The 72089-nt window shown below is 41.4% G+C and overlaps 2 protein-coding genes across 8 annotated transcripts; one reads left to right on the top strand and one right to left on the bottom strand.

The window, feature by feature from the left end:
- Positions 1–6780: 6780 nt before the first annotated feature.
- LOC100494438 (putative nuclease HARBI1) lies at positions 6781–46066 on the bottom strand. 7 transcript variants are annotated; one of them, XM_004911853.4, is made up of 7 exons: positions 45926–46066; positions 31593–31715; positions 10770–10892; positions 9576–9689; positions 8346–9184; positions 7893–8264; positions 6781–7062 (listed from the first exon to the last, which is right to left on the bottom strand). In XM_004911853.4, exons 3-7 carry the CDS (start codon positions 10868–10870, stop codon positions 7028–7030), a joined length of 1461 nt encoding a protein of 486 aa, XP_004911910.2. In that variant the 5' UTR covers positions 10871–10892; positions 31593–31715; positions 45926–46066; the 3' UTR covers positions 6781–7027. The 7 variants fall into 7 exon arrangements, with proteins under 7 accessions (XP_004911910.2, XP_004911911.2, XP_012813236.2 ...); XM_004911854.4 differs by having other exon boundaries at positions 31593–31720; XM_012957782.3 differs by lacking the exon at positions 10770–10892 and having other exon boundaries at positions 31593–31720; positions 45926–46063.
- A 186-nt stretch (positions 46067–46252) lies between these two features.
- Positions 46253–52502, top strand: tuba1c (tubulin alpha 1c). The gene is made up of 4 exons (NM_203747.2): positions 46253–46328; positions 49947–50169; positions 50390–50538; positions 50682–52502. Exons 1-4 carry the CDS (start codon positions 46326–46328, stop codon positions 51654–51656), a joined length of 1350 nt encoding a protein of 449 aa, NP_989078.1. The 5' UTR covers positions 46253–46325; the 3' UTR covers positions 51657–52502.
- Positions 52503–72089: the final 19587 nt, after the last annotated feature.

Below are 72089 nucleotides of genomic sequence, written 5' to 3' on the forward strand. Positions count from 1 at the left end.
ATGAAAGTGTATCGAATGCTAAGCAAGTTTGCAATATGAATACAGTAAAGCAGTGCTTCACCATCAGGCTAACTTTTAGTATGTTACTGAATGGCCTATTCGTAGCAACTTTTTAATTTGTTTTTATTTTGTATAGTTTATGAATTATTTGTGTTCCTCCTCTGACTTTTTTCAGTTTTCAAATTGGGGTCCCCTATTTGACCCCAGCAGCCAAAAAACGTTTGCTCCATGATGCTACAATTTTATTGTTACTTTATATTACTTATTTTTCCATTTTAGGCCCTCTCCTTTTCATATTCTTGTCTCTCTTGCAAAGCACGTCCTGGTTGCTAGGTTAAATTGGACTTTAACCAGATAGCTGCCATAATTCCAAACTAAACAAAAAGCTAAATAATTAAAAAACTGCAATTAATAAAAAATGAAGACCAATTGCAAATTGTCTCAGAATAGAAATCACTACATCATGCTATAAGTTAATTAAAAAGTGAACAACCCCTTTAATATGTTTATTATATTCATATTGAATGCAGTCTTTCTGTCCATTTCTGCACCTCTGGTTCTGACTTTTATATCAGACGTCTGGTCGCCACAGGTCTGTTAATCAGCTGCCTCAGCTACATTGTGTCCAAAGTCAGAAGCACCAGAACAGAGATAAGAAAGTGTCAAATAGTGCTTTCAGTGGCAATTACTTTTAAACATAACCTTAAAACCACTGAGGATGTTTAATGAATGCATAGTAGAGAGTTGCTTAGAAATACACAATCATATTTTATTTTTGAGTTTACATCCCCTTTAAACTTAGATTTGACTTACATAACTGTGGATATAACAGTGAATAATCGTGCCACATAGCAAAGTCAAAGTGAATTGTTTTTTTCACCCAGCCACACACATTTAGGGGCTGATTTACTTACCCACGAACGGGTCGAATGGAGTCCGATTGCGTTTTTTTCGTAATGATCGGTATTTTGCGATTTTTTCGTATGTTTTGCGATTTTTTCGGATTCTTTACGAATTTTTCGTTACCAATACGATTTTTGCGTAAAAACGCGAGTTTTCCTATCCATTACGAAAGTTGCGTAAAAAGTTGCGCATTTTTCGTAGCGTTAAAACTTACGCGAAAAATGCGCAACTTTTCGCGTAAGTTTTAACGCTACGAAAAATGCGCAACTTTTTACGCAACTTTCGTAATGGATACGAAAAACTCGCGTTTTTACGCAAAAATCGTATTGGTAACGAAAAATTCGTACAGAATCCGAAAAAATCGCAAAACATACGAAAAAGTCGCAAAATGTTCGTTTTCAAGTCGGAACTTTTTCAATTCGGGTCGGATTCGTGGGTTAGTAAATCAGCCCCTTAGTGTTCCCAAATGTATTGTAGTCCCTGTGATGGAATATAAAAGACTAGTATTAAACATAAGCAATCCTATCATATATACAGTTACAGTTGTGTTGTAATGGCGTTTTGAATTATCCCAAGTTGTGCAGTTCTGACAGTGGCACATCGGTACGTGCCAAGATGGCTGTTAATGCAACTGAGAAAGGAGCCATTGTGCTGGGAAGTATCATCTGTGCATGAATAAAACATTCTCACTCCTTCTCAGGGCAGTAAGATGATTAGTACAGGGAGATGAGATCTTTAACATGGTTGCTAGGCAACAGCCTGACCAATAGTATAAAGATTACCTTATTGTAATCTGAAGGGAAGAGCAAAACATGTATTTGAGCAGGATACTAATGGTTCCCCAGGACAGAATTTAATCATATATAAATATACGGCAGTGGGCTACATTCCAGGGAGGATTCTTTATCTCCACATATGTGGGCACCCTTGTACCTGTTGCCGTATCATTCCTTAGAACCAACATCTTTCATTTCCAGGTGTTTTTTTGTTTTGTATAACAAAACAGTAAGTTTAGGTATGGGAAATATACTGTAGCATGACAGGGTGCAAAATGGGCTTAAACCACTGGGCTTTTTGTACTCTTACCTGCCCTGCATTTTTATAAATTGTCACAGGTCTTTTGACAGTGCTGAATTTATAAGGATTGGGGAAAGGCACATAATTAACTCCCACTATTACTTGTGCCTTACAGAGCTCTGTACTTTCTGTTTACCCCATGGTTGGCCATAAGGACAGGGCTTAGTTACAGACTTGGACTCGCTGGTGCTGCATTCAGTATGGCAATGCCAGATTACAATATAGGTGCAGAGTGCAGCCAGGCCAGTGTTATGATCACTCATGTTTTATATGGCTATTTGCATTTAATTTGCTGTACTCTTTTTATCCTCAGCTTCTGACCCCTCTTCATCCTCAGGAAAGACTTATGCACTTTGGGGACACTTTGTTCCAACAGATGGTGTTTCATAATTGATCTATAAAGTGACATTACTTATTCATTCAACCTGCTGTGTAAATTGCAGTTTTTGTTCAAAGCAGCCTTCAGATAAATACCTTTATTGGTGTTGGCTGCAGTTCGGAATTAACAAGGCCCTTGTATTTGATTCTGTTGTAAGCAAACTAGTATTTACACCATAAACTATTCCAATGTACAGTATATGACTTAATGTAGCGTTTTACATTTGACAACATGATGTTTTAACTCCTAAATATTCTCCTTCCTGTAATGTTCTTAACCTAATTTGGTTAAATAGAAATGTTTCCTGTATGTTAGCCCTGCATTTAGTCATCTCATGCCTTGCTATGCCCGACAGCAAAATTACTTAATAAGAAAGGAAGATTTAAAAAAAAAAAAAAAAACACCAGCAGAAATCACTCTTTCAGTTCTGTGTGCCCCTTCCTCTGGCTATTGATGTGGAAGTGTAGCAGACGCTAACTGATTAACAGAGTGTGAAGACCCACAGTCTTAGCTGCAGGAGACAGGACTATTGCAACATTGGCCCAGACCATCATTGTTAAAAGGAATTTAGAGGAGCCTCTTTGAAAGCAATTCATTAATAAGCAACTTTATCTGACATGTATTAGGGAATGTAATGTTGTTGTTGTAAAATTGTTAAAATTACAATTTCTTTCATTATGTGCACACACACAAATATAATTGTATTATTTGGGTTGACACCCTCTCGCCATAAACTCTGACTTACTGCTTTTGTACGTATCCAGCCTCAGCACAGTTGGGCCACTCCAATGCTGATGGGAGCTATTGCCTGGCACTGCAGTGCAACAACCAAGGTGGCCAAGGGGAGTATGACAGACCCACAGTTTCAATAAATGTATGCAAAAGTCTTTCCAGACATTTTTAAACGGGTGCGTTGGCCTAAGATGATTTTGCTTTGGGAGTCCAAATACGCAGGCTAATAAAAGCTGCCAACTCTGCCCCTCCAGACCACATCAGCAGCTTATTGGCCCATGGATTGGGGCCTACTGACAGGCTTTCCCCTACAGATAAGCCATGTGTGCCATTGCCCTTAGAGATGCTGTAGAATGCCAAGCATTCTGTTTTGACTTTGACAGAATGCCGCTGCTTTAATAGGAAGCATTTACTTTGCTGCAGTTTATGTATTTCATCATCAATGCAATATCCACAAACAATCAGAAGAGAGGGACTGTTCCTTTATCCCTTCTGAATAATATAACCCTGTGAGCAATGAAACAATGGTGGGTTTTGGCTTTCACAGAAGCAACAACACATACAAACTTTTTGTATATTTCCGGCTGTAGGCTTAGTTACCCCCAGAGAACATTCCACATTTCTGAGGGAAGGACAAGGTGTTTTTCAGGACATTTGTATACATTTAGATCCAATTAAAGTTTCTACTCATTAAACTTGACTACCTTCCCTTCCTGCATTCCATTTATTGTTGTTAGCAACAAATAACCAATAGCTAAATAATTCTGTTGGGAGTCAATGCCAGTAAATCCCCCACAAAGGGAGCGAGCCTCAAACTATTCTGTTTACAAGCAGTTTATATGGAGGGGAGACTTTTCCTTTGATTGTAATAAATAAGAGCAAATACTGGCCAGCCATATATCCTGTGTGTAAGTCAAATGCAATAAGTACTGAGGAAACTCTCAAATAGGACTATAATGTCCAAGCTCCAGCTGTTAGGGCTTCCCCAATCAAAATCAGCCAGGTGTCGATCAGCCAGGTTTGATTTTCCCATTGGATTGGGGACTGTATCAGCTCATTGATGTGGTCCTCAGTCCGATGGTGCCCTTGCCTGTCTGCTTCATTAATGAGGGCCCCAAACAACCTAGTACTGAAATAATTGACATCTATCTTTTAAAGAACTTTCATACAATTCAGCATCCTTATTAATTTTAGAAATGACATTATACAGTTTAATTTTCAGCTGGGACTGGTTTATTGATCTGCTAATCTGGTTCTGGTTTTTGGATTAGCCCATTAGTCAGGCTTCTTAGAGCAGTTGGTAAAAAATCATACTATATAAATCTAAACTCCTCTTTCCCCGCAGAAGTCACATTTTATCCGCCCAATACCACTTTCAGCTTGACTTACTCTTTTTGATATTGATTCTAGTTTGCATTATTCTGCTGTTGCTTCTCTCAGCCTTCTTCTTGGAGATTCCATGGAATGTTTATCAACATTCTACAACCTTAGCTCCTTCTTTGCTATCCCTGGCCCACCCGCTACTAAAATAGACAATGCTGATCATTTATTGATAATTGTCTCTACATGTGTTTTAGCAGTGGCAATTCTCAGTACTGTCTGCTAAAAAGTCACTTCTAGAATTAGTAGCATGCATATTTGTGTAAGGTAACCCAATGATCTGTACTGAAATAAGAGGTAAGTGCACACTAATGTATGATGTCAAAGAAGATTGCACTGGAGTCTGTAACATAAGTTATTTGTGCTCCTTATCCAGGAGGAGGACTCAACTTACTAATTAATGTGTCGTGGAATCAAGATGTTGCAATAAATACAATAATTAGTTTGCAAAATGAAGATCAGGGATATAGATTTACATAGTCATTCACTGATTTAAAGTTTATTAGCACCTAAAAAGTAGAAAGGGAAACACATTTTGCACAATTAGCTTAAAAAGAAATTTACACCATTATTATCTTACATGGTTGTCTAAAAAAAATAAATTCATAAATTAAGTGTTTTTCAACAACCCGTGTTAACAAATATTAATAAAGCACCAAGATATTCTGCAGTGCTGCACAATAGCAGTTAAAAAGGCCCTACAGCTGACAATCCATAAGAGACCTATGGCTAAATGCAAAAACTATGAATTTGTTGCATTCCTATTCCCTAATATTTGTATGTCGTTTAGATTCCAATACCCTACCCCTCACAGGATTTGTACAAAGTTTACACTATGAAATCTGAACCCCCATATTCGGCAGCTCATGTTTTTAAAGGTGTCAGTGGCAGCTAGTTAGGCCATCTTTTCAGTGCCAGTGATACTGTGCTTTGTGCTGCTGTTGAGAATCTAAGCTTAGTGGGTTTATATCCACCTAATATGAAGCTGACTTTATTGCAGCATTTGGCACACATGGTAACACCTTTTTCCACACAGAATTGTATGACCATGAGGTGTTAAATGGCTTCAATGTGAAGTAAAGTTTAACAAAGAAGCTTCTTTACTAATCTGAGGCTCCCCCAGCCCATTAGAACTGTGAAGATGGCCCCAGTAGCTCCCCATCTTCTTCGATGCTGATTCCCAATACATACACTGGGCTACCATCAGTTACCTGAGTTTAGGGACCCATTCACAATATACACTTTACAACTTATAAATAACATTACAGCCACGGTACAAAGCAAATTCTTTGAGAGAAGAAAACATTATTTTGCCTCTTTACAGATCCCTGATAAGGCCTTACTACAGTGCAGTTTTGGGCTCTAGCTCTGGGCTCTAGGGGTGGTTTGCCTTCAGGTTAACTTTCAGTATGTTATAGAATGGCCATTTGCTTAGCAAGCTTTCAATAGGTCTTCAGTTTTTATTTTTCATAGTTTTTAAATTAAATTAAGAAGTTAAGAAATTTTAAGAAGGATATTAATGAGCTGGGGAGAGGGCAGAGACGTGCAACTAAACTGGTAAAGGGGATGGAACAAATTATGCAGAAAGACTATCTAGGTTGGGTTTTGCCTTCTCTGGAGAAAAGGCACTTGTGAGGGGACATGATTACTCTGTACAAGTACATTACAATACATTATAGCTATATCTTTATTCCCATAAAAAAGGTCAAAGAAACAGACCACTTCTTTAGAACTGAAGTAGGTTTTTCTTCATGGTCAGGCCAGTAAGATTGTGGGATGCCCTGTCGGGTTGACCCCTGGGGCGGCATGGGGGGGGGGGGGTTGAAGCCTCTGTGTGCTTAAAATGCCAGGGTCAATTCTGAATCTCAGTCTGGATGGCCTAACAATATAAACACAGGTTGAGAATCAGTCCCTATGCTAGTATCAGCCTTCTCCTGTGTCTGCATCCTGACCATAGCATTGCCCTGGGTGCAAGCAAACAGAGCTGATTTCTGCAGAGAAATGTATACTAATGTGTTTCAGTGACAGAATCTGCTTCATGTGTCTGTCACCGGGGCCCAAATAGTGGCCCTGGGTGCACACATAGGTGAAGGCTGATGCTAGTGTAGGGGCTGATTCTTGGAATGCATTTATGCTCAGTCTGAGAATTAGCCCTGTGTGGCAGTAGCCTTAATGTTCGTACAGTAAGTTCAGTATATAAAATACAATATCCCTAACCATATATTAAGCCTTAGTATGAAATGAATACCATTTATACACAGCACTGCATACAGCAAATGCAAGCCGTTTCGCAATATTAGAACACTCTGTTGGTACTTCAGTCATTTATTTTATATGTCAAAATGGGAAAATCTATAGTTATATAGTATAGCAATATGTAGTTATCTAAGGACAAATACTGCAACAGTAAACAACAACAGACGCAGCATTTATATTTTTTATTGAAGTGATGTATTTTTCAGCCCAATGTCTATATGACTGAGCCCCATGGTACAGCCCTGTTTCTTCCAGTGCTTTTCCAACGAAAATTCCTCTGCGCGAATATACATATATTGTTCACCCTGTATCAGGCTGAGACCACGAGGACTGACCTAAAAAAATTAAATAAAACTGTTACCCAATTTTTTGGGGGGAGGGTACAGTTGTGCCAGGCCCCATGAAATCTTCTTCCATAAGGGGGCCCAGTCGCGCCACGAAAGTATATAAGAAAAAATATGTATATAATAAATATAAATTATTTATATATAATATATATATATAAAATATATATAAGAAAAACTGCTTACGTAAATTACGTAACTTGCCTAGAAATGTAAATAACTTGCGTATTAAGCAAAAGACAATGCAGAGAAGCTTCTCCACTAACCACCAATGAATTAAAAAAAAAAAAAAATCTCACTGCCCCCAATGAACTGACTGACGTATTAGCACATTAATTATTTTTACTATTTTTATGAACTACTTCTGACTAATTATTGGGCCCCACAGAAAGGTCATTGGCCCCTAAACTTATGCAGTTTACATAACTTATGCAAAACTACTTTCAAGCAATGACAGAGCAGAGCAGAGGCAGGTAGGTGGGAAGGGGTTAAACTTAGGATAAACTCCATTGACACTGAACCCAATGAACTGGTAATTAGCACATTAATCAATGGAACTCTTTATATTAACTGCTTATTATAGAGTAACGTCAGCTGTATTGCACACACAAGGGGCGTGGGCAAAATTTCAGTACTGCGCACCTGTGTTCATTGGGGCCCCATATAAATAACTTGTGTGGGCCCCAAAGTTTCTGATGGTAGCCCTGGTTGTGCACAGGGTAGGAAGCTAGCAATTAGAATCACTGGGGCGTGTCTACCTAATCGCCATTTGTAGAGGTAAAATGTTATCTGTAAATTGAAAATACTAACATTATACTTACCAGAGAAGTAATCTTTGATTATCCTGCTATGAACTGCCAGTGAATTGTCTCCAAGTTCAGGTTCGCCAGAGAGCAAAGCTTCCAGTTCATCATCATCAGCCTCACAAGCAAAGTTCTCAAGAACATTATGCTTTATTCCGATGTTGTGCAGGATGCAACAAACAACAATGATATCTGCCACCCTGGTCGGGTTGTACTGTAGCACACCCCCTGGCTTATCTAAACATTTGAACTGGCTTTTTAACGAGCTAAATGTTCGCTCAATAACAGAATGTGTACGTGCATGTGCTTCATTAAAGGAATCCTCGGCTGTGGTTGTAGGGTTTGCCACTGCTGTCAGTAGCCAGGGTTGGCACGTGTATCCTGGCCCACCTGTGAGCATTAAAAGACATGTAAGCAGCAATAAGATGCAACAAAGACTTTATAGCACTTTGTGGAGGTACTCATACTTACCTATCAGCCATCCACCAGTGAGTTTTCCATTCTCAAACGCCTCATACACAGAAGTCTGCTTCAGAATAACAGAGTCCTGTGAGCTCCCTGGAAAAGCTGAATAGATACTTAAAATTTTGCCTTTACAGTCACATATGACTTGCACGTTGACAGAGTGGAAACCCTTACTATTTCTGTAAAGCTCCTCCCTTTCATGAGGAGGTGAAAGCGCAATGTGCATACAGTCCAAAACCCCCATTACGTGTGGCATCCCAGCAATCCTGTAGAATCCCCGCTTTACCCTCTGCCACCCCGCTTTGTCTTTTGGGAAATATATATAGGCTTTCAAATGTTTTTTTATTGAATCTATTACTGGCCCCATAAATCTGGAAAATGCTGACTGGGACACCCCTCCGATGGAGGATGTCCTTGTCTGGAATGAGCCGGAAGCAAAGAAATGTAGGCAATTTAACAATTTCACCATGCCAGGTATAGCATGGCTCCTCTGGGTCAGTGGGTCAATGTCCCCTTTTATAAGTTCGTACAGCTCATTAATTGCACTCCTGTTGAGTCGGTATCTTTGGATAATTTCCTCTTCTGTAAACACCTCCAGGCCTGTCCTTTCCCTAAATACACGGGGCTTTGGAGTCCGTCTCATGCCATGTACTGGCTGCTTGTGTGCAGATACAGGCAAGGCTTTATCCTTGGGTCTTTGTACAGGTGCCCGCCCAATATGTCTCTGCTGCTTCCTCTCTCTTTCTTCCTCCTCTTCTGCTAATAGCAAATGCAACATCACTGGCCCAAAAGCTTCCATTATGGAACAAATGTCAGTGCAACTGCTTCTGTTTATAAAAAGGATCCTGCAAGAACATAAAGCCACCATTAGGCAGGTGCATTGTATTTGAAGCGGTTCCTCTCTAACGCCTGATTAACTCCATTGCTCGGAGCTTGGTGCATAACATCAGAGATCTCTCTGCTGCGCATAATAGTATGTTATTTACAGGCAGATTAGTCACCTCGCTGGTGGGAATAAGAAACAGCTGCACCACAGATACAAGGAAGAAACTCGGAGAAAAGAAGGGCAGTTACTTAATATTATGTAAACATAATTCACTGTAAGGCTTTTGTTATACTTATGTACAATGCACAGTGCTTTCACTGCTAGTGGCAATGTAACTAGTATGATATGTTAACCCAGGTCCTAAAACCTGTGCTCTAAGAATAAAATGTGTGGCTTGCCTGTGCCCCTACCTCCCAGTAAGCTTATGGTTCAGCATGGTGTGTATGTGTTCAGGGAAGCAGCTTTGGTTAGCATGGGAATACAAAGCCTGGAGTGTAGAAAGACCAAATACATTCAGGTACAGCCTATTAAATAAATACAAAGAGAAGTTAGTAATCCAGCAACATACAAGTCTCCATATTTCTATAAAGCAATAAGACGTAGATGTTTTAATCATAGTTTTAGGCCTGATAACAGCAGTTGTCCAACATGTCAGGCATTATAAACCTAATAAAATTGGACAAAGTCTGCTATACTGGTTATAAAGGTACCCTAACAATGGCAGACTGCATTTATCAACTATGTATTCTGGCAACAACACGCATGGCTTGTCTTGCTGAGTAAGGACTGAAATACACTACAAAATCTGATTGTTTGGTGGGGTCGCCAAAATCTGATTTTGCCCCAACACGCTGACCCAAATCAAGATCGTCCAATGTTTTAGCCTAGAGTTAGATCATAATGAGACCTAGGGAGACCTGTCAGGGAAGGCCTCATCAATGAGCTGATGTGGTCCTGATCCAATTGGGTTTTCTAACTAGTCAGATATCAGGCAGGCTATTGGGAGGGTGCCATAGTGACAAAATGTCCTGTGTGTCATTGCTTCTGTAACTGCTTGCCCAGCAAGTATTCAACCATACATAATATAATTAGGCCACATGTGTTCTCTTTTTATCTTGCATCTATGAAAGAAATTTCATATGGCAGTTCCATTCACCATTTGTAAATACAAATCTGTACAATGCAGAGCAGGTACTGCTCATCTGCAGTTGGTAATGTAAAGTATGTATCTGTATGTGGCTGAAACATATGTTAGAAATGTAATGGGGCACATGAGCTCAGAAAGCTGGAAGTTTTATAGAGTAATGTAACTGTAGTCAGGTACTCAGTAAATGATTAAGGTTTCAGATGTTGTATTGATGTGGGCAATACAGAACTAATCTTCTATTAAGTGTATACATATTTAATGTAATAAATACATTTTGATTGATGGAGATATTGTTAATATGCTGGCATATGTGCCCATAATGGTGCCTATACCTTAAGCAGAAACAGCTATATGGCATTCCCTGTTACTTGGGCCTAAATTAGCCAGCAGGAAGGAGAAATGCTCTACTAGCCCTTTATTAGCCAGGGGCTCAGAGGCTGTGACTCCTGACTCGTACCTCTGGGGAATGGCAGCTGTCTCTGGGTGAGGCCTGGGCCTGCATTCTGCCATTCTTTCAGTCATATACCCAGATTCAGCTGCTGTAACCCTATACTGCATGATGCACCTCTTAGCATCTGAACTGTGAGAAAAGAATAAAAAAAGATGATTCATTTATATTTTAAAAACACACACTTTCCAATGAGTAACACAAAGGTCAATAGGGATTAATGTAAGATCCACATACTCTGAATTGTAATAATATGTGATGAGCAACAGTAACTGCACTCTGCGAGTGTTGCCATACAGCTTGCAGTTACTGCTGCTCAGCGTATATTATTATCGCTATATTTCATGGCAAGATTGCATGAAAGGCTCAGTGTGCTCATCTGACATGATATATTTCAGCATGTATGGTGGTTATGTCATGCCCAGTGCATTTGGATTTATAAGAGAGAAAACAGACTGTATTTGGTGCAGCTCCTGGTTTTTTATACTGTGCCATTTGTGCACATTTAAGCCCCACTGCAATAGCTCAGTTCATTCCTGGAGAGATGTTGTGGTGCAGTGTTTTGTAACCATAGCAACCGCAGGTTAAGCAACACTATCCTGGCTAGCCTATTATCACTTATTCATGAGAGCTCCAGGCCCCAGTGTAGCATTACCATAGCAACTAAGAGCTGCTCTACTAATTGTTTCTGAAAGCAGAACTGGGGGAAGGGAAGTGGAACTGCACATAAGGGCACGATAGCAATGCAAGAACAGGGAGAGATTCCCACTATCTTGTGAATCAGATTTGGTTTTTTTTTTTGTCCAGAAAATATCAATTTAATTTCATTTTTCTATGCACATATAAATAACATCTGCAGCATTTCAATTCAAAAGACAAAGCATGGTTTCATTGCAGAACAAATGCATATAATACTGCTCAAGATGCACCAGGCCAGGGCAGCCTAACCAGCAAGTCAATTACATTTCATGTATTCTAGTTTAGCATATGCTCATGTCTAGCAGTGTGATTCTGTATTGAACTGTATCAGGACTATTTAATAAGGGATGTAAATTTGGCTGTGGCCCCCATGCCAAGGGACCCACCCAGCCCTTTCCCTGCTGCCCGATGCACACAACATAAATTCATTCACATTCAATTCATACTAAGTACAATAATTACATACTGCAAATCCATAGGAAAAAGTATGATGGCATCCCCAAATATACTGAATACTGGTACATGGTACAGATAATAATCCTCTCTGATATCTGTAGGGCCTCTATATTAGGGGTAACAGCCTCGTTGAGGTTGTAGTTCTGCAACAATGAAAGAATCTCAGGTTATAAGAAAGGGATCATTAAATTTTGTTTTGCCCTGGGTGCATATGCACTAAACACAGCTGTGAATTTTGCATTTTTGTGAGGAAGACTATATAGAGTAATGGCAGGGCCATTAAGCCATAATTATGCACAGGGGTCTGGGACAGCTGCTCCTATCCCCCCTTACCAGTTCTCTGTATGAATGAGATAGAGGGTTACTATGAGTGCATTACAGAGAGCAATGGCGATATTGTCCCCCTGTCTAAAAAAGAAGAGTGAATACAGGATATTAGTACAAGCAGTCTGTTTACTGGAGTATGACTGTTATGATGTGTTACTATGCTGAATAACTACAGATGCTTTTTCTGCATTTCTCAGCATGAAGTGTTTGGATAAACCTTTTCATCTCAGGGATTTATTGCCTTTAATGCGAGTTTACAAACAACCCCCTTGCACAAAGGTTGAAGCTATTTACCCCACAGCATCCTTTGGTTTTCCCACATTATTTTTCTATATGTTGGAGACACTGCACCTCAGGCCTGATATGGGATATAAAATAGGCCCAGGCATTTCAGTTACACCCAATGTAGGCCCAAACAGCCCCCCACCAGCCCACTAAATAGTAGCTGTCAATGACATCTTAGAGCAGTCCCTCTGGCACTTGCCAGAATCTACAGATTGCCAGTCTGGGCTTGCCACTTAATCCTAAGAACCCCCTTTGTTTTTCTCGCCAGTGCAACCAATGGAGCTGCCACTCTGTGTGCTCTCCAGTCACTGATCTGTTGGGCTGAAAACCAGGTGCTCTCCACATTATACCTGCCCATGCACACCAGGCAGCTTCTTTGTCATTTATGGCACTGGCACATGGGATATTGTGTCGCCCAAGGTTAATCTGTACTACCACGGGTGACAAATGTCCCTAGTTTACATCTCGTAATGTGAATCGCGTTGGGAAAAAAGTATGCAGTGCTTCTACTTTTGGAAGTAGCCTAAAGTACCCTTATGAGCAAACTCACAGAGATGTTTTAGGCCCTAATTTTTCCCCAACCATAGCCCATTCTCAGGCTACTTATTGGCACACAATTCACCAGCTTAATTCTTTGCACCCATAATTGCATCTCATAATCTCTCTTATGGAGAGAACCTCCCATTTTACTGCTTGGCCTCACAGACTCAAATATCAATCGCTGCCATACACAGCTGGCAAAAATCCACCTTTTTGGAACATGTATTGTGGCCCATCCCCATCAATCTTCATGAATATCTATGTACTATGTATATGGTTGCTTTGTGGATCGAGCACATTTTATTTGCCACTGTACCATGTTGGAAGGAGTGAAGAGGAGCCGCTACCCATGGTTAGTTGCAAGGGCCACATCTCCGTGTGTATAAATGCAGATCTTGCTGCCTTGCACACTGGGCTAACCCACATTCATTTTTCAGACTTGCAAGACACTTTCTTACCAGATTTTTTGAATTCCAGATCATTCTGTGCTGCATAGCTCTAGTGCTTATCAGTCCCTACTGACTATTGCAATTTGAGTCTGCTAATAGTCCCAATCTACACATTTTTGAAATGATCAGATGATTTGGGTTTCATGTTCATTGTTAGGCTGATGGCATGCACAGTTATATTCCCTTTCCTGACCTTATGGTGACTCATGTTTCGCTTTTCTACTATCTTCCTGGATGTTGTCCCATTTCCCAGTTCTTGGCCTCACGCAGTGCCTAATATAATCCTTCCTTCTGTTCTGCTGTTTCACAGCATAATCACCCTGAATAACTTTTTTTACCACTTTAACCATATCCATAGTCATTTTGGTACATGTAATTATATTTACCATTCTTGTTTTTATCGCACCAACTTTACCTTTCATTCACTACAGCTTGGAGGTATTACCTAATTATTACCCCAAGTTCTTCCTTGCAAAACACTACAGGAAAGCTCATATATGTACTTATTATTTCCTACCTTAAAGCAGTTCCAGACCAGAATTCAAAATAGGCCCTGGCATTTCAAGTACATAGAGGCCCAAACAGCCCCCACAGGCCCAATAAATAGTGATTGTTTATAGCATCTTACAGCAGCCCCTCTGGCATTTGCCAGAATCCACAGATTGCCAGTTCAGGCCTGCCTTAAAGGACCAATAAGCACTCCAAAAAGGGAGATTTTAGTAAACATTAATATATAACATATGTTATTCTGGACTGGAAGAAAGTACTACTACAGTTAATACAGCAAAACCCAGACTTTAAGTTTCCCAGGTGTAACCATCAAAATGGCATAAATTCTGGGAAAATGTAATATCCGGGGGGAAAAAAGGATACCGCTTGCCTGTATGGGACCACAAGAAACCAGCGACAATACCCAGAAACTGGTTAAATCAGGGTACATAAAACTGGGGCAGTCATAGAACTATAGAATGGAAATTAGAACATTTGTTACCTGAAATAGTTTATTTGCAGGTGCTGAATAATCAGATTCAAACTTCAATGTAAAAAGCTTATGTAAATGTTTAATGATGTTTCTTCAAAGGAGACATATCCTAAAAAAATTAAGAATATTTCGGACTGATTTATTGAGAAATTCGCCCAAAACCCCACTAGCCCCACCCATCCATTTCACTTCCTGCTGGCTGAATTCTCTGGATGAGCTGGGGAGCCGGCGGCCCTCAGTACACTGCACTGTAGGATAGGAACCAATCAGCAGCTAGGCTGACCTGATAGGGAACTGAAGCCTGTCTGTGCTTGTGTGACTGCAGGGCTGTGATTGGCTCTCCCCCTCCTACTGTGCTTCTGGCAGGGAACGTTAGGACACGCCCACCCCTCATTTCAAACTCTGACAGAGCACCGTATATTATTCATAATTGCCTACAAAATTAGTGTTTTTACCATTTATCCAATATGTCTCCTTTAAAGTTAGAACCACCGGTTTGTAATAAACATTATCAAGCCCCACGTGCTCCCTCCTCATTATAACCTGCTTTGCTGTAATCGTGCAGTTGGAACACTAACCTTTCAAATGAATTGTACCTGCAATGCTATCCCTAGCGCTGCACCTACACCCTGGCACACATTTACCCATCCCAGTGCTGCCAACAGCGGGTTCCTAGTGATGCACCTATTTATAGATATAGTACTTCTATCAGTCTATTACGCTACCCCCTCCTGTACCCCTCTAGCCTTCCCCTACCCTGTCACGGAAATCTCTTCTACATTCTAATCATTTTATTTCCCCCTGCTATCTTGTCTTGCCATTGCCATAAATCAGGGATAATCTGCTCATTTACAGGACCAGGTTACCCAAAGCATTCTAGCTTCTTGTGCTCCATTAATTTGGCAGATCTTCATCACATAGCTGTCACAACTCTGCACTGCATGGGCTAAATACTAACAAACTGCAGCCTCCATTGACCACTGATGAAAATATGCAGTTGAAACAAAGATCCAGTCTTTATTTATCATTTCACTTTTGAAATAAAAAAGCAGTCTTTAAAAGAAACAAAATAAAATGGAACTACATTAGGAATTAAATGTGTATAAGCATGCACTTCTCTGCCTGATCCTGCAGCAAGCCTGTCCCTTTAAATTCATCCTGCATTCTCAAGCAGAAGCTGCCCAGACACCATTGGCTGCGCAGAGAGCACACAATGCTGCATGATTCCTGCGGTGTCTCTGCAGTCCCACAAAGGGCGGTGTCCGACACACACACACAGGCAGTGATCTCACACACAAGGATGTGGAACAAAGAGGGGGAGGGGAGGGACAGACAAACTGCAATGCGACAAAAATCCTGCAGAAAAAAATAAGATGGAGGAAACAGATATAAGCCAATAAAAAAAGCTCTAATAATGACATTTTTGTAACCTATTCCACATGGAGACCAAGAAAATGTTGGCACACACACTTAGTAAGTGTTAGTAAATTTGGTAATAATTATTATAAGTAATAAGTTATAAAGCATTCATATTTTCTGCATCATAGTAAATCTGTCAAAGAAGCCATGTAAAAGGTCTGAAGAGCCCTGCTGTGATGAGGTCTGAGGTGCCAGTAAGGCATTTAGTGGCCATTGAGTCATCAGAGGAAAAGTAAGAAGAATGTTTAAGATTGAGGTTCAATTTAGTTGAACTTGAAAATGATCTAGTGTGCCCCTAGAAAAAGGCTAATGACCCATAGGGTGTGTTTCAGCGGGTGAAACAATGTTCTGTCAAGCTTTTCCCAATCAAGTCTAGTGCGAGATGTAAGGGCAGATTTGGGCACAGAGAGAAAGCCTTATATGCCGTAGCCCCAAGACCAAGGGTAAATTTCTCTATAGCGATGAATGGGATCCCTTATCAGGAAACCGGTTATCAAAAAAGCTCCAAATTATGTGAAGGTTATCTCACATAGCATCCATTTTAAGGAAAATAATTTATATTTTTAAAAAAAACAGGGCCCTGTTCTTGATGGCAACTAAGCTGCATGAATCCATATTGGTAGCAAAACAATCTGGTAGGGTTTGTTTAATTTGTTTTATGGTTTAAGTGATTTTTAGCAGATTTAAGATATTAGTATGCAAATTATGGAAAATCTCAGGTCCCATGAATTCCCTTTTAACTGTACCACACTGTGGTTCTCACTGTGTAGACATTGGGGCTTATTAATGGACTTGCAATAGTTAAGGTGTAACATGATGAACTGAATGTCATTGTGTCAGCAATTGGTATAAAGTCTGCGAATAATTTTTGGGTTGCATGTAGCTCTGTGCCAATGGTTATTATGGCAATAATTACAGCGGCAGAAGTTCTGACAGTATTGCCCTCAATAGAGAGATTCCAGAAGTGCAGTATTCCGATTGCCCAACAAATAGCAGTAATTAAAATGACTAATGTGCCACAATACCTACCTACCTATGTGTATGCTGAGTTCGGCTAGAAAGACACGGGTGAGGCACAGGGAAGAGAGGGTAAGCTGTGATATTGAAGCAAATGCCTCAGCAGATAGGGAGGGTCTGAATAATTGGCTGTAGTGAGATATGGGCGAATCGGCAGAAATTCAGATTACTTCACTTACTGGAAACAATTAGGTACCAGAGCAATGCTAAAACTGCCCAGAATCATCATCTCCCTATTATACTAAATGGAAGTAAAGCAAGTGTAATGTGGTGAGGCTTTGTGCCATGCCGTGCCCGTGCCCAGGTTAAAGCCCTGTGTGAGGATTCCAATCTGCATTTTTAGAGGCCCTGAGGCACCAGGAGCTGGCACAATAATACAATCATCATCCCCGCATAGCCTTCCCTGGGCAGAGTTGCCACTAGTAGTATATAGCTACAAAGATGACACTTGATGCCATTCTTATTAATAGGGAGGAATGATGGTGACAATAAGATTTGTCCCAGAAAATATGGCAAGCCTATTCCCGAGGCTGATTTCTCTCAGCGCAGTAACATCACTCAGGCACAAAAGCCAAGGACTGCTGATCAGCCAAGGATATTATATTTCAGCAGGCAGGGTAAAGGAATATATCTAATCTTTAAAATATGATCCCTACAGGCTGTGACAAAAGGGGTTTTCAGGGTTTTTTTTCTTCTTTTTTTGCATTAATAAAATACAGTGGCATGACTAGGAACTACTGGGACTCACTGTCCCACCTTCTGGGAACCCAGCTCTGTCTGCTTTATAGTACAGTAAATGCCCCAACATAAGAGTCACTTTGGTCTCATCCTGTCATTTCAAAGCAGCAATAAATGCAAAGGCTATTGATTATATAGACATATTCTCTACCAGCCAGCTCCTCGACCCACACAACAACAGTCATATATACATGTTAGCGTTAATACCCTAGGCATTTGATAAAAAAATGCAAGGCCACATCAATAAATAAAAGTGACAATAGCTATAGCTCCCACCATCAACTTGCTGCTTAAATCTGAATAAAACACTTACAGGTGCTGCAAAAACTGGGTAACTGCAGAGCTGGATGAAGCAGAATGTTACAAACAGCAAAAAAGTAACATAATATTGATTTTTAGGATAATAAACTGTTAAGGGAAGCCATCTTGGACATCACTGAGCCAGTACAAAGAGAGGAAGGCAGAGCCATTCCATGAGAATAAGGATGTCATTGTGCATTACAGCGAGCGTCTGGCTATGTGGGGTGGGGTCGGGAGCAGCTGATAAATGTATAGTGACAGTTACTGTTAGCAGAATATGGACTTTTCTGTGAAATATATTAAAGAGGAAGTAAGAAGGAATAACAGTATATAAAAGGAATAATTACATGAAATTACCAGAATATCCCTATATGCTTTAAAAGATCTACCCTATATTAATTTGTTGTGCAGGCAGCATGAGAGATACTTCCAATACCATTCATCATATGCTTATAATACTGTGCAAGCACAAGCAGCAAAGCAGCAGGGGGGTGAGTCTGAGGCAGGACAGTTATATAAAAGCATGTTAGCTGAATAGCAAGCAAGTAATGATCCCTGAGACCAGAGACTCGCATGATGTTAGGGAACAAAGGGCAGCAAAGAGAGAAGAAAAGCTCTTTGTGTAAAGCATGTAAACATCCTGCTTTAGGCACATTCTATTTACTGGGCACGAGCTTGGCAAAGGGAGAACTCTCACTCCTCACTTGCCAGGGATATTTATCTTTAGAACAATATGTATGTACCAATTTAAATCTGGTAGCTATAAAAATCCCCAGCTAGTTGCGTTTGGTCACAGAATCTGTGGTCTGGATGTTACCATAATAGATATTTGGCCTCCATTTTCCCATGTCTGAGTGTATTATCATGCACACTTGGTACCAGCTCTGGCATGTCTGGAAGAACCATTGTTTAGCCTTTAGTGTACTAAGAATGTCAGAGCATACTGTGAATCTCATCTGTACACGTATAATGGACATAGAGTTAGGGTTGCTACTGCTAGGAGTTGCTATTATGGATATAACTACCATCTCCTGTTAACTTTACTGGGGCCGGCTATTTGCTGCAGCCAAAGACAAGATTGAATCCATTTTAAAACACCCCTGGTGGGGCTTACTGGCCAGTTCTATGGTGCAGTTTGGACAGTATAAGTAAGAAGAGGGTGATTGTTTACAGCAGCAGTTCACTAACAGAAACCATTGCCCATATTCCTTCCATTTGTGGCAACAGTGAGTGCTCACTATTCACATGGCCACATGACTGCAACTATCATGGAACAAAGCCATTTCCTGAGCGATAACTCTGAGCTCACCATTATCTCCATGCAGGATGCAATTATTCACTTCCAGTGTCCTCCATTACAATATGTGCAAGCTAAGGAGAGTCTGTTCTACTCTACGTGTGTCTGTTAGCAGCTGAGCACTGCTGCCATATGTACTCTTATTGGCTGTGTTCCCTGGGGAGAGCAGATGGCAATTACAATGGGACATATAATCAATAAAAAAATGGGGCTCCCTTATCCTTTAGTATAACACCATCTGGGAATTATCTACTAAGGCTGCTGTGCTTGTGGGACTTACAATAAATTAAATTATAAATATGACCAAGATTTATCAAGATGAATATTAGCAATAATACCAGCAGGGCACTAAGCACTATATATACCCGCGCTGGGTAACTGTCTGGTCTCCTGTGCAATCTGTAGTGCAAAAGACTTGAACAAGCTTTATTTATCAACCAATATGCCGGTACAGTCATATGCCGACAACTGCCTTTAGCTGTGCAGTACAGCTGGGGCTAGAGAAGGGCGTAGGCTGTCTGCATTCCATTGGCAGCTGAATAGCGCCAACTCGTGGAATAACTTGGCAAGGATACTGATATTTTTCCCCCCGCAGTAAATTGCTATTGTAAGTATAGAATGCTCCCTCTTGTGGTCCCTAGGGCTAAAACCATAAAATTGATGTATTTATAAATATTTTAAGGAATACTGAGCTACTTTTATATGCAGCAATGTACATTAAAACAATACATTAATACAAAGGAAGGGGAACAATACTCCAATATAACAAAATATAAATATATATAAATTACATTCAAGATTAAGTATTAATAATCAGGTGAAAGCAGGGTAGGCCCAGACTGGCAATCTGTAGGTTTTGGCGAATGACAGCTGTAAGATGCCATAGACCAGGGATCCCCAACCTTTTTACTCGCAAGTCACGCAGGTAAATTTGTTATACTGCCACCTGCACTAGCAGGTGAATTGCCTTCTAAATTGGTCACATACCAGCTGTGTGGCAACCCTAGCTTTTGCTTGAGGCACAGATGGCATAATTTCATAGGAAAAAGGGTTGAATATAGTGATGATGTGATTAGAGAAGCAGATGTTAGTATAACCCCCCCCCCCAGGCTGCATGCTGAGCCAGCGGGGATATGGAGCATGGGATTATGAGTTCTACCAGTTTAGCCTGTCACGTAGAAATCTGGGAGAAATCTGGGACAGTCTTAAGCTTACAATCTGGGAAACAGATGAAGAGAGGTGTTAATGAATATGGAATGCACCCACCCCATACATTTTTGCATGAATTTTTTTAATAACAAATTAGCCACAAAAGTTTGGCCAAATATCAGACCAATGGCCAAACCAACAAAATCAGAGCTCAAAATTCTGAACCTCCAATAAGGATTATTTTTAATTTGAACAAGGTACTGATTTTTTATTATTACATAGAAAAAGTAAACAATTTTTAAAAATTATTTAATTAAAATGGAGTATATGGCCTTTCTGTAATTCAGAGCTTTCATTAGGTTTTTTTTTCTTAATGATTGATCGAGCCTAGCCTGACTCCTTCCAATACAGAAGGAAGGATAAGCTCGATCAATCGATCGTCGCATAGTGGATGCTGCTCCTTCCTTCGCCATATCTCCTTTTTTCAAATGACCAGAAGCCAAGTTTTAGCAGGTATTTTCAAATAAAACATTCAAATAATAAATGGTGTGCAGGATAGGGCAATTATTGGTGCAGGGTAGAATAGATTTTTTACTTACAAAATTTTAGTGATACTTTTCCTTTAAAGTTAGTAAACATATTTGAACTGAAAGCATTAGCTATCTGTCCCTCTGACTTTTGAAACAATGTAGCAGGACCCAGCTGATTAACAGACCTGTGAAGAAGCAGGCAAGGCTGACTTCTGCTATATTCTTTTAGGGCTGTGGCACACGGGGAGATTAGTCGCCCACGACAAATCTCCCCGTGTGCCACAGCCCTTAAGAGAACAAGCATTGCAGAAAGGGACAGAGAGATACTACTCTCAATCACTGTAGTATGCTTATTTATCCCATTTTCAAATATAAACCCATTAACTCATCTTTTATGTTGTGCCTCAGATAAAACACTACTTATTATTAAGGCCAGAGAACCCCCCTCCCCAAACGACTTCAGTCACTACATGATTGCACAAGTATACATTTGCCTGAATAGGATGGCGGGAGAGTGACCATATAGGGAACAATATCAGCTGCCGATATCTGTCCTTTAGACTGATTCGGCAGCTTATCCGACATCTGGCCTGAAATTTTACAGGTTTCATTTTTCCATCGGACCAGGGACCACAGCTGCTCATTGATGTGCCCCCTGATGGTGCCTATGCCTGCCATTTTAATTCTTAGGTGGGCATTTTTGGCGACCTGTGTATGGCCACCTTTAGATGCAGTGTTTTGCAACATGGCAGATGATAATAGGGATAATATTCTAGCCCCCACAGGATACATGGAAGAGGCCTAAGGGACACAGAGCCCTCCTTGCCCACCCCTGTTGGAAAGAGTCCTGTCTAACAAAGGGGAAGCCAAAACAGAGAACAGAGATCTGCAGCAATTCAGGCAAGAAGAACTTGACTACAATCACACTAATGCTGTTTCAGATGTGAAAACCCCAAAGATTTCAAGGACATGCATCATTATGCATTTAAATACTTACCAGAATACAAGAAGGTACACAGAGGAGTTTATTATGTTTGCTTGCTGTGTTTTTTCCACACTAAAAAAACTGGAGTCAGAAGGACCCCAATCCACCTCCACATAGCTGTCTATGGGATTAATGTGAGGATGGCAGCACCAGGTGATTAAATAAAAATCATTACAATATTCCCAAGAGCAGAAATGAGGGTGACAGATAAAAAAGGTAGAACTGCCCAGTTCTGGCACCACAGGAAAATGATTACCAATGGCTGCTGCTGAGGAAGCATTCTTTCTCTGCCATGGTTCCCCATAGAGACGTGGGTAGGGTGCTCCCACAGGCCAGTTGTACCAAAGACAGAAAAAAGAGCCCCAAAAAAGGAGGCAAAATGTAAATCATTGCCATGGATGTCTTACCAGATCATTCTGGTAGTAGTATAAAGTTAGATTAACTCAAAATTAAGAGACATTATTCTATTTACTTATAGATTCCTATAACAAGTCTTATGTTTTTTTTTTAACAACAATAGAATAGGGTAGAAAAGAAAAGGAGAGGGAGTAAAGGAAAGTAAGAAATTGGGAGAGTAAACAGTCACAAGTCTTCTGTTTGACTTATGTTTAGTCCAAAAGGTACTGCATGGTACAGCATTGTACCACTGTGCCATTTTCATTAGGCTTTGTCCATAGCAAGGTCTTTCAGTGCAGCACTTGCAGAAAACTGGTGGAAGACAGCAGCTACAGATGGACAAGATGGAAACAGTAAGCCTTAGACTGAAAGCTCAGTCAGTTGTCACTTCCACAGATTCCACAGAATTTCATACATCAGAAGATACAACAATCGCATTATCCACTAGAGGGAAGCAGAGAACAGCAGGCACCTGTTTTATCTGTTTTCTGTATTCAAAGTTCTCCTAAGGTTCTGCAACTCCAGTCAAAGTTCTCCTAAGGTTCTGCAACTCCAGTCGCCACCACAAGGCGGGAATTCAGAGTAGCTTAACAGTTTCTGCCATGATGAATCTGTAGCATCAGTTGTAGGTGTGTGTGTGTTGGGGTTAATCATTGCTTTACCCACCCACTTAGATTGTAAACTATGGGACAAAGACCTTATTCCCTGTGTCTTCAACCACTTAGAACTTAATCTGAATGTAACTGTATTTGGTATTTATAAGTATTAATTGTTCTGTTGAACAACACTGTGAACATAAGTAGCGCTATAGAAATGATATACATACATACATATATATATACATAAGGATAGATAAGGCGAGGTCCTCAGCACTCACCCATTATCAATATAAATAGAACATTAAGACGTGCATTAAAAGCTACAAGGAAATGCCCTCAAAACAGGGATTGTTTGTCCATATATTGCAATATATTCAAAGCCATACCCGGTCTGGCCACTCCTACACTCAATTTCATCTGATTCATTAAGAAATTCTACTGCTTCATTATGTGGTTTACACAGGGACAGAGTTTTACCTGCAACTTACTTGCTTTCAAGGTGAAACCTCCCCAAAGGTTACCCTTATTACTGGCTCCACTGGGATCACCTGACTGAAGCTGGGAATGGTGGGGGCTACAAAGGCCACTGCTCCTGTATAGACTATAGCAGTTTCCTTATTGTGCTTTATTGTTTGTGTTGTGCTATAGAAATCTGGTATATGGAAGGTCACTGGGAATGACCTAAAAACAGTGCTGTCCAACTTCTGTGGTACAGAGGGCCGGAATTTTTCTTGCCTACATGGTGGAGGGCCGATAATGGAAGCCAGTTTTGACCACTCCCCTTATTTAAACCACACCCACTTCAAACTACACCCATGCTATCACAAGAGCTTTTAAGACCATCCCCACATTAATGGTGGCAACACAGCAAAAACCCAATGGTTGGTGCTCACTGAAGGGATATCACCCTTCATTTATATATGAAAGAATTATATTATGTCATACACTTAAATCGATATGCCTCCTCCTCTTCTGTGGATAGCACAGCAACCCCCCAGCATATAATTACACCCCTTGGGGACCATATAATGACTATTTCCAAATGCCAAACTCCAGGAACAAACCCCTGCCAGGTTCACCTTCCACAGGCAGCATAGGGCAGGGAGAGTATGGCACACACAGGCAGCATAGGAAAGGCAGAGTATGGCACACACAGGCAGCATAGGGCAGGGAGAGTATGGCACACACAGGCAGCATAGGAAAGGCAGAGTATGGCACACACAGGCAGCATAGGGGAGGCATAGAGCAGGCAGAGTACTGCTTGCCCTACCCCTCCTGTGTGTGCCATACTCTTCCTGCCCTCCCCTGCCTATGTGTGCCATACTATTCCTGCCCTTCCCTGCCTATGTGTGCCATACTATGCTTGCCCTCCCCTGCCTATGTGTGCCATACTATGCCTGCCCCCCCCGCCTATGTGTGCCATACTATTCCTGCCCACCCCTGCCTATGTGTGCCATACTATGCCTGCCCTCCCCTGCCTATGTGTGCCATACTATGCTTGCCCTCCCCTGCCTATGTGTGCCATACTATGCCTGCCCCCCCCTGCCTATGTGTGCCATACTATTCCTGCCCACCCCTGCCTATGTGTGCCATACTATGCCTGCCCTCCCCTGCCTATGTGTGCCATACTATGCCTGCCCTATTGCACACACAGGCAGCATACAGTGACACAATGCTGGATGTGTCAGAGGGAATGTCTGAGGTGTGAACAGGGGAACAATGTGAGTGATTACAGCCAGAGCCTGAGGTGTGAACACTGCAGGGGGAAACAATGAAGGCATTAAAAGGTGTGAACAGTACAGGGGGTTACATGATTAAACAATACTGGGGGAATACAGCCTGAATCTGAGGTGTGAGCAATGCAGGGGGGCAGTTAATCTCAGTACTGATACCATTTAAAGGTAATACACAAAGGTAAGCCATCAAAGCAGCCAGACAGGTGGGGGGCCACACAGAGGGGGGTCGCGGGCCGCCAGTTGGACAGCCCTGACCTAAAAGAAAAGGAAAGTCATTTTTTTCATTTTACCGCCAAAATACTCGCTACATTAGTGCCACCTAGAAGCTTTCTCTGTTTGTATAAGATAGCAGCTGCCATTTTAAATAGCTTCTTGCTGCAACTCTAGCCCTTATAGCTCAGATTACACATTCCTAAGGGTGGGGGGGGGTGAGATTTATTAATTCTTATGGGGGGGGGGGAAGAGATGGGAGAGATAACTGCTTTGGCCCCAGAATGAAGGATTTTTCGTATGCCAAGCACACTTACTCATAGGCCTATGAGTAAGTGTGCTTGGCATATGAAACGCGTTAGGCGTTCCTTCTTTTAATGCAACAATAAAGATTTGATTTTATGAGAGACCCCGGAGTCCGCAGCGCTTGGTGTCCACTACGTTTGAAATCGGCTTTTTTTTCCCCTTCAGCTACGGGTTCGGGGCCCTGAGCACCCGGACCAGCCAGGGATACCGGTGAGCTATTTGGCTTGTACTGACTATGCTTGACCATTGTGTTCCTTGAACAGCATTTGCGATACATCCGGGTGTTACACCCGGACCTCACTGTTTAGATTGGTACGGATTGTATTTTGTGAATTGGAGCATTTATTATCATATGCAGAGAAATTTACTTTTGTTTTTCGTTTTTGTTTTACTTTATATGATATATTATCTTACCTCTTTTTCTTTGATCGGAGTATATATATATATATATATATATATATATTTATGTGAAAAATACATACTTATACAGTAGAATTCTTAATGAATTCAATTAAAGTGAGTGTAGGACAGGCCAGACTGGGGATAATTTGAATGACTGAATATACTGCAATATATGGGCAAACAATCCCTGTTTTGTTCAAAGGGGAAGACATTATTTAGTAGCTTGTTTTGGATATTATAAAAAAAATCATCCAAGACACTCTTAAAGGCATTAAATATAGTTATATTATAGAATAAAAGTGATGGGTCCTGGATGAACCCATATAATTAAGCCCACAATGTCTGGGGGTTTTCGCTTTTAAAAGGAAAATAAAATCTGGGAAGATTTAAAGTAGTCAGAAAGTATTGCCATAAGCCATTTTATTACAGGGCCTGGCTGATCTATATTTTAGCTCCCAATTCGGGTCCTTTAGACCAATTCGGCAACTTATCTGCGTGTGTATGAGCACTTCCAACAGACTTATCGGACCGAGATCTGGCCTTTAATTGGCCAGACCTGTATGGGGCAGGTTTGATTTTGTGTTGGATCGAGGACTGCATCGGATCGTTGATGCGGTCCTCAGTCCTGGGGGACCTATGCCCGCTCGTTTCATTCAATCGTTTGGCCTTAGGGCCAAACAACCAAAGTAGCCCAACATTGTCCACCTTAGGGGGCATATCAGGAGAAGATCTGCTTGTTTGGTAACCTCGCATAAAATGGATGTATAATCTCTGTGAATTGCTGCAGAATATGTCAGCTACGATTGGCACCTTTGCTGGACAAAGCTCTACCACATGCTCCTTTTATTGCTCTCTAAGCTGATTGCTTTGCCATAGCCCACCAGTCATTGCTTGCTGTGGTTAAAGTGAGTACTCTGTTGCTAAAGGGTTACGTTAAAGGACAATAAGGTGCTTGTCCGAGTTTTGGGGGTTATGGCCAGGATTGTGCTATGGTTTTTTCTGTTTGCACAAACTGAATAAATAAGGGCTTGCAACAACACAGCTTCTGCAAAACAGTATGAAGCCTGCAGCATAAGTATGTGATCTGATCTGCATATCCGTCAGATGGGATGATTGCCCAATGCTTGTACAGTAACAAGGCTAAACTTATAGCTCTGAGGAAATAATGATATATTTTTATGTAACATAGCCCATAGCATCTGCACGTGTATATGACACGTTAGGCAGGTTCATGGTTGCACAGAATATTTCCTTATCTACTTATAACACAATGCAATGAATGCTTGGGTAATTAATATATTCTTTCTCATGTGCATTTTCCTGGTTAAGACGATTTTCTGTTTGCTCTAGAAATTATATAGCCCTGAAAAGTGTAGAACACTTTTTTTACACTGTACTATTTTTTTTTTTCATATGGAAACAACACTTAAATAATTTATATAGTGTGTAGAAAAGAATTTGAAATTATTTTGTAGGGTGACAGGTCCCCTTTAAAAAACATGCAATTAACAAACTCCACCCATTCCAAAGAAAGCCCCACACCAATTGTGGTCTACACAAAGTACACAAAGGCAGGTTCTGAAATGATCACTTTGCAGTAGAGCTGGGCGGTATGACCAAAAATTTATATCACGGTATTTTTCAAAATTATATCGGTGTCACGGTATTTGACGGTATTTTTTTTTCCATGCATGATTAGGTGTTAACCCCATTTCCTAATAAATTAGAGAATAATTACTGCAGTATTGAAAATCAGAGTCAGGCAAGCGAAGGATCGGCAACAGAAAGTCGTAAGGTAAATCAGGCAGGCTTAGCACAGGAGGAGGCATTTGATAGCTTTAAATACCCCCCACGCATGCGCATAACCGGCGCCGTCAGCGGGTCACGGACGTGCACGCTTTGACATGTATGTGCGCTTTGACGCACACGCACCGTCCCGTGGACCGTGAGTACCCTGACACCCCGGTATTGCGGTATCTGAAAAATGAATATAGTTTAAAAAAAAAAAATACCGGTATTCGGTATTAAACGGTATATCGCCCAGCCCTACTTTGCAGCTTTAGAGTGGTGGATCAACCATCACTACTATGTGGGTGTTTCCCACAATTTTGTATGGGAAGTGGAGAAATGATGGGGGAATTTGGTGCTTTATGGGCCTTGAAGGGGTTGTTCATATTCAAATTAACTTTTATTAAGATGTTGACACTGATATTCTAAAACAACTTACAATTGGTTTTCATTTTTTATGGTTGTACAGTTATTTTGCTTTTTATTCATCAGCTCTCCTTTTTGGAATTTTAGTAGCTATCTGGTTGCTAGAGTCTTGTTTACCTTAGAAACCAGGCAGTAGTTTATATAAGAGACTGGATTATGAATAGGAGAGGGACTGAATAGAATGATAAGTAATAATACAATTGTAAGATCACAGAGCAATAGTTCTTGGCTGAAGGATAGTGACCCCCCAATTTGTAAGCTGAAAACATGCAGAAGTGAAAAGCAAATAATTTAAAAACTATAAAAAAAAATAAATAATAGAGACAAATAGCAAAGTTTCTAAAACATACTAAAATTGAACATAAAGGTGAACCACCTATTTAAGGTGGGTATATCAAGGTCACCAAACAGTTCTTACCACCTTAAGGTGTGTTATATCTGGTTTAATAACCAAATCATAACTGCCACTATCTAGAGAATCTGATCGAAGACCACATCAACCAGCAGATACAGTCCCCAATTAGATGGGACAATGAAACCTGTCCGATCGACATCTGGATATTGGTCGGGTAGGCACATCAGAGGCCCCATATCTATGTATGACCACTTTTGCAGTTACCATGAATATCTATTACCCAATTCCATTACATATAAAACATACATATAAAGGATGTGTCCAGACATTAGAGCTAGCAGCAAAATAATAAAAAGACAAATGGAACAGAAATGAATTAACTGGCATTTATATAAATTACAGGGGGGGCATCCATAATCTGTGCATTGGTCATTGTCCTTTTGTACCAGTCATTCAGAATGTGTATGTGCAGGCACTTGGCACATTAAAGCTGAACTAAGGCAGGTCTCCAGCGTGAGTATGACCCAAAGCTCTCCCTAATGCCAGATCACAACTTAAGAGAGAGTATTTCTTAATTTCAAAGGCAGAGTGTGAGGTCATGTAAAACTAACATTTCCAAATAAAGGCAGGAGGGCTGGTTTGAGTAAGTGTTATCCTAAAAGGACTGTTTACTCCATTAGCAGCCAGTTGACCTGAACAGAAGCTGTCAGGCCTGGATTTGTGGGCAGGCCACAAAGGCCTGGGCCTAGTGTGGTATGCTGCCTGCTGGTCGCATCTGTACTGGGGATTAGACAGGAGATTTTGGACAGCTGTTTAAGTCTCCCACCTGTCCAGTCCCCAGGTGGTGCAGTGGGTGTATGAGGGAGGTATGAGCAGGTGGGAGTAAGCATGGGGAAGCGGGGGAGTGACTGGCGTAGAGGTGAATCAGCTTTAAATCCATCCGGTTTGATAAGTGCCAGACCACACAAAAATGCAGAAGGGTAGGTACACATGGAGCAAGGAAGTATGGTGTTCTTGAAGAGGAAAAACACCGTCACTGGAACTAGTGAGAATACCACAATAAATATTGATCCAATGAGCATACAATAATTCCACAGAACGTGCAACGAGACAGACAGGGAACATAAGGCAGTGTAGCGGCATTATGTTCACATTAGGCCACATTACTGGTTCTATAAAAAAAAAAAGCAAAAGGTTTCATAACATTTAAAATCTACACCATGAACATATCTGGCACACATCAATTCTTACAGTATATGTGCAGGGACCCAATATAGCTTCCAAACCTGCTGGTCTAAGTAATGGAGAAATAGCACAACAGCAGGGCAGAGTGAATACAGTAGGGACACTAAACTCTGGTGAAACAATAGCTGTAGGGATCATTTTCTGATCATTTATCAACATTTTCAGTGCCACACACGGACAGATTTAAGCTGCTAATTCAAGTCTTTAGGGCTGTGGCACACGGGGGAGATTAGTCGCCCGCAACATAGGATCTCCCTTGTCATGGGCGACTAATCTCCCCGAAATGCCATCCCACCAGTGAAAATGTAAATCGCCGGTGGGATGGTATACGCGGCGCTACGATTTCCAGAAATCGCTTAAGTTGCCTTGAGAGGAAACTTCCCGCTGCGTATGCCATCCCATTGACAATTTACATTTTCGCCGGTGGGATGGCATTTCGGGAGATTAGTCGCCCACGACAAGGGAGATTTGTCGCGGGTGTGTCACAGCTCTTAGACTGATTCTGCAGTTTATCTGTCAGTGTATGGGGACCCCCAACAGCCCTACCGAACATTAGGCAGGTGTCAATCAGCAGTTTTGATTTCTTATTTAGATCAGGGATCGTATCAGCCTCGTTGATGTGGCCCTCACTCTGACTGCTCCTATCGCTGTCATTGTAATAAGATAATTTGGCCCTAGGACCAAATTATCAGATTAGCCCGATATCGCCCATGTATCGCATGTAACTACTTTCAAATGAATCCTTCACTTGACAAAAGTTCACAGAACAGCCAGGAAAACAAGGAAGCATGTCCAGTCAAACCGCTTACCTCAACAAATGATCACACAAGGGATACTACAGATACGGGAACAGTTATCCAGAATGCTTTGGACCTGGGTTTTAATAAATAATTTAATTATATCTTAGTTGGGACTGTTTTATTATTACAGAGAAAAAGAAAACTTTTAAAAACTTATATTATCTGATTATGGAAATGGAGTCTATTGGAGACGGCCTTCCCATAATACAAAGCTTTCTGGATAACTGGTTTCCAAATAATGGATCGTATACCTGTACTAAAAATACCTGCAGATTTTAGTACCATCTTGTTGAAGCTTTGGCCATGTTTGATTCAAGTGGAAGTATAAAAGGAGTCTGCTTTTATAGGGAGATGCTATCATTTATTATAGTTTCTTAACAGCCAGCTGCGTTTCTGGGGTTGCTGCCTCCTGAGGTAATAGCACACTCCGACACCTCCCACACCTGTTTACCCTTACTTCTTCAGTGTTGGAGCGCATTCAAAGGGGGGCTGCACCACTAGTGCAGAGAACGCTATTGCAGCCCCTGGTACCTGGCAGCTCACTGCTGCCAGAGGCAAGTTTCTCACCTTGTCTCAAGACAGGAGCAGGCCTGTTGACAGCATTTATAGATCTGTCACTTTGTACCAGTCATATTTTTCCCAACATCAAGAAAGGGCACAGACGTAGGCTGAGGAAACAGCTGCTAGTAATGGAATAACTGTTAAACGTGGCATCCCTCATATATGGCAGACCTCTCCCTCGGGAATGGCAGACCTCTCCTTCTGATTAGTGAGAGTTCATAATTGTATAAATATAGCAAGTCATCATCAGCAGAACAGGGGGCAGAACTAACGTCTCCCACAGAAGTGTAACAACTCCCTCTCTGAGGCTGGCAAACGCAAACAAAGAATCCAGTGGTTCCTCAGAGTTAATTATCCATTGATTTCATTCAGCTACGTGTGCATTGGGTGCATGACAACATCATGGGGTCTCTTGTAAGGAACAGGCAGTCACAGAGGCAGAATACTACCCCCCCCCCCCCTTAGGAAGCACAAGCAGTAGGAAAAGTAACATTTTTTTGAACAAGTAACCTTTCAGCATTCCAGCTGCTCAGCCAGTTCCAACTGCCTCTGTTTATGTATCCAGCTCTGAAAGCTGCAATTCACATGGGGGCCCCATTCCAAGGGACTAAGCAACTGTATTAAGCAAAACTGGCAGTGACAACTTACTTTGTACAGACAAATGGTAACACTCTATAGAACCTTATGTAAAGCAATAACTGTTTAACTTCTTCACTGCCTGGAGCTTTTCTTAGCACTGCTGCACAATATATGCCATATGGATATGCCAGTTATGGTCAAATTAATTCTAGATGTTATTTTATGTTTTATACACTTTATCAGCCCTTTTTTGTACCTTTCATTTCAGATGTGCACTTCTAAACTTGTCCTCCTATTTTGTGCTGACACGCTTGGCCTGGCCGATTCTTCACAGACCCAATATGAGCATAGGTATGCACAAAGGCTGAATTGCCTCCATCTGTACTGAAAAGAGAAGAGACCATTTTAGCTTAAGCCTCTTAAACAGCTACATGCTCAGGTTTTATTCATCATACTCATCCATTGCTGCCCCAGTGGAGCTTACAATCTGAGGTCCTTGTTACAGTCACACATTGGCTTCCTGGCCAATATTTTACAAGCCTGGCTGGTAAAAACTAAGCTTTATGCCACTGTTAATAATAGGAAATAAAAGGAAAATATAGGAAGGATGGTATTTAATGTCGGAAAATGTGGCAACCCTAACCCCCCCAAGGTTTAATCATATACAGGCATGGGACTTGTTATCCAGAATGCTCGGGACCTGGGGTTTTCCAGATAAGGGATTTTTCCGTAATTTGGATCTCCATACCTTAAGTCTGCTAAAAATCATTTAAATATTGAATAAACCCAATAGGCTTGTTTTGCCTTCAATAAGGATTAAATATATCTTAGTTGGGATCAAGTACAAGGTACTGTTTTATTATTACAAAGAAATAGGAAATACTTTTTAAAAATTAGAATTATTTGTTTATAATAGTCTATGGAAAAAAGCCTTTTCGTAATTCGGAACTTTCTGGATAAGGGGGTTTGGGGGTTTCTGGATAAGGGATCCCATACCTGTACCAATTAACCTGCATGTATGTCTTTTGGGGGGGGGGTTATAGAGACTGGAGACATTGCTTGTTGATGTTAGACAGGATTTACATATATTTTATGTCTTTAAATAAAAAATATATTGCCATATATTGCAGCCATGGTTATGGCTGCAGTGAATTACCAACCTCTGCCACATGTTTTCTTGCAAAAAAAAATACTATGGAGTGGTTTCTTTATAGCACCCACAAATATATATTCAAATACACACACAAATATAAATCATAACAATAAAAAAGAAAACATTCAATAGGTATGGAGTGGGAGGAGTTGAAGGGGGGGATTGTTGTACAGAAAATAATGTAAAATTGTTACAATCCAAACAGGCACACACATATACACACGTTATTTTGAATTTCAATAAATGTATATGAATGATTGTTTTTCTGTTATTCATATTAATGCCTTAGGATACAGGAAAAACATTTGAATATTTCCCAGTTGCAATTGTTTTTACATAATGAAGTCAACAACAAAAAAAAACCTGCAAAAGGTTTTATTTTGAAAATTCATATCTGGTCTGAATGAGCGTAGCAAGCACTGTGGCACTATGGTGGGGGTGTGCACTGGAGCAGCTATGCATCCCTAATCTGTGCAAGTAACTTGTATGGACTGCACACTGATCAATGAGTAATGGAAAGGAAAGTACCTTCCCCAGCACCAGCTCAAACTCCAGAATGGTAGGTGAACTGAAATTTCCCATGCACCCTTAAAGGAGAAGGAAAGGTTAAGTCACTTGGGGGTGCCAAAATGTTAGACACCCCCAAGTGACTTAGAACGCCTACCTTGTACCCCGGGCTGGTGCCCCCGTACGGAGAGAACAGCACCAGCCCGGGGCAGCTGCCGGCGCTACCTGCTTCCTCCTCGCTTGCGCGCGCATGCGCAGTAGAGTGAAAAGCCGAACTTAAACATTAAAGTCGGCTTTTCACTCTACTGCGCATGCGCCGGCCCACGGATTTCGGCAGCAGCGCGCAAAGGAAGGAGGAAGCGGTGTCTACAGGTGCCCCGCGCTGGTGCTGTTTTCTCCTAACGGGGGCACCAGCCCGGGGTACAAGGTAGGTCATGTAAGTCACTTGGGGGTGCCTAACATTTTGGCACCCCCAAGTGACTTAGCCTTTCCTTCTCCTTTAAAGGAACAGTTGTAAAAATGGGTAAACTGGATAAAATGGATAGACTGCACAAACTAAATAATGTTCTCAATATAGTTAGTTAGGCAAAATGAAATCTATAAAGGCTGGAGTGAACAGATGTCTAACATAATGGCCAGAACTCTACAGCTCTCTAACCTCTTAGTTAGTCAGTAATATTATGGGGGCCCACATGGGACATAACTGTTCAGTTAGTTTGTGAGCACGCAGGTCAGATTCAAATGCAAACTAACTGAACAGTTATGTCCCATGTGGCCCCCTCTCAAGTCACTGATTGGCTACTGACTGCTAACAGCTTAGAGTGCTGAAAGCAGGAAGTAGAGTTAAGCCCATTATGTTGGACATCTGCTCACTCCAGCCTTTATAGATTACATTTTTCCCAAACTAATTATATTGAAAACATTTTTTATTTTGCCAATATTTTAATTTTTACACTGAACTGCTCCTTTAAACAGTTATACCTACCACTGAATTTTAGGTGGCCATCATAGATACATACTGGTATCACCTCACAGCATGTATGTATGGGATCTATTATCCAGAATGCTTGGGACCTGGGGTTTTCCGGATAAGGGATCTTTCTGTAAATTTGATCACCATACTTTAAAGAATAAGTAAACTTTTTTTTCTATTAATAAAATTACTCTAAACAGCTTCCCATAATTGCCTATCTTTGTCCCTCTGTTCTTTGTCAAACCCATTTATTTATGTATTATTTAATACATAAATGATTTTTAGCTGACTTTGTTCTTTCTGACCTGGTTCCTCAGTTACAAGCTGATCGATTCCTCTCCTTCCTTGTTCAGAGTGAAGCTCCGCCCCACTTCCTGTTCAGGTGTCTCATCAAGAAAAAAAACCCTGCTAATGCACAGACTGGCTCCTGCTGCCTCCAGGCATGCGCAGAAGGCTCTCCACTTCAACTACAGGTAGTCGATGTAATGAGAGACCTGAGCAGGAAGCTTCGCTTTGAACAAGGAAGGAGAGGAATCGATCAGCTTGTAACTGAGGAACCAGGTCAGAAAGAACAGTCGGCTAAAAATCATTTATGTATTAAATAATACATACAGTGGAGGAAATAATTATTTGACCCCTCACTGATTATGTAAGTTTGTCCAATGACAAAGAAATGAAAAGTCTCAGAACAGTATCATTTCAATGGTAGGTTTATTTTAACAGTGGCAGATAGCACATCAAAAGAAAAATCGAAAAAATAACTTTAAATAAAAGATAGCAACTGATTTGCATTTCATTGAGTGAAATAAGTTTTTGAACCCTCTAACAAAAAAAGACTTAATACTTAGTGGAAAAACCCTTGTTTGCAAGCACAGAGGTCAAACGTTTCTTGTAATTGATGACCAAGTTTGCGCACATTTTAGGAGGAATGTTGGTCCACTCCTCTTTGCAGATCATCTCTAAATCCCTAAGGTTTCTCTGAGCTTGAGCTCCCTCCATAGGTTTTCTATTGGATTAAGGTCCGGAGACTGACTAGGCCACTCCATGACCTTAATGTGCTTCTTCTTGAGCCACTCCTTTGTTGCCTTTGCTGTATGTTTTGGGTCATTGTCGTGCTGGAACACCCATCCACGACCCATTTTCAGTTTCCTGGCAGAGGGAAGGAGGTTGTCGTTCAGGATTTCACGATACATGGCTCCGTCCATTTTCCCGTTAATGCGAATAAGTTGTCCTGTGCCCTTAGCAGAAAAACACCCCCAAAGCAAAATGTTTCCACCCCCATGCTTGACGGTGGGGACGGTGTTTTGGGGGTCATAGGCAGCATTTTTCTTCCTCCAAACACAGCGAGTTGAGTTAATGCCAAAGAGCTCTATATAGACCACAGCACCTTCTCCCAGTCACTCACAGAATCATTCAGGTGTTCATTGGCAAACTTCAGACGGGCCTGCACATGTGCCTTCTTGAGCAGGGGGACCTTGCGAGCCCTGCAGGATTTTAATCCATTGCGGTGTAATGTGTTTCCAATGGTGACTGTGGTCCCTGCTAATTTGAGGTCATTAACTAACTCCTCCCGTGTAGTTCTAGGATGCTTTTTCACCTTTCTCAGAATCATTGACACCCCACGAGGTGAGATCTTGCGTGGAGCCCCAGAGCGAGGTCGATTGATGGTCATTTTGTGCTCCTTCCATTTTCGAACAATCGCACCAACAGTTGTCACCTTCTCTCCCAGCTTCTTGCTAATGGTTTTGTAGCCCATTCCAGCCTTGTGCAGGTCTACAATTTTGTCTCTGACATCCTTGGACAGCTCTTTGGTCTTTCCCATGTTGGAGAGTTTGGAGTCTGCTTGATTGATTGATTCTGTGGACAGGTGTCTTTTATACAGGTGACTAGTTAAGACAGGTGTCCTTAATGAGGTTGATTGAGTAGAAGTGTCTAACCACTCTGTGGGAGCCAGAACTCTTAGGCTGATGCCACACCAGGCGTAGGGCTGATTTTTTTGGCAAGCGGAAAAACGCTTGCCGAAAATTCAGCCCTACGCCTGCTACTTGTGCCTGCACCTGAATGAATGGGATACGCTCGGGTGCAGGCACATGTAGCCGATATACGCATGAAAACGCGAGAGAATGCAAAGTTCGTGCGTATATCGGCTACATGTGCCTGCACCCGAGCGTATCCCATTCATTCAGGTGCAGGCACAAGTAGCAGGCGTAGGGCTGAATTTTCGGCAAGCGTTTTTCCGCTTGCCGAAAAAATCAGCCCTACGCCTGGTGTGGCATCAGCCTTAATGGTTGGTAGGGGTTCAAAACCTTATTTCACTCAATGAAATGCAAATCAGTTGCTATCTTTTATTTAAAGTTATTTTTTCGATTTTCCTTTTGATGTGCTATCTGCCACTGTTAAAATAAACCTACCATTGAAATGATACTGTTCTGAGACTTTAACCCCTTTTTTAAGGGTTTTAAAAAGGTTAAATGTTTGTAAGTTACACATGACAGGTTATAAAACAGCCAGCCTCCAAGCATTAAATTCTTTATACAATCTTAAAAGCCGCAGGATATTCAAGTCATGGCATGGAATAGTAATGTCTATGCTTATCAAGTACAGAATTACACTGACATTTTTGAACTTGTAAATGTTCAGTAATAAGTTGCTGTTATCAGTTAAGATAAAAATCCATTCAATTTTATACCCTCAAGAGGGGCATATTTGCGAAAGATCTGCTAGTTTGGAGAGGTCGCTAAAGGAGCGGATCTTCATGTGTATGTCCACCTTGAGAGTCTGTGGTGCGAACCAAAATTGGGATATGCTGCAAGACTGGCCCAAGAGACAGAAAATACAATTAACTGTACATTACAGGATACAGTTCTGATTCAACTCTAACAGATCCAAATTTGGTCTAATAAAAGTCAGAGAAACAGCGTCAACTTGTGCAATGGCTAAAACTTACTAGGCATTCTTCAAAAAATGCTGTCTGATAAGCAACTAGAATGGCAGGAAGGAAGCAAACTACTAACAAAAGGAAAGCTAAACATTAGCCCCCAGTATGCCAGCCTCCACCCCTACAGTAATTTTGGAATCACCAGTTGCTACCTTATAATATTGTAGCTATATATATTGTATATTCAGAGTAATACAAGATTGTTATTTCCAGTGTGGGTGGTGCTGCAGGAATATAACTTCACGAAAACCACCTAAGCTACACTATATTGCTAAAAGTATCTGGACCACCATCTAAAATGACATACTCAGTTCAAAACTCACATTCCAAATTGTCTCTGGAAGCAATGTCAGCACAAGAACAATTCACAAGGAGCTTGGGTTTTTTTATGAGTGATCAAAGGCAAACAAATCTAGTGTCAGCTTGTGCAATGCCAAGTGACAGGTCATTGCCACTGGACTCTACAGCAGTGGAAATGCGACCTCTGTAAAGATAAATGACATGTTACCATATGGAATTCTTTCTGATTTCTGGGTCTGGCAGATGTCAGGAGAACACCATCTGCCTGAATGTGTACTGCTAACATTGGGTGGGTGAGGAATAATCGTCTGGTGCTGTTTAATGTAATGAAAGGAAAACTATACCCCCAGAATGAATACTTAACCAACAGATAGTTTATATTCTGTTAAGTGACCTATTACAGAATATATATATGTATATATAAAGGCTGAGGCACACACTTATAGGGATAACAACCCAGGTCAAATATCATTTCCCTTGATCCACCATTTAGTGATGGGCTGTGAGCTCCCTCAGAGATCACATGACGACAAATAATGCAGCTCTAACTGTAACAGGAAGTAGTGTGGAAGCAAAAGGCAAAACTCTGTTCATTAATTGGCTGATGAGGCCTAGCATGTATGTGTGCCTTGGTTTGTTTGTGTGCACCATGAATCCTATGATCCCAGGGGGCGGCCCTTCATTCTTAAAGTGGCAATTTTCTATTTAGGAGTACCCAATAGTACATACTACTAAAAAAGAATATTTATCTGAAAATGGTTTATTTAGATGAAGAAGGGTTTTACAAATGAGATTCTTTATGAAATATATTTTTATAGAGACCTACATTGTTTGGGAGTATAGTTTTCCTTTAAGGCTAGTGCTCCTGGTTCCATTGAAAGCAACCCTTAAGGCTCAGTGTATAATAACATTCTAGACAGTTTCCTACTTTGTGGCAACATTGGTCCTTTCCAACAATCCCCATAAAGCCAAAGTGAGGTACGTACAGAATGGCAGAGGAAGAGCATGACCTCAACCCAACTGAATGTCTATGGGATAAATTGGAACACCCTCTGTGAGCCAGGCCTGAACGTCCAACCAATTGCTTGTGACTTAATGAAAGCAAATCCCATTATTAATGTTTTAATATCTATCTTCCCAGAAAAGCAAGAGATTGTTGTAACAACAAAGGGAGGACCAACTTCACATAAATAGCCTTGATTTGGGAATGAGATGTTGTACAACAAGTGTCCCCATTCTTCTAGCCATGTGTTTATGTTTAAATATGAATATACAGAAAAGGATTGCTTTGTTCATACATCTCTTTATTTTACACTCAAATTGCAATGTGTATTGAAGAGGGCCCTGAAGAAGCCCAAGAAGGAAAAGGCTACATATCAGCCTACATTTAAAGGAGAATGCAAGTCAAAATTTAAAAAGCATACTGCCCAATAGTCCTCCTATTGTTTAGTAATAACGCCACCCTTTTGGCTCACCTAATCAAATATTTACTCAGTCACACTTACTTCACATTTTCTAGAACAAGCAGCCATCTCTAAAAAGGTATGCTCTCTTCCTTTCCCTCCTTGCTTCATACTGCACATGTGTTTCATTCCGTCCCCCCCTCCCCTCAGGCAGATCCGCTTCTGATTGGCTGGTGGGCATGTGTAGATCAGAATAGGAGACTGGATCAAGTTACACACATGCTCAGAGATAAGGAAGGCTGCCGCTGGCAGCCTACAGGAAGGGAAGAGAGATTTCATTGATGTCACTGTAGTCTTCACACTGCTGTAGGCTGCCAGCACCATATCTCAGAGAAGCAAGCAGGGATCTGGGAATTTAGATATGCAGTAAGTACTTAAAAGTAAATCTAAAGGCATTCTTTTTAATTTATATTAACCTTTCATTGTCCTTTTATACAGTACATCACTTACAAGAAAAGCCAATCCTCTGAAAATTAAAAGGTATGTTCCCTGAAGATAGGGTGCTCCTGAAGGAGTTGCATGAGGCCTGAGGCTTCACTGGGTAAAGCTGGGCATTAGAATCACAGAATATAAACTTGATTCACTTTGGCAACTAGTATAGGAAGGAATCAAAACCACTGTCCTTTTAACTCAGCTGATCAATACTCTCAATAGTGGTTATGGAAAGTTTTCCCTTACTTTGCAAAGTAAGTTTGGTATTGTGCATGTTATTTAGCAAAAAGAAGTATAACTAAAGTCCCTAAATACACTGACTTGGATAATGCCTAAAAGGCAGACACTTCATTAATGACAAATTTGGAAAGCTCACTGCACACAGATACAAGCAAAAAATAAAAATCCACCCTAAGGGAGAAAGAATTGATTTTGTTACATCAAGCAACAAATGCTGTCATTTCTGGGTGACCCTGTAACATTACTATGACAAAGGAATAAAAGAATATAAAATCAATATACTTATGAAACAAAACCTGTTAAAGTCTGCAGTCAGAAGTTGTAGATTCAAGTTGCCTGCCAAACTGTAAAGAATGCTTTAGTGTACCAGGTACATAACCCCAAGTGTCCTCCTAATCCTACGACATACCTGAATTAGACCTGTGCCATGGCCCTAAATTTTAGGGGCCTAAATGTATCTACTAACTATGGTGTTATTTACATTTTATAACATATCTGATATGGGAAACAGTTATTTATCTTACACAACTTAACGGCAATGGAACCTGGTATGACGGGCAAAGCTCCTCACTCAAAAAGCAAAGGGAAGATTTTAAGAGAATGAGAATATTTTGGAAAGATTAACAAAATAAAACAAAAAACGGTTCTCTACAATATTATAGAGTGTGAAAAAAATTGTGGCATTCACCTCATCTAAAGAGGAAAACCCTTTGATTCCTTAATTATCTTTGTTGTTTGAAACCCTGGAAAAAAAGTGTCTAGAATTAGACCTTGATGGTGGTACTCTTAAGGTGCAGCAAAAAAAAAAAAAAAGGCAAATGGCACTCAGAGCTGCAAACAAGGGAACAAGCCCTTAAAACTTTTTTTATTGCGGAGGTGCAACGTTTCGGGGCAAAATGACCCCTTCATCAAGCATACAAATCGGTGAAAGCATCAAGAATTTATACATATTCATTAACCACATCCCCAAAGTTAATTGGGAAATTGAATAAATACTTCATCAAACACAGGTGTGTTATATTACAATACAACAGCATAAAACAAAATACATTAATACATCAAATATAATGTGTTTATTTACTTATGTTTTATTTCAGATAAATAACTTCCCGAGTGCACATCAGGGATGGATACTATTTTCCTTCATGTTAGGGTAAGATATCTTGCTTTTTTAAACTGTGCTTGTTTGATCTTTGCAAGTAATTGGTAATGTTTTTAACTATGGTTCAGTATGTAACGATTTAACTTGACAAGTATCATTTTGTATTTTAGTATCCAGTGGGCTTTTTCCTGCGATACATTGTTTTCATTCAGTTACGTGACTGGATTTGGAACTGTGATGAAAATTGTTCACATTTTTGCACATTCAATGTTTAATGCACCCTTGTTAGATATATAGCGTGTAAGATTCACTTTATTTGATGTATTAATGTATTTTGTTTTATGCTGTTTTATTGTAATATAACACCTGTGTTTGATGAAGTATTTATTCAATATTCCAATTAACTTTGGGGATGTGGTTAATGAATATGTATAAATTCTTGATGCTTTCACCGATTTGTTTGCTTGATAAAGGGGTAATTTTGCCCCAAAATGTTGCACCTCCGCAATCCTTGGTTTTAACTGTTTAAATTATTTTTCTGTATAATTAGAGGTAGATTTACTAAAACTTGAATTTTTAACTTCACATTAACACATTTCCATTAATTTCAGACATTTATTAAAAAATCTGGACTGAAAAAAGCACATGCGGGAAAAACTCACAGAAAAGTCGCAAAAATAGCAAATTTTTCATATAGCCAGGATCAAAAATCCAAAAACCACTAAAAAAATCAAAGAAAATAAAGATCTTCCAGGAAAAGAAAGGGAAATCTGCCATTGACTTTTACATGATCTTGACAGGTTTTAGATGGAGTATTTTCAGATTTGGAGTTGCCGCAGTTTTGTCTCATAATAAGTCTTGGAAAAGTTGCAACTTTGAGTTTCAGCACAAAAAAATCAGAATCTTGGGGAAAGAAAGAAAATGCCCCCTTTGATAAAGAGAGATCCAAATTACGGAAAGACCCCTTCTCCAGAAAACCCCACATCCTGAGCATTCTGGATAACAGGTCCCATACCTGTATTATGGGTGACCTATGTGCATTAACCTAAAAAAAGTGCAAAACAATATGTAGGCAAATGTGTAAAAGAATGTGCAGAATAAAATCCTAACCACTTGTGACATGTCACATGCAACTATGCTTTCATGTGAATGCTAAAATACAGATTTTTGTATAACTAACAGAGAACATAATACCATAAATAACCCATTATGGGTGGGGTGCTAGAGGCCACCAAAAAGACTGATTAACCTCACCATCCTGAGGGTCCCAAACATCAGTCTAATGGGCAGAACTCTGCCTCTGAGACTAAGGGGAGCAGTAACCAAATGACAAACATAGATTTTCACTAAAACCTTTGTTCATTTTACAATTTTAATCAAATTGCTATTTCCCCCAAATGGAACCACATGTTCATTTCACTCAGAACAGTGAAATCTATGTAATATTATGTACATACATTTACTTTCCTAGTGTATTTGGCTCCAGAGTCTCATTTTTCATGCAATTAAACCAAACATTTTGCTGAAATAATGTTGTAAGCAAAGATTAGACACAATCTAATCATTTTAGGGGATAACGAAACAAGAATGCCAAAATGTAAATTTGTTCACTTTGCCCTCAAACTACATGACTAATAATAAGTATATTTAAAGGAACAGTAACACAGTAGAAGTTGTGTGTTTGCAAGTATTAAAACTATAGTAGTGTATCTGAAGCACCTTTTACCAGTGCAGGGCAACGGTACATTATATTTACATTACTTGAAAACATTTTAATTTTTTGGTGTTACTGTTTCTTTAAAAAGTATGGGTAAGTAAAAATTGAACATTTAAATAAAGCATGCTAAAAGGTGTAAAAGCAGCATCAACCTCTGTGATTCCAGAACACACACTTTACTGTTCTAGAACTCTAGGCCTATGGACACTAAAGGAATAATCAGAGGAATACAGTTTATTAAAATAATAACATATAGATTGAAAGCTCTACGGGGCAGGGACCTCCATCCTCTTGTGTCTTTGACTCTTAACTTATTGCAACTGTAACTGTATCTTTTATTTATTTGTATTCATTGTTATACTTTGTATTTATCTATTATCTTATAACCCCTGTTTGTATTAATGTATTCTACTGTACAGCGCTGCGTACATAAGTAGGTAAAAAGATATACATACATAATTACATTGCACTTATAATAATTAATTTCCTTAAAAATTCCACTTCAATAAAAAAAAAACAAAAACATATCTAAAACATACACTTAATGACCAAAAGTATAGGAAAAGCTGTATGTCTAACATCTCACCCCCATACCGAGGGTGTTAATATTGCTTCCATTCTGCCATAACAGCATTAGTGAAGTTAGGCACTGATGCTTTGAGATCAGGATCTGGCTCCCAGTCAGTGCCCCAATTCATACCACAGGTGTTCCTTTAGGGCAGTGGCACATGGGGAGATTAGTCGCCCCCGCGACGTGTATGCCATCCCACTGGCGATTTATATTCTTGCCAGTGGGATGGCACTGTGGGGAGATTAGTCACCCGCGGTAACAAAGATTTGTCGTGGGGCGACTAATCTCCCCATGTGCCACTGCCCACTTAGGTAGAGTTAACGGGTCTGTGCAGGCCAGCCACAACCATCCACTCCCATCTCAGAAAACCCCTTCTATAGAGACATTGATTTGTGCATTGGGCTTCTTTGTGCTGAAACAGGAAAAGGCCTCCCCAAAACTGTTGCAACAAAGATGGAAGTCCTGAATTGTATAGAATGCCATTTAACTGTAGACTTAGGTTTCCAATTACACCAGGGACCCTAGGCCAGACTATGGAAAACAGCCCTAGACCATTATTCCTCCTCCACCAAACTTTTAGCATTATGCATCCAGGCACACAGTGTTCTTCTAAGATGATGAAATGCCATTTCTCTCTCCAGGGGACACATTTCCACTAATCCAGAGCCCAATGATGGTAACCAATACACCACTCCAGTGAACACTTAGGGGCAGATTTACTAACCCACGAATCCAAATGGGAAAAATTCCGATTGGAAAACGAACATTTTGCGACTTTTTCGCCGGCGTTACGACTTTTTCGTAACCATTACGACTTGCACGGATTGTCGCGACTTTTTCGTAGCCGTTACGATTTGCTCGTATCTTGTCGCGACTTTTCCGTATTGAGCGCTCGTAAACTGCGGGCAAAACTTTCAGACTTAGCATGATTTTGGAAGCCTCCCATAGGGCTCAATGGCACTCTGCAGCTCAAACCTGGCCCAAGGAAAGTCTCCCATAGGGCTTAATGGCACTCTGCAGCTCCAACCTGGCCCAAGGAAAGTCTCCCATAGGGCTTAATGGTAGTGCTGGGCGGTATACCGGTATATACCGAACACCGGTTTTTTTAAAAAAGATGATAAAAAATTTTAACTTACCGGCATACCGGTGTGGGCGCCTCCTGGCAATTTTTCTTACTATTTCCGGGTTGTGCGCGCTGACGTTACGTGCGCGCTGACGTCACGCGCACGCTGACGTCACGTGCGCAACCCGGAAATAGTAAGAAAAATTGCCAGGAGGCTCTGTGAGCTGTCGGGGGTGCCTGCGGCTGCCTGGCCCGTAAGGTTTATTTATGTGAAGGGGATGGGGGGGTGTTTGGGGTTGGATGGGGGTTGGATGGGGGGTGTTTGGGTTGGGGGGGGGTGTTTGGGGTTGGGGGGGGGTGTTTGGGGTGGTCCCCTAATCATGCATGGGGAAAAAAAAATACCGTCAAATACCGTGATACCGATATAATAAAAAAAATACCGTGATATAAATTTTTGGTCATACCGCCCAGCACTACTTAATGGCACTCTGCAGCTCCAACCTGGCCCAAGGAAAGTCTCCCATAGGGCTCAATGGCACTCTGCAGCTCCAACCCGGCCCAAGGAAAGTCTCCCATAGGACTCAATGGCACTCTGCAGCTCCAACCCTGGCCAAGGAAAGTCTCCCATAGGACTCAATGGCACTCTGCAGCTCCAACCTGGCCCAAGGAAAGTCTCCCATAGGGCTCAACGGCACTCTGCAGCTCCAACCCGGCCCAAGGAAAGTCTCCCATAGGGCTCAATGGCACTCTGCAGCTCCAACCTGGCCCAAGGAAAGTCTCCCATAGGGCTCAATGGCACTCTGCAGCTCCAACCCGGCCCAAGGAAAGTCTCCCATAGGACTCAATGGCACTCTGCAGCTCCAACCTGGCCCAAGAAAAGTCATGAATCTGAAACTTTCGTACTCGGCGCGAAGGCTACGAAAAAGTCACGACAATTTGCGCAAGTCGCAACGCTAGGAAAAAGTCGCGACATTTTGTGAAACAGTCGTAACGGCTATGAAAGAGTCGCGACAATTTACAAAAAAATCGCAAAATACCGATCATTACGAAAAAAACATATTCGTAAGCCTTCGTGGATTAGTAAATCAGCCCCATAGTCTTGCACATGATAATGTTGGAGGTGATGCACCTCTGATCACCATACAGCCTTGTAATCTTATGACCACATATTTTCATATACATAAGAGGGGCAAGCTCACTGCCACTAAGTTTTATATAAATATGACAATTAGTTCACCATGTTGCAGGAGCCCCAGAAAGACTCCAAACAGCTCATTCACACTAGTCTCTTATTTGCTTCGGTGAGACAAATCAGCTTTATAGACCCCCAGTGATGCTTTCAAGAGTCAAAAGTCCCTGCTCAGTCACTAAACAGAGATTGGCAACCTGGCGAGCTCATGATGGCAAAGTGCAACACCCAGTAGCCCCATAAATACCAGTAATGGTCAGGTGCAGTTTATGGAGAGCTGTAACAGTGGCTGCCCTAACCTGGGTACCTTAGTGATTTACCATAGCAACTGTGCTTGCTGAAATGAGAGTCATATCCCCATAGAGACAGATCTAATGGTATCTAAACGCAATAATCAGTAAGTTGATCTCCATTATACCTCTATGATGCTTGCAAAGCCTCCCAGTCACACATGTAACTGTAATACTAAATGGCTACTCATTAACACAGCAGCCCACATAACCTTTGGGGCAGGTCTGGACTGGAATGCAAAATAAGCCCTGAAATGTTACGCACAGAGGCCCAAACAGCCCCCCACTAGCCCACTAGTGACTGTGGTAACTTACAGCAGCCCCTCTGCCATTGACCAAAATCCCCACATTGCCGGTCCGGCCCAGCCTTGGGATACATTGTACCAACAGAGTAAAGATGTCTCATTGCATCCCGCCAGCAGCACCACGGTAACGGCTTGTGTCCCTCACTGCACTTATTCATTAAGCGCCAAAGCAACTACAGGCTCCTTATGAGCACGTTACGGCCCTTTCGAACTACTACACCCAATGGACAGGGGTTGTAAGGGGGAAGGTTACCATCCGCTAACAAAAAGTTCCTTTACTCGCTGCGGGTGACACTGTCCGGTAAGTTATGGAGGTAAGGCTACTGGTAGCAAGAGAGGTCATTACCATGTAAGGAGAAGATGAGGGCTAGACCTGTAGCGCCTGTGCACGCCCGATAAGCCTCCCACCGCCTGCCCTCCCTGCCACACATACAGGCACTGCACTCACAGCCTCCGCCCTCCATGACATCATTGAACCACGTGCTTGCGGCCCGTACAAGCCACACCCACTTCCGCCCGCCGCTTCTCTCGAAAGTTCGAACACACCAATTGAATCTCGGTGCGACCAATAGCCGGAGCCAGCCCGCCTTCGTCACCCATAGAAGTTGTTAAAAGGTCCCGCCCCGAACGCATTCCAAGGCAGTTCTTACCGAGACTCCTTGCTGTCGGTCGGTGAGAAGCCGCAAGCTGTGCTTTCCCATTCCGTAAAACTATCTGCTGTCTAACAGACCCCATCCGAGTCAGTCATGGTGAGTAGAGAGAGGGGCGGCATGCCAACGCGGGGTGCGTTTGTGACTATTGGCGGGATTGCGGGGCAGCTAGGTGGTGCTGCCATGCGGAATGCGCAGTAGTTTTTAGAAAATAGGGAGCTGCGCTTATTTGTGGTAACGGTATGTGCGCCCATATATCCTTGTCCAGATTTCAGTTATAGGGAACGATTAGTACTGGGGTTATTTCACTCAGATTACGCTGTTTTTGCGCTTTTCATCAACATCAATTCTGCAAATGGGTGTGAGGCAGTTCCTTCTAACAAAGGCGGATGGGTTATTGGTAGGGGCTCGCCCATAGGGATCACGGAATTATAATAGTTATGCTTTTATGGCTCAGGAGGCTTGTGTTCTCTTGCCTCTGGGTGAGGGCATCAGCTTTTTATATTAAATATATATTTGATCAAATGTGGGTTAGTGAGCATGGCCGTATCCAGCTTGTGCAATGGGGGAGGAAGTGCGTGTCCCTGCAGTGCGGAGTCTCTTCCCTCCCCAGTGAGTGACAAGCTGCTGACTCACAGGCCTGAGCTCATACTGCTGCCTGTTTCCTGCATGAGATGTACAACCTGCACAGGGCAGATAAGAGACTGACATATTTGCTTACATTAGATACATTAGATAGAGTAGGTGGAACCCACCAGTTACATACGTGCTGCTTCATGGAACCTGCTGGTACTGCCCTAGGGCACTGATTTACAGCCAGGTTGATTCAGTAAAGCCGGATGGGTAAAGCTCTTGGCACTAATCCTGCATTCTGTAAAATGCTATGCCTCAGTCGGTGCAGGTATGAACTTGACCTCCAACCAAGGTGTTACGTTTAAAAGACACAAAAAAGAGAAAAATGCCCTTGCTATAGGCAATCATGTGAAATGGGCTTCAGGTTCAGAAAGTTTGTGATGGCAGTGGCTGTTGTACTGGTCTAATGCCACTCGGCTCCTTCTCCACATTTTGATTGCAAGTCATGTTGCATAGTTTTCGTATGCTAAGAATGTTAAACCTGTAAGTTAGAACCTAAAAACTGCCCCTTTGCTGTCATGGATGGATTCCCAGACCATAGAAATTGATGTGAACTTTCTCAGCCTTTCTTTGAACACTTTTTCAAAGTTCTCTTTCAGTGGGTTTTGAAGTATGTGCTTTAGGCTGCTCACATCAGGCTTTTTGTTCAACAGTTCACTTTGAAGGGCAGAGACCCTTGAGTTAACTGTGCAGTGGGGCAGTCGGTAAAAATGGCCAGCCCAGGTTTAGTTGGGCAGTTTGGCTGACTTTGACAATACTACCTGACTACCAGTCTAGGAGTGGGGGGCAGCATCAGGCAATCCTATGATGCTGGGGGTTTGAGAATTTAGGTCCTGCCAGAAGTTGTTGGCCTGAAGGAGGAAAGCCAAAAAAGCTCCTTTAATTCATGCTATTTTTCACCCTAGCAAACAGATCAGTACATAGGTGGCCACACACATGTATGGCACCTTATACAGTATCATTTCGACTTTGGACCAATCAGTTGGTCACCTTTAGGGTCCCTGACATGTCAACTTTGAACCTTGGTGATACCAGCCTTTTGGCTAAGAAATCATTAATTTTGAACCAAAAGTAGCCTAAAACTGCTAATCTCAAACTGCTAACAATAGAAAATTAATGTATATAGCAAAAGTGATCAGGAGTTAGACCCTCTAACAGCAGCAATTATATGCGGAGTACAGTTCTAAACTAAATCTCAAGACTGGCTTGGAAAGGGTGTCATACAGAAAAGTCAATTAACCTCATGTACTTGAATAATGTGGTCCTTTCATATGTTGCATGTATAAGGGATAGACCTAGAGCCCCAGCTCTGTATTAACACTGTGCTTAGAGAGGTAGGAAACCCCCTACAGAATGACAGAACCATCTCCAGTGCATACTGTAATTCTTTTATTTTTGCCGATGAAATGAAAACAAAGGGTTTATTACATGAACGTGGCAAAAAAAGTTGAAAAGGACAGGCCTGGTGCAGTGGCTATTTGAATGCTTCACCTTGCAGGAGTAATCCTGCTGCTGATGGCCTTACATTCCTCATTGAGTCAGAAATCTGCTGGTTTCAGCTGGTTTATAGAGTAGAACAGAAAAAAATCTGTATGTGAAGCATATGATTAAGCTTCTGCTGTGTTGAACAATGGAGTCCGGCAAGCTTGGGAGTGCCAGTAACTGCTGAACAAAACATTCGACAATTGAGCTTTGTATGGGATGTTGGAAGTGACTCAGTGCTATTGCTAACACATTTCTAAGCGGGGGAATAGCTAGTCTCTCGGTAACTGCTACATATGCAGAATTTAGAAAATATTAGGTAAATCCCTTAGGGTGAAGCAACACAAGTGACTGTTATTCTTTTGGCACAGCTGTTTAACCTCCCTTTATATGAAGCTTGTTAAACTGCAGGCTATTCTATGCAGATTTCTATGCATTTATCTGCAAAATTCTGATTGTGCTAAATTCTTTTTGGAAAAATTAACACATTGTTTAGCTTAAGGGCTAGCATTACACTGTGACACATGAGTCACTATTGCAGCTTTGCTCGCTATTATTCACCTTGTGTTTCTTGGCTCTGTCTTCACCAAGGCTTTGTTATATATTAAGGCTGTTACCTGGCCCCTGATGGGCTTTTGTCTGTTCTTGTACAGGTTTTAGCCAGTGATTTTCCCCAAACATCTGATAAACACTTAGGGGTGTTTTGATTACCCCTTACTTGTGTCTGAGCAAATTAATGGTCAGACATGCTTTGTGTGCCATAGGCCTTAAATTGATGATTAACTACAAAAGGATGACAGAACATAGGTTTGTTAAGAACTACCAAGAAATATAAAATGGTGTAATTTCAGAGCTGCTTCTTTTCTGTTTAGTCTACTCTTTTTGGACCACCGGTTTGCCTTACTTTGGGTGCCTTTGCAGCTTTATTAAGGACTCTGGCAAAGGTTGTTCCCCAGACTACTGAAAGAAAAAGCAAGCATTTTCCTCTAGAATAAGTTGCTAAGCTGAATACCCTAAAATGCAGACAGAGGGTATGAGCCAAACCTTTACTATTTTTATAAACCACAATTTTTTTGGTTACAGCCGATTTTCATATCTGAATGTGTATATCAGGATTTTGATTCAGTTCAGTATGGTTTTTTTTATTGATTAATGGTGCTAGCGGTGAAGGGCAGATTCTCCAGCGATAAAAAGCCCATGTATCCGTAAGTTGCAAGCAGCCATTTTATGTTTTAGGGTTTAGAACACTGCAATCTGATAATCATATTGGTCCATTCTGTTAAACTCTCACAACACAAAGTGATTTTCTGGAATTCAGTGTCTCAACAGTAGTGCATAAATAACATTCTCACATCACTGGTTTATTTATAATCTAATCCTTGAATTCATTGCATCACCAGTTTGTAAACTACCTTTTTCAATGTATTTAAAGCTTTGTATGGACTTCTGTAATCTCTGCCGCGTTATTTTCTAATGTGTTGCCATCTGCCTCTTATACTTAAAACTGGTTTGAGCAACAGTACTTCCTCTTAGCAATATACGTTTTTTAAAAATGCAAAATCTTGACTTGGGAAACCTGCTAACTTGTTTCATGTCTTGCAGCGTGAGTGCATCTCTATACACGTTGGCCAGGCTGGTGTGCAGATCGGCAATGCCTGCTGGGAACTGTATTGTTTGGAACATGGCATCCAACCTGATGGGCAGATGCCCAGTGACAAGACCATTGGAGGAGGAGACGACTCCTTCAACACCTTTTTCAGTGAAACTGGAGCAGGAAAGCATGTCCCCAGGGCTGTCTTTGTAGACTTGGAACCCACTGTCATTGGTAAGTACAGCCTTCCTGTACCTTAAATGTGGGTAGAGTCCCCCTTAATAATCTAAACTTTTGCATTTATAAGATCTAGAGAGCTTTATATTATGGATTTGAAAAATGCTTAGTTGGAGTAAAGCAGTGCATCGACTCCCATTCACATAAAATGTGTCCATGCCACAATGTTTACCTGTTCTGTTTGTTGAACGGGCTTTTGTTGGTTTATTTTTTGCAGATGAGGTGCGCACTGGCACATATAGGCAGTTATTCCACCCAGAGCAGTTAATTACAGGAAAGGAAGATGCTGCCAATAATTATGCCCGGGGGCACTACACAATTGGCAAGGAGATCATTGATCTGGTGCTAGACAGGATTCGCAAACTGGTAAGTAAAATGGTGACCATATCCTGCTATGATTAAGATATATTCAGATAAACACATTATCCCCTGTAAAAGTGTTAAAAAGTGAAAAAAACAGATCGTTAAAGGCTTACATGTTAATGTGCAAATATTTTTTTTTCATACAGGCTGACCAGTGCACAGGTCTCCAGGGTTTCCTGGTCTTCCACAGCTTTGGTGGTGGTACTGGTTCTGGATTCACCTCCCTGCTGATGGAGCGTCTCTCTGTTGATTATGGAAAGAAGTCTAAGCTAGAATTTGCCATCTATCCAGCTCCTCAGGTCTCCACAGCTGTGGTTGAGCCCTACAACTCTATTCTCACAACCCACACCACCCTGGAGCACTCTGACTGTGCTTTCATGGTAGACAATGAGGCCATTTATGACATCTGCCGCAGGAATCTAGATATTGAACGCCCATCCTACACCAACCTGAACAGGCTCATTAGTCAGATAGTGTCTTCTATCACAGCCTCTCTGAGGTTTGATGGAGCCCTCAATGTAGATCTCACAGAGTTTCAGACCAACTTGGTGCCCTATCCCCGTATTCACTTCCCTCTTGCCACCTATGCCCCTGTCATCTCTGCAGAGAAGGCTTATCATGAGCAGCTTACTGTAGCTGACATTACAAATGCCTGCTTTGAACCAGCTAACCAGATGGTGAAATGTGATCCACGCCACGGTAAATACATGGCTTGTTGCCTGTTGTACCGTGGTGATGTGGTACCCAAAGATGTAAATGCAGCTATTGCCACCATCAAGACAAAGCGTACCATCCAGTTTGTGGATTGGTGCCCAACTGGTTTCAAAGTTGGTATCAACTATCAGCCCCCAACTGTGGTTCCAGGGGGAGACCTGGCCAAGGTGCAGCGTGCTGTGTGTATGCTGAGCAATACCACTGCGATTGCTGAGGCCTGGGCTCGTCTGGACCACAAGTTTGATCTCATGTATGCCAAGCGTGCCTTCGTGCACTGGTATGTGGGTGAGGGTATGGAGGAGGGTGAGTTCTCTGAGGCCCGTGAAGACATGGCTGCCCTGGAGAAAGATTATGAAGAGGTTGGTGCAGATAGTGCAGATGCAGAAGATGAAGGCGAAGAGTATTAAACTTTATTCTGTTTTCCTCAAGTTGTGCCTTTCTATTCCTGAATTTCCCCTTCTGAAGTCTAACTTTTTTTTTTAAAATAAAGCGCCATTTTAAATGTGGCTTTAAAGTGTGAATTCTGTTGAATTTCTGTAACTATAGTTGTGCTCAGTTTTGTAATTCTGGTTGATATTTGCCAAAGTTTGTTTTAAAATGTGTTCTGCCTGAATGTCCATGCACTAATATGAAGTTTCTTTGCCCTCCATCCATTTTTTCTAGTCAGTCTCCCTCCCTTTGGTGCAAGCACTTATAACTGTTGTACATGCTACATGTATGCAGTTTTGCAGCTCCCCAATATAACATGACCACCTGCAGTGTTCATGTAATCTTATTTTGAAAAAATAACTATGGGTATGGCATCTGTTTAACAGAAACCTATTATACAAAAGCTCCGAAAACGGCAACTGTCATTTCCCACAGTAATAATTGAAGATCTTAATTGCTGCCCGGTTTGCTGTTTCTCTGCAATGTGACAGTGCCTTGTGGATGCATGTTCATTTACACAACATAAATAGATGTTGGTGGCATAACAAGTAAATTGGAAATTTTAATGTTTTTATGTAAACATCCCAAACCCATCCTGAGGCTTAAATGTTCTGAGAAATTAATTTTCTTGTGATAATCCGACAGCTGTAATGCTAAATTTGTTCATTTTCCGATGTATAAAATGTTTCAACAAACAATGGGCAGAACACATTTCTAACATAAACCGTAGGGGGCATAGATGTGTAGCTCTCCTTCAGTATGTTGATTTGACATTAATGGTCATTGTTCTGCATGATATAATAAAAGGGATGTTGTCACACTAATTTATAATATTTGTGAAATTGAAGCATACTGTAAAGGAAATTTGCTTAAAACTCTTACAGACAAAGGAAAACCTATATTAAAGGGTGCACTGGAGCTATGGGATTGAAAATGCACCACTCTGAACTGCAGTTCTAGCATATGCCCCGTTGGACTTTGTTGCATGGGCTGCTATATGGTGGTTTTGTTTGACCATCAAAATTTATATGTAACAATTGAGATGAGTAATTCATTAAAGGGGTGCTCCACCCAGAAAAGAAATCATTTCAACCAACCTTGCAATATACAGCCTTTTCATCATTTTTATGTAATAGTATCCTAACAAAACCTAAGCATGCTCCCCTGTTCTGATCTGGCCTACTAGTTTGATATTATAGTGATAGGTATATTAGGGCTTTCTGAGTTGTGTGTGGTTCCTTTAAGGATGAATTACTTTTATATCTATTGAAGTAGCTTGCCTTTACATTTAAGATTTACATATTGACTAATGCTGAAAAAAAAAAAAAACAGAGCCTGTGTATGTAGGCAGAAGCAGGCTAACATTTAAACACAAAGTGGCTAATTTATCAAATATTGAATATTCTTTTGTGATGAATTTAACTTTCACCATCAGGAATGCTTTTGGCATATTTTTGCACTTTGCACTTGACAATGTTAGGTACAGAAAAGGAAGACTGAGGTGGCATGATTCATTGTAGGCAATGCCCCCCAAGTGTTTAGTTGTGCCAAAGTAGTGCTTTTCTCTATACTTGCCTTCCTGCTTGCAGAAAAGCTCAGAGAAAAATAGAGTATATTTAACCTGGGCTCTGTGTTGGCTCAAAGGTTTCCCTATTAAACACCTTCTTCCCACTTCCCCAGACCTGCTCTTAACTTGCTGATTAGGTGCAAGCCCTGAGCAACAAATACAGTACACAGTATGTTCTGCCTGCTTGTCTCTGTCCCCCTGAGGGAACACTTCTCTTACTGAGACAAAAATTTGCTCATGTGTCACTCTCTGCTCTAAGGGTGAGTGTGGAGGTAGCAAGTGAGTTGAAGGTATATGGCACAAGCAGGGGATGCTGCAACTAAAGGGCATGTTGTTGGGAGAGGCAACTGAGACGAATCTGTTTAATGTATTCCGGATACAATGACTGAAAGTGACACCCCTAAAGGAGAGGTGTCAGGGCTGGGATTAAGGGCTCTGGCACATGGGGAGATTAGTCGCCCGCAGCAAAACTCCCTGTTCGCGGGCGACTAATCTCCCCGAGTTGCCTTCCCCCTGCCATCCCACCAGCGGACATGTAAGTCGCCGGCGGGATGGCAGGTGCGATTTCGCGCAAATCACGATTTCCCGAAATCGCCCCACCGCGTCTGCCATCCCACCGGCGACTTACATGTTCGCCGGTGGGATGGCAGGGGAATGCAACTCGGGGAGATTAGTCGCCCGCGAACAGGGAGTTTTGCCGCAGGCGACTAATCTCCCCGTGTCCCAGAGCCCTAAAACTACATAATAAACAGTGCAGCTGTCAAGGCTTGCCAGAGATCATTTTATTTGCATGTCACAGTTTCACAGCATTAATCTAGAATAAAATATTTGCAGCACCTCAATACAAGAAGTTGGGTTTGGGTTTAAGACCATCAAACAACAAAAGTTCACTTACAGTGGGCAAATTTGTATGTGAAGAGTAACCAACATCAATCAATTCATAATTAGCTTCTTTAGTCATCAGCAGGATGAATAATGAAAGTAAAAATAAGTTTAGGTGCAATGAGTTACCACCCCCAAATGCAAGTATAAACCCTGTTATATGAATCCCACTTTTCTATGGCACACATACAAGTCCTCTGTGTGTCCTTTAAAAATAATTTAAATATTGGCTGCAACCAATACACCGAACAGTTAAAGTTGTCTCTGCTCTTCAGCACTGGAATTGACAGGGTCCACAATATAGTCCTGCATTTAGCACCTGCTTATGGTGCACAGACCACTGACCCAGAGGAATCTGCTAATTGCATGAGCCCTAAAGGGTTCAACTTTGTGCCCCTTAAGCTGGCCATACACGGGCAGATCCGCTCGTATGGTGATGTCGCCAAGAAGCGATATCGGCAGCTATAATCGGCCCGTGTATGGTGACCTTTAGTGGTCTTGCATCTGCACCTATGGCAATGGTAATTGAGCTCTAAGCAGATTTAGAAACTAGCATCTACTGCAAGTCTGGGGAGCAAAGAATTAAGGTGGCCATCAGGGCCGCCATCAGAAATCACGGGGCCCCTCACAACAAAATTTTCAGGGCCCTGCCCCCTAATGGCCCCTCCCCCAGTGACCCCTCCCATCAGTACAAAGGACACACAAACATTGGTAGCCAGTGCCCCTAAAACATTGGTAGCCAGGGCTCCCCTAATACATTGGTGCCCAGCAACAGTGCCCCCCTATTACATTGGTGCCAAGAGCAGTGCCCCCCTAATACATTGGTGCCCAGCAACAGTGCCCCCCTAATACATTGGTGCCCAGCAGCAGTGCCCCCCTAGTACATTGGTGTCAAGAGCAGTGCCCCCCTAGTACATTGATGCCCAGCAGCAGTGCCCCCTTAGTACATTGGTGCCCAGCAGCAGTGCCCCCTTAGTACATTGGTGCCCAGCAGCAGTGCCCCCCTAGTACATTGGTGCCAAGAGCAGTGCCCCCCTAGTACATTGGTGCCCAGCAGCAGTGCTGCCCTAGTACATTGGTGCCCAGCAGCAGTGCCCCCCTAGTACATTGGTGCCCAGCAGCAGTGCCGCCCTAGTACATTGGTGCCAAGAGCAGTGCCTCCCTAGTACATTGGTGCCAAGAGCAGTGCCCCCCTAGTACATTGGTGCCAAGAGCAGTGCCCCCCTAGTACATTGGTGCCAAGAGCAGTGCCCCCCTAGTACATTGGTGCCCAGCAGCAGTGCCCCCATAAGTCAGTGTGCCCCGCGCCCCCCCCCCTAATACAATGGTGCCCAGCAGCAGTTTTACTTCTGCTCTTCGGCAGCTTCTCCGGTGGCTTCGTATCCTAGACACTTCTGTCTACACGCAAATGCACACAGGCCCTTTTATAAGGTTGCGCCCCATGGGTACTGACGTCTCCCGTACACATGGGGCGCAACCATCTAGCTGACCAATGACAGGGCCCAGATTTTATTAAAGGGGGCCTGAGCTTTAAAAGTAAAAATTGCCCGGGCCCGGGACAGCTGTACCCGCTGTGCCCCCCTGATGGTGGCCCTGGTGGCCATACACATTACAATTTTCTACTCTCCACTAACATTCAGGGCTAAATTGTCAGATATGGAGGTAGAAACAATAAAATGATTTATCCCTAAATGCTTGCTTTTGCACGGACACATTTAACGGCGCCCGATCAAAATTTTCTGTCCCGCCCGATTGATGTGATGACCGATATCCAAGGCTTTTTATCGTTATCCTCGTCAATCCACCATACAATTATATTGGTGCGTGTATGGCCAGCTTTAATCGATATTCAAAAGGACCCTTATTTATTTATTGAAAACGTGTATCTTCTCTGGTAAATCCTACCTAACACTCAAACCTACTAAAAATACACTTTTTTGTCTGAAGCTGCTTAAATCGAAAACATTGATTTTTCTGCTTACAGAAAGGCTAAATATGAAACAGAAGACCACATTTACAACCATGCTGGCCGACCTTGACTAAACCTTGGTTTCTACATCTTTACCATCCATGATGTCATCAGAGGATCACAAAGATAAATCGTTGTTTGTGTGGTCTTTGTGCCATTGCATACCCATGTTTCACTATTAGGAGTGGTGATAAATCTATTACTTTGGAAACATTCATCAGAATTGCTGAGCGCAAATGGATTTGCCACTATGTGACCCTCCCTTGGGCTCTGCATGTGAGCAGCTGGGTGGGTTCTATTGTTGCAGGCTGCTTACTTTCCTTACTTGAGCTACAGTATCTACAGCTAAGCTAATAAGCAGGAGGGTGACAGCATATTTCTTAACCTCGTGCCAAAGTCATTAATCTGGGCTTATCACCTTCTGTTTAGAGAATGCTGAGTACCTGGAATTCGTTTGTTCAAGATATCAGCAAAGTTGCCACCATTATCATGGATTCCGCTACGCAAACCATACAGAAAACACCAATTCATGTCTAAGAAGTCTTCTCATGGTTTGACAGCAATGGGATTTATTGGGTTGTACTCACCCACAGTGCACAAATCTGGGCAATAAAATGGCATGCACAGAGTTTGCTCCAGTTCTAGTTACCAATAGCAACCAAACAGTAGACAGTATATATTTTATTTTGAAATGTTAGACAATTATAGTTAAGCTGGCCATACACATTCAGATTTTAGTCTTCTTCCGATGAATGTTTGGATATCGGTCGTACAGATAAAACTAACCTTCAGACTGAAATTGTAGGATAAAGCCCTAAAGATCAGAGATACAAATCAGATGGTGATCTGAATATGAAATACTTGGCAGACCCCAATTAAGAAAGTGACTTCCTGGAAATGCATTGTAGGTCCCCCAAGGAAATTGTCAGAAACACAATACATGCGCAGATTTTATTGTTATGTGACTGAAATGTTCTAAACTGGCCAATTGACTAAACAACCAGTCGCCATGGTACGAAAATTATTGGGACGTTAATTCGGAGCCTAAACATGTTCTGAAAATTGTACCAAGCTTGGCCAGCTTTAGGCAGTATCCCGTATAAGTAAACCTTTTCATTTAAAATGCCCTAAAAGTACTCTAAACAGCTCACAGAATAATATACCTTTCTCCCTGCATGCACATTTATTTTGTTTCTCTATTACAAGCAGCTGAACTTCAGTTCTTTTACTGACTCCCTCTCCCTTGTCAAGCATGAAGCTCCCCCTTTTGCTTTCTAAACACTCCTCTCTCCGACTATGAAGACTTTAAAGAGGCGCCTACTGGGCATGCTCGCTGCCTCTGCTCCAATTAAAATCAATCAAGCATGTGCAGTATGCACCTCTTTGAGGTCATCATAAGGGGGTGGAGCTTCACAACAGACCAGGAAGTTAGTAAAAGAGATACAGCTTACAATAGAGAAACAAAATAAATCTGCATGCAGGGAGCTAGACTGTAGATTTCCTCACCATTTGATAGGCCGCACCCTACTTGGACTAGGCACGTTAGGAGGTCAGTACCAGGCTCAACTCAGAGGTGAGAGGTAGCTGTGCTAGACAGTGGCTTGTGGCCCCAACAAGGAATCAGTTTTTGAAAGATGAAGAAAGTAATTCCCTCTGCCTTGCACTGCAAATAATTGCTTTAGTTACAATTGGCACAAAACAGAATTAAGCTAAAATGCTCTCTCTCTATGCAATGACCTAATAAACTTTAGACTTCTCCCCATTATCCTTTTATTTCTCATTCCCCACCCTTGCAGTCTGTGTCTTTCATAAGCTTCCATTACTCAGCTGTTCAACCCCAACTCTTCCTCCCCTTCCAATCAACTCCCTCCAGAATGAGAGTAAACTGAGAATGACTTGTTTCATAGAGCATATTCCCTTTGCTCATGAATGGGGGCCGGTGTTTTATTTAAACATTTTGGTTTGTAAGGTTTTACAGTTCTAAGTGTTACGCACAGTAATCTTGCCAGTACTTAGTCATAGTTTGGGCAGGGAGTACATGAGCAGCTGACCTTGAGGACCTTGGGGCTCTGTCAATGTAACATTGCTTGGAATTAGCTCACTCTGTGGAAAAATGTTAAAACCGGCCTGGGACAAGGAAGAACTAATCATTGGGCATGTTTAACATGAGTTTTCATCTAAAGCCGATTAGCTCTGCAGTATAATACTTCTCTTCAAGACAAGGATCATTTTCATTCAGGAAACTGGTTATAAAACAAACACAGGTTTGAGTAGTTACAGCTTGTGGGAATCCTTGTAAATAAAATCCATATATAAAATTTTATTCATTGTAAGCATGCCTGCCGTCCAAAACACAGGGTACTGGCTTTTCTGTCTTGGCACTAAGCGTTTCCTCTCACCGAGGCCCAGATTAGATAACCTGGCACCCCAAGGCGCCCCTTTCTCTGTAGTAGCAATAACAATTAAATTGTATGCTCACAGAGCAATAGTTTTTGGCTGCTGGGGTAAGTGACCCCCTTTTAAAAGCTGGAAAGAGGCAGAAGAAAAAGATAATTAAAATACTATACAAAATAAAAAATGAAAACTGTGTCTGAGTGTATAGATAGGTCAGTATGGGTCTGTATGTGAGTGTATAGATAGGTCAGTATGGGTCTGTATGTGAGTGTATAGATAGGTCAGTATGGGTCTGTATGTGAGTGTATAGATAGGTCAGTATGGGTCTGTATGTGAGTGTATAGATAGGTCAGTATGGGTCTGTATGTGAGTGTATAGATAGGTCAGTATGGGTCTGTATGTGAGTGTATAGATAGGTCTGTATGTGAGTGTATAGATAGGTCAGTATGGGTCTGTATGTGAGTGTATAGATAGGTCAGTATGGGTCTGTATGTGAGTGTATAGATAGGTCAGTATGGGTCTGTATGTGAGTCTATAGATAGGTCAGTATGGGTTTATGTATGTGAGTATATAGATAGGTCAGTATGGGTCTGTATGTGAGTATATAGATAGGTCAGTATGGGTCTGTATGTGATGGATAGATAGGTCAGTATGGGTTTATGTATGTGAGTATATAGATAGGTCAGTATGGGTCTGTATGTGAGTGTATAGATAGGTCAGTATGGGTCTGTATATGAGTGTATAGATAGGTCAGTATGGGTCTGTATGTGAGTATATAGATAGGTCAGTATGGGTCTGTATGTGATGGATAGATAGGTCAGTATGGGTTTATGTATGTGAGTATATAGATAGGTCAGTATGGGTCTGTATGTGAGTATATAGATAGGTCAGTATGGGTCTGTATGTAAGTGTATAGATAGGTCAGTATGGGTTTATGTATGTGAGTGTATAGATAGGTCAGTATGGGTCTGTATGTGAGTGTATAGATAGGTCAGTATGGGGTCTGTATGTGAGTGTATAGATAGGTCAGTATGGGTCTGGATGTGAGTGTATAGATAGGTCAGTATGGGTCTGTATGTGAGTGTATAGATAGGTCAGTATGGGGTCTGTATGTGAGTGTATAGATAGGTCAGTATGGGTCTGTATGTGAGTGTATAGATAGGTCAGTATGGGTCTGTATGTGAGTGTATAGATAGGTCAGTATGGGTCTGTATGTGAGTGTATAGATAGGTCAGTATGGGTCTGTATGTGAGTGGTATAGATAGGTCAGTATGGGTCTGTATGTGAGTGTATAGATAGGTCAGTATGGGTCTGTATGTGAGTGGATAGATAGGTCAGTATGGGTCTGTATGTGAGTGTATAGATAGGTCAGTATGGGTCTGTATGTGAGTGTATAGATAGGTCAGTATGGGTTTATGTATGTGAGTGTATAGATAGGTCAGTATGGGTCTGTATGTGAGTGTATAGATAGGTCAGTATGGGTCTGTATGTGAGTGTATAGATAGGTCTGTATGTGAGTGTATAGATAGGTCAGTATGGGTCTGTATGTGAGTGGATAGATAGGTCAGTATGGGTCTGTATGTGAGTCTATAGATAGGTCAGTATGGGTTTATGTATGTGAGTATATAGATAGGTCAGTATGGGTCTGTATGTGAGTATATAGATAGGTCAGTATGGGTCTGTATGTGATGGATAGATAGGTCAGTATGGGTTTATGTATGTGAGTATATAGATAGGTCAGTATGGGTCTGTATGTGAGTGTATAGATAGGTCAGTATGGGTCTGTATATGAGTGTATAGATAGGTCAGTATGGGTCTGTATGTGAGTATATAGATAGGTCAGTATGGGTCTGTATGTGATGGATAGATAGGTCAGTATGGGTTTATGTATGTGAGTATATAGATAGGTCAGTATGGGTCTGTATGTGAGTATATAGATAGGTCAGTATGGGTCTGTATGTAAGTGTATAGATAGGTCAGTATGGGTTTATGTATGTGAGTGTATAGATAGGTCAGTATGGGTCTGTATGTGAGTGTATAGATAGGTCAGTATGGGGTCTGTATGTGAGTGTATAGATAGGTCAGTATGGGTCTGGATGTGAGTGTATAGATAGGTCAGTATGGGTCTGTATGTGAGTGTATAGATAGGTCAGTATGGGTCTGTATGTGAGTGTATAGATAGGTCAGTATGGGTCTGTATGTGAGTGTATAGATAGGTCAGTATGGGTCTGTATGTGAGTGTATAGATAGGTCAGTATGGGTCTGTATGTGAGTGTATAGATAGGTCAGTATGGGTCTGTATGTGAGTGTATAGATAGGTCAGTATGGGTCTGTATGTGAGTGTATAGATAGGTCAGTATGGGTCTGTATGTGAGTGGATAGATAGGTCAGTATGGGTCTGTATGTGAGTGTATAGATAGGTCAGTATGGGTCTGTATGTGAGTGTATAGATAGGTCAGTATGGGTTTATGTATGTGAGTGTATAGATAGGTCAGTATGGGTCTGTATGTGAGTGTATAGATAGGTCAGTATGGGTCTGTATGTGAGTGTATAGATAGGTCAGTATGGGTCTGTATGTGAGTGTATAGAGAGATCAGTATGGGTCTGTATGTGAGTGTATGGATAGGTCAGTATGGGTCTGTATGTGAGTGTATACTGTAGATAGGTCAGTATGGGTTTATGTATGTGAGTGTATAGAGAGATCAGTATGGGTCTGTATGTGAGTGTATAGATAGGTCAGTATGGGTCTGTATGTGAGTGTATAGATAGGTCAGTATGGGTCTGTATGTGAGCGTATAGATAGGTCAGTATGGGTCTGTATGTGAGTATATAGATAGGTCAGTAGGGGTCTGTATGTGATGGATAGATAGGTCAGTATGGGTTTATGTATGTGAGTATATAGATAGGTCAGTATGGGTCTGTATGTGAGTGTATAGATAGGTCAGTATGGGTCTGTATGTGAGTGTATAGATAGGTCAGTATGGGTCTGTATGTGAGTGTATAGATAGATCAGTATGGGATCTGTATGTGAGTGTATAGATAGGTCAGTATGGGTCTGTGTGTGAGTGTATAGATAGGTCAGTATGGGTCTGTATGTGAGTGTATAGATAGGTCAGTATGGGTTTATGTATGTGAGTGTATAGATAGGTCAGTATGGGTCTGTATGTGAGTGTATAGATAGGTCAGTATGGGTCTGTGTGTGAGTGTATAGAGAGATCAGTATGGGTCTGTATGTGAGTGTATAGATAGGTCAGTATGGGTCTGTATGTGAGTGTATAGATAGATCAGTATGGGATCTGTATGTGAGTGTATAGATAGGTCAGTATGGGTCTGTGTGTGAGTGTATAGATAGGTCAGTATGGGTCTGTATGTGAGTGTATAGATAGGTCAGTATGGGTTTATGTATGTGAGTGTATAGAGAGATCAGTATGGGTCTGTATGTGAGTATATAGATAGGTCAGTATGGGTCTGTATGTGAGTGTATAGATAGGTCAGTATGGGTCTGTATGTGAGTGTATAGAGAGGTCAGTATGGGTCTGTATGTGAGTGTATAGATAGGTCAGTATGGATTTTTGTATGTGAGTGTATAGATAGGTCAGTATGGGTCTGTATGTGAGTGTATAGATAGGTCAGTATGGGTTTATGTATGTGAGTGTATAGAGAGATCAGTATGGGTCTGTATGTGAGTATATAGATAGGTCAGTATGGGTCTGTATGTGAGTGTATAGATAGGTCAGTATGGGTCTGTATGTGAGTGTATAGAGAGGTCAGTATGGGTCTGTATGTGAGTGTATAGATAGGTCAGTATGGATTTTTGTATGTGAGTGTATAGAGAGGTCAGTATGGGTCTGTATGTGAGTGTATAGAGAGGTCAGTATGGGTCTGTATGTGAGTGTATAGATAGGTCAGTATGGGTTTATATATGTGAGTGTATAGATAGGTCAGTATGGATTTTTGTATGTGAGTGTATAGAGAGGTCAGTATGGGTCTGTATGTGAGTGTATAGATAGGTCAGTATGGGTCTGTATGTGAGTGTATAGATAGGTCAGTATGGGATCTGTATGTGAGTGTATAGATAGGTCAGTATGGGTCTGTATGTGAGTGGATAGATAGGTCAGTATGGGTTTATGTATGTGAGTGTAAAGATAGGTCAGTATGGGTCTGTATGTGAGTGTATAGATAGGTCAGTATGGATTTTTGTATGTGAGTGTATAGAGAGGTCAGTATGGGTCTGTATGTGAGTGTATAGATAGGTCAGTATGGATTTTTGTATGTGAGTGGATAGATAGGTCAGTATGGATTTTTGTATATGAGTGTATAGATAGGTCAGTATGGGTTTATATATGTGAGTGTATAGATAGGTCAGTATGGATTTTTGTATGTGAGTGTATAGAGAGGTCAGTATGGGTCTGTATGTGAGTGTATAGATAGGTCAGTATGGGTCTGTATGTGAGTGTATAGATAGGTCAGTATGGGATCTGTATGTGAGTGTATAGATAGGTCAGTATGGGTCTGTATGTGAGTGGATAGATAGGTCAGTATGGGTTTATGTATGTGAGTGTATAGAGAGGTCAGTATGGGTCTGTATGTGAGTGTATAGATAGGTCAGTATGGGTCTGTATGTGAGTGTATAGATAGGTCAGTATGGATTTTTGTATGTGAGTGTATAGAGAGGTCAGTATGGGTCTGTATGTGAGTGTATAGATAGGTCAGTATGGATTTTTGTATGTGAGTGGATAGATAGGTCAGTATGGATTTTTGTATATGAGTGTATAGATAGGTCAGTATGGGTTTATGTATGTGAGTGTAAAGATAGGTCAGTATGGGTCTGTATGTGAGTGTATAGATAGGTCAGTATGGATTTTTGTATGTGAGTGTATAGAGAGGTCAGTATGGGTCTGTATGTGAGTGTATAGATAGGTCAGTATGGGTTTATGTATGTGAGTGTATAGATAGGTCAGTATGGATTTTTGTATATGAGTGTATAGGTAGGTCAGTATGGGTTTATGTATGTGAGTGTATAGAGAGGTCAGTATGGGTCTGTATGTGAGTGTATAGATTGGTCAGTATGGGTCTGTATGTGAGTGTATAGATTGGTCAGTATGGGTCTGTATGTGAGTGTATAGATAGGTCAGTATGGGTCTGTATGTGAGTGGATAGATAGGTCAGTATGGGGTCTGTATGTGAGTGGATAGATAGGTCAGTATGGGTCTGTATGTGAGTGTATAGATAGGTCAGTATGGGTCTGTATGTGAGTGTATAGATAGGTCAGTATGGGTCTGTATGTGAGTGTATAGATAGGTCAGTATGGGTCTGTATGTGAGTGTATAGATAGGTCAGTATGGGTCTGTATGTGAGTGTATATATAGGTCAGTATGGGTCTGTATGTGAGTGTATAGATAGGTCAGTATGGGTCTGTATGTCAGTGTATAGATAGGTCAGTATGAGTCTGTATGTGAGTGTATAGATAGGTCAGTATGGGTTTATGTATGTGAGTGTATAGATAGGTCAGTATGGGTCTGTATGTGAGTGTATAGAGAGGTCAGTATGGGTCTGTATGTGAGTGGATAGATAGGTCAGTATGGGTCTGTATGTGAGTGTATAGATAGGTCAGTATGGGTCTGTATGTGAGTGTATAGATAGGTCAGTATGGGTCTGTATGTGAGTGGATAGATAGGTCAGTATGGGTCTGTATGTGAGTGTATAGATAGGTCAGTATGGGTCTGTATGTGAGTGTATAGATAGGTCGGTATGGGTCTGTATGTGAGTGTATATATAGGTCAGTATGGGTCTGTATGTGAGTGGATAGATAGGTCAGTATGGGTCTGTATGTCAGTGTATAGATAGGTCAGTATGAGTCTGTATGTGAGTGTATAGATAGGTCAGTATGGGTTTATGTATGTGAGTGTATAGAGAGGTCAGTATGGGTTTATGTATGTGAGTGTATAGATAGGTCAGTATGGATTTTTGTATATGAGTGTATAGAGAGGTCAGTATGGGTCTGTATGTGAGTGTATAGAGAGGTCAGTATGGGTCTGGATGTGAGTGTATAGATAGGTCAGTATGGGTTTATGTATGTGAGTGTATAGAGAGGTCAGTATGGGTCTGTATGTGAGTGTATAGATTGGTCAGTATGGGTCTGTATGTGAGTGTATAGATTGGTCAGTATGGGTCTGTATGTGAGTGTATAGATAGGTCAGTATGGGGTCTGTATGTGAGTGGATAGATAGGTCAGTATGGGTCTGTATGTGAGTGTATAGATAGGTCAGTATGGGTCTGTATGTGAGTGTATAGATAGGTCAGTATGGGTCTGTATGTGAGTGTATAGATAGGTCAGTATGGGTCTGTATGTGAGTGTATAGATAGGTCAGTATGGGTCTGTATGTGAGTGTATATATAGGTCAGTATGGGTCTGTATGTGAGTGTATAGATAGGTCAGTATGGGTCTGTATGTCAGTGTATAGATAGGTCAGTATGAGTCTGTATGTGAGTGTATAGATAGGTCAGTATGGGTTTATGTATGTGAGTGTATAGATAGGTCAGTATGGGTCTGTATGTGAGTGTATAGATAGGTCAGTATGGGTCTGTACGTGAGTGTATAGATAGGTCGGTATGGGTCTGTATGTGAGTGTATATATAGGTCAGTATGGGTCTGTATGTGAGTGGATAGATAGGTCAGTATGGGTCTGTATGTCAGTGTATAGATAGGTCTGTATGAGTCTGTATGTGAGTGTATAGATAGGTCAGTATGGGTTTATGTATGTGAGTGTATAGAGAGGTCAGTATGGGTTTGTGTATGTGAGTGGATAGATAGGTCAGTATGGGTCTGTATGTGAGTGTATAGATAGGTCAGTATGGGTCTGTATGTGAGTGTATAGATAGGTCAGTATGGGTTTGTGTATGTGAGTGGATAGATAGGTCAGTATGGGTCTGTATGTGAGTGGATAGATAGGTCAGTATGGGTCTGTATGTGAGTGTATAGATAGGTCAGTATGGGTTTGTGTATGTGAGTGGATAGATAGGTCAGTATGGGTTTATGTATGTGAGTGGATAGATAGGTCAGTATAGGTTTGTTCGTGCTGGGTTTACATGGGTCCTCTATCCTCCAGTACCTCTGGTCTCCAGGCCTCACATACTGTTCACAGTCTCCTCTCTTCACAGGCTGCTCCCCCCTCACTGCTGTCTAGTCTACATTTATACACATTTTAGCAACTGCTCCCACAGATAACATCCCAACTGATCAGACATTTACGATTTAACAAAATTGTGGCCAAATTTGTAGGCAAAAGCATGTTACTTTACCTCCTTATTACTGTAAGTTAGCCCTTAGGACACGAGCATGTGGTTAGCTTTTCTGCCGTTGGTTAGTTTTTCTGCCATTTGGTACGTTGTCACGTAACTGGCTACAAGTAGCTCCACGTGTCTTTTCCCATAAAGATTACATTGAATTTATTCATTCTGCTCTCTCACCAACTACTCATACAAACACGATGGGGAAGTACAAATGTGGCTTTTAATTCTGTTTTTTGTTTGGAAAAGAGATCTCCTCGCTTCTCATCCCACTGCCATCCTTTCACCCAATATTAGAGGACAAGGCAAATCATGATCCTTTATCATTACTGTAATTAAACAAACATAACTGTAGGTGGTGCTAAACCCTCATATTTCAGGGTATTGTGGTGAAGCAGTTTGATTGCTTGCTGATTCATGCAGTTGGGTGTGGCATGGTCACTTCACATTTGTTCTGTTATCTGCACAGAACAGGTTGAAATAAAGACCACTTTATAGACACCCCATAGACATAAGGTTGGAGTCCTAAAGCTGGCCATACATGCATATTCGGTGCATATATGGCGGATCAACAAGACAGGCGATATTGCAAAAGCTTTGGATATTGGTCGTCTTGACAAACGGGCGGGACAAAAGATTTTGATTGCAAAATCTATGTTTAGGGCTGAAACGTCAGGTAGAGGTAGAATCCCTATTGTTTCTACCTTCATATCTGACGATTCAGCCCTGAACGTCAATGGATGGAACGAGCAATGGTCGCAGTAAAGATCATAATTGGTACGTGTATGTTCACCTTAAGGGGTGCAAAACTGTACCACTTAGGACTTATTCATGGAGCACTTGCATCCATGGGATTTCAGTCCAGTATGCACTCTGCACTTTGTTCTGAATCCAGATCCAATCCTCCCCTAAAACTGCAGAGGGTTGTAATTCAGCAACAGGTTAATTAAAGCCAGTGTCAGTATGATTTCCACTGTGGATATTCCTTTTACTTCTGTATGTCTCCTCTCCCCATAAGGCTGATGGCACATAGGGTGCTCTTCTGTGGCAGTGAATGGGAATTGTCACAGGTAAAATATTTTATATGCTTTTTGCCACAAAAGGGTATTTTCTGGCACTCTGTCCCCCACAAGAATAGTGATTTCCCATTGACAATAAATTGCCCATATGCCACCACCATAAATTTTAACATTTTGTTTACTTAAAATTATATTTTTGCTCATTGAAAGAAAATGTAATTCTTTTATCATGGCCTTTCTTGTAAAAAAAAATGTGCAGATATTTCCAAGTTGCATGCAAGGCATTGCCCAGGATTTGCTCATACAAGTCCTAGTCATTTATTAAAAGCACTAATGTAAAATAGGGAGTTAGATAATATAGGTAATGCATATAGGAAATACATATTCCCATATTCTGAATGCTCATGCTGTATATGCACAGCTGCTCCCAAGACATTTCAGATCACTGATTTGATTAGGTTCTCATATTTCCCTGTGGTGCATAATGGCAGAAAACATGGACAGATACAGATAGTCCCGTGGGAGGACATTCATGGGGTTATTGGATAAGTATGATCTGAAACAACTGCAAACACCGACAATAACAGAGATATTTAATCCTTTCTTTTGTTGTAATGTGGCCTATGGAAATATAGGCATTTTTGCACAATTGTCAAGTGTATGGCCATTTAAATAATTCCGACAGCTGTTGGTCAAGGTTCCCTCAAAGCTGTGTGCTTGTGCGTACGCACACAAATCTTGAGGCCAGTGCACCCAACAAATTGTGGTGAACATAACGAATTTTGTGCAAAAACACAAAATTTTGTATCCATTCTGACCTGACCACATCGTTTTTAAATTACGCACACAAGTTTAAAATGTACGCAGAAAAAATCAGGGTACATAGCCAAAAAGGAATTAAGGAAACATTGCTGTTTGTTGCTGGAGAGAGAAGAGCCACAGGTTGGACACCACTAATACATTTTTTCCTGCGTTACTGTTGCCATTTTGCCTTCCTGTACCAGCTGTCTCTACCACTGCTACTATAGGCACCATCTCTCCCTACTATACCTGTTATCCCACAGCCACAGTCCCTTCCCAGAGGCTCTTATCCCACTGCTACTATAGGCACCATCTCTCCCTACTATACCTGCTGTCCCACAGTCCCTTCCCAGAGGCTATTATCCCACTGCTACTATAGGCACCATCTCTCCCTACTAAACCTGCTATCCCACAGCCACAGTCCCTTCCCAGGGGCTATTATCCCACTGCTACTATAGGCGCCATCTCTCCCTACTATACCTGCTATCCAACAGCCACAGTCCCTTCCCAGAGGCTATTATCCCACTGTTACTATAGGCACCATCTCTCCCTACTATACCTGCTATCCCACAGCCACAGTTCCTTCCTAGAGGCTATTATCCCACTGCTTCTATAGGCAACATCTCTCCCTACTAAACCTGCTATCCCACAGACACAGTCCCTTCCCAGGGGCTATTATCCCACTGCTACTATAGGCACCATCTCTCCCTACTATACCTGCTATGCCACAGCCACAGTCCCTTCCCAGAGGCTATTATCCCACTGCTACTATAGGCACCATCTCTCCCTACTATACCTGCTATCCCACAGCCACAGTCCCTTCTCAGAGCTTATTATTCTTATTGCTACAGGTACCATCTTGTCCTACTATACCTACTATTCCACAGCCACAGTCCCTTCCCAGAGGCAATTATCCCACTGCTACTATAGGCACCATCTCTTCCTACTATACCTGCTATCCCACAGCCACAGTCCCTTCCCAGAGGCTATTATCCCCCACTGCTACTATAGGCACCATCTCTCCCTACTATACCCGCTATCCCACAGCCACAGTTCCTTCCCAGAGGCTATTATCCCACTGCTACTATAGGCACCATCTCTCCCTACTAAACCTGATACCTACAGCCACAGTCCCTTCCCAGAGGCTATTATCCCACTGCTACTATAGGCACCATCTCTCCCTACTATACCCGCTATCCCACAGCCACAGTTCCTTCCCAGAGGCTAGTATCCCACTGCTACTATAGGCACCATCTCTCCCTACTAAACCTGATACCCACAGCCACAGTCCCTTCTCAGAGCTTATTATTCTTATTGCTACAGGTACCATCTTGTCCTGCTATACATACTATTCCACAGCCACAGTCCCTTCCCAGAGGCAATTATCCCACTGCTTCTATAGGCAACATCTCTCCCTACTAAACCTGCTATCCCAGAGCCACAGTCCCTTCCCAGGGGCTAGTATCCCACTGCTACTATAGGCACCATCTCTCCCTACTAAACCTGATACCCACAGCCACAGTCCCTTCTCAGAGCTTATTATTCTTATTGCTACAGGTACCATCTTGTCCTACTATACCTACTATTCCACAGCCACAGTCCCTTCCCAGAAGCAATTATCCCACTGCTACTATAGGCACCATCTCTCCCTACTATACCTGCTATCCAACAGCCACAGTCCCTTCCCAGAGGCAATTATTCCACTGCTACTATAGGCACCATCTCTCCTTACTATACCTGCTATCCCACAGCCACAGTCCCTTCCCAGAGGCTATTATCCCCCACTGCTACTATAGGCACCATCTCTCCCTACTATACCTGCTATCCCACAGCCACAGTCCCTTCCCAGAGGCTGTTATCCCCCACTGCTACTATAGGCATCATCTCTCCCTACTAAACCTGCTATCCCACAGCCACAGTCCCTTCCCAGAGGCTGTTATATCCACTGCTACTATAGGCACCATCTCTCCCTACTATACCTGCTATCCCACAGCCACAGTCCCTTCCCAGAGGCTGTTATATCCACTGCTACTATAGGCACCATCTCTCCCTACTATACCTGCTATCCCACAGCCACAGTCCCTTCCCAGAGGCTATTATCCCCACTGCTACTATAGGCACCATCTCTCCCTACTAAACCTGATACCCACAGCCACAGTCCCTTCTCAGAGCTTATTATTCTTATTGCTACAGGTACCATCTTGTCCTACTATACCTGCTATCCCAGAACCACTGCCCCTTCCTAGAAAGCAAGTCTGCTGTGGAGCTTGCAGCACAGTCAAGAGGCAAAATTGTGTTGCAATATTGAGTTTTTTTAAGTACAAAAGCTGCTCATAAAGATTGCAATATGTGCAGCTCTAATTAAACAGGTATATAAGTACATTATGATCCAGCTCCTGAGGAAGCGTGACGGAATCATGCGAAACGCGTAGAGCTTGTTCTTGTTTTTGCTGATTTGTACTACAATCCTGTGAGTAGCCTGTATATGGGCAGGTTTTATTTTTAATAAATAGTATTACATTATATCTGTTTTCTCTCATTTTATCATAATATGAGGTGCCCGCTTTATCACTACCATCAAGGATCTGCAGATTTACTCTGCCTTGCTGTATTTTACATCTGATGAGTGCATCAGTTCACCATTTCGCGCTGGTGGACAAAATGTATTATTTAATTTTTTTATGGTCACATTTTTCAAGCTTGCACTTGTGGGTGGTTTATTTATTTAATAAATATTACACCATAATTTCACATGTTCTTTATTTTTATGCGCTTCCAATGCACCTTGTTTGAATATGTGCAGCTCTGACTAGCTCAGGGTAATGGATGATACTGGAAATTGTAGCTGCACACTCTTGAGATATACAGAACATTGATTCCTTTCCTACAGATGTACAGCAGATACAATTACAAATACTGACCGTAAAGCAATAAGCTGGGGAATGAAACATTACACCAGGAAATAATTGTAACAGTTTTCCATAAATAAATCTGGATGATTCAGTTTGTGACTGTGTAATAAAACATTTGCAATCACATTACCCCTGTATTAAAAAAAAAAAGAAAAAAAAAGTACTTTGAATGCTGAATCAGTGACTCTGCAGATGTAGAGCCAAGCTAGAATGCCAACATGCAACAATCAATACAACAGAACTACACTTATTTATACCTAATATTAGCCCTTAGTCACATGCAACATCTTGTAATGTTATGGCACATGCAGATAAGTATTACTTTAAAACAAGATCGGTGCTGGTGCATTTCGCATTGCACATTTGTAATCACAGCTGCAGGGGTCAGTTCCTAAGCCCCCTGAATGGTTGATAGTAGCAATTGCAATACTTACACCAAAGGTACTGATAACCACATACATTATATCATAGTCATATAAAAAAGTAAAGTGAATAAAGGAATAAGGAACCAAAACAGAATATCATAACAGCTATTCAATTTAACCATGAAAACAATTAAACTATTCCCTATTCATTCCACATAGGGACTCAATGGTTTTAAGCAAAACCTTTGGCTTACATATTATAATTGCTTCTACCTCATGGGCCAGTGGTTAATGGATATTTGTTGATGGGTTAATACCTTTATGGATGGAGCAAGTGATTTATTTATCTGTAGGAAGTGTGGGCCATTTGATTGCTTCTGATGAAGTGGCAATAGATCATGAAACATGTGTATGGTCCATAATATGCTATATTATGTGCAATAATGTTTTTGATATGGACAATAAAGAGTGATTTTTTAACAAGACAGCACCGTTGGTGCTCCCTGCATTACATATTACTGTGGATTTTGCTTGCAACAGCACATGGGTGTCATTTTTAGAGCTATGACTACATTACCTAGAATTCTCTATGACATTGTATCTCCCCCACTATGCAATAAAGGCACAAGTTTTGCGCAGGTGGAAGGGGCCCATAGCCACCAATAAAATTTTCTTCCTTTTAAACATGTTGTTTGCACCTTATATTATGTAAGGTATGCCAAACAACTGAATTACTCTGGATTCTCCCGATATCGCCCACATGTAGGTGGAGGATATCGGGAGAAGATCCAAACGAGCGGATCTGCCCATGTATGGGGTGCTTTAGTTCTTACCAGAGAAAATTCATGGCATGTCTTTATTTATGAATCTAATTATACTTATACTTATTTATATCCAATCATACTGAATATAGTCTGGTGTCTGTGTCTGGTCTATAAATATCCTGCAACCATCTCTTATGACCATATGCTATTTAGTGTCTTTATCAATGCTTCTATATACACTGATAGAATATGTGTAAGCTAAGCATCTTACAGATATAGAGAAATAGACAGTTTCACCGCATGCAAATTGGTTCTTTGGGATTACACCTCTGAAGCTAAATGGAAAACAAACTGTCTAGGCTGAACTGTAATGATTTCTATTGATCGGCACAAGGCTGATGGATAGGCGGAAAGCGCTGGAGCTCTGTAGCTGGCGCCAGGCTATCTC

The sequence above is a fragment of the Xenopus tropicalis genome, chromosome 2 (genome assembly GCF_000004195.4).
Source record: "Xenopus tropicalis strain Nigerian chromosome 2, UCB_Xtro_10.0, whole genome shotgun sequence".
NCBI classification, from domain to species: Eukaryota; Metazoa; Chordata; class Amphibia; order Anura; family Pipidae; genus Xenopus; species Xenopus tropicalis.

What these genes read in the sequence shown, in the direction of transcription:
- LOC100494438 (XM_004911853.4), bottom strand. Translation starts at nt 10,870, where the DNA reads ATGCAGTATAGGGTTACAGCAGCTGAATCTGGGTATATGACTGAAAGA. An exon ending in ACAGCTGCCATTCCCCAGAG is followed by an intron (nt 9,690 to 10,769) that starts GTACGAGTCAGG and finishes TTTATTTAATAG; the next exon opens with GCTGTACCTGAATGTATTTG. An exon ending in CACTGGTGGATGGCTGATAG is followed by an intron (nt 8,265 to 8,345) that starts GTAAGTATGAGT and finishes TAATGCTCACAG; the next exon opens with GTGGGCCAGGATACACGTGC.
- tuba1c (NM_203747.2), top strand. An exon ending in CTTGGAACCCACTGTCATTG is followed by an intron (nt 50,170 to 50,389) that starts GTAAGTACAGCC and finishes TATTTTTTGCAG; the next exon opens with ATGAGGTGCGCACTGGCACA. An exon ending in TAGACAGGATTCGCAAACTG is followed by an intron (nt 50,539 to 50,681) that starts GTAAGTAAAATG and finishes TTTTTCATACAG; the next exon opens with GCTGACCAGTGCACAGGTCT.